The 72089-nt window shown below is 34.1% G+C and overlaps 3 protein-coding genes and 1 long non-coding RNA gene across 7 annotated transcripts; 1 reads left to right on the forward strand and 3 right to left on the reverse strand.

The window, feature by feature from the left end:
- Positions 1-293: 293 nt before the first annotated feature.
- On the reverse strand, positions 294-4143 carry hmw (hemingway). The gene is made up of 4 exons (XM_088243396.1): positions 3956-4143; positions 2731-3466; positions 2222-2432; positions 294-659 (listed from the first exon to the last, which is right to left on the reverse strand). The coding sequence occupies exons 2-4, from the start codon at positions 3345-3347 to the stop codon at positions 603-605; spliced, it is 885 nt and encodes a 294-aa protein (XP_088099522.1). The 5' UTR covers positions 3348-3466; positions 3956-4143; the 3' UTR covers positions 294-602.
- Positions 4144-8722: 4579 nt separating this feature from the next.
- LOC148285577 (bridge-like lipid transfer protein family member 3B) lies at positions 8723-47049 on the forward strand. The gene is given in 29 exon segments (XM_088243472.1): positions 8723-8895; positions 10208-10409; positions 12049-12261; positions 13550-13654; positions 13806-13853; positions 13856-13928; positions 14030-14196; positions 14662-14839; positions 15650-15776; positions 16234-16324; positions 18362-18458; positions 18757-18857; positions 20213-20351; positions 21147-21334; positions 21917-22121; positions 23237-23415; positions 24166-24316; positions 25264-25444; positions 26509-26651; positions 27100-27249; positions 29185-29389; positions 30325-30445; positions 31478-31612; positions 43316-43477; positions 43999-44136; positions 44253-44439; positions 45415-45526; positions 46114-46225; positions 46376-47049. Coding segments are annotated over 29 exon segments (4011 nt in total). The 5' UTR covers positions 8723-8851; the 3' UTR covers positions 46433-47049.
- A 10556-nt stretch (positions 47050-57605) lies between these two features.
- On the reverse strand, positions 57606-58161 carry LOC148285578 (uncharacterized). The gene is made up of 2 exons (XR_015825547.1): positions 58076-58161; positions 57606-57790 (listed from the first exon to the last, which is right to left on the reverse strand). It is a non-coding gene; the product is annotated as an uncharacterized LOC148285578 (long non-coding RNA).
- A 6852-nt stretch (positions 58162-65013) lies between these two features.
- On the reverse strand, positions 65014-70719 carry LOC148285579 (uncharacterized). Of its 4 annotated transcripts, none has more exons than XR_015825550.1 (4): positions 70260-70719; positions 69682-69744; positions 69369-69458; positions 65014-65276 (listed from the first exon to the last, which is right to left on the reverse strand). XR_015825550.1 is itself a non-coding variant. In XM_088243482.1 (4 exons), the coding sequence occupies exons 1-4, from the start codon at positions 70387-70389 to the stop codon at positions 68320-68322; spliced, it is 363 nt and encodes a 120-aa protein (XP_088099608.1). In that variant the 5' UTR covers positions 70390-70719; the 3' UTR covers positions 65014-68319. The 4 variants fall into 4 exon arrangements, 1 of the variants encoding a protein (XP_088099608.1); XM_088243482.1 differs by having other exon boundaries at positions 65014-68399; XR_015825551.1 differs by lacking the exon at positions 69682-69744 and having other exon boundaries at positions 65014-68399.
- Positions 70720-72089: the final 1370 nt, after the last annotated feature.

Below are 72089 nucleotides of genomic sequence, written 5' to 3' on the forward strand. Positions count from 1 at the left end.
ACGTCTTTATACATCGATCTAGCTATAAATACATAACAGATAATAAAAATTCACTCTCGATTGAGAGTGAATTTTTCAATGAGATTTCAAGACATAAGATAATAAAAATAGATGTGTCCTTATTTATTTTTATGCGTATTTTATTTGCATCTGTTTGGTGAATTATGGCACAGAAGTAGGCATTGCTGTTTGCCATTTACCCAAGTTAATAATTAAATCATTTTACATACGCATAGTCGATAAAGAATAAATTGAAATCACTAAAAACAAATATTGAAGAATAAATAAGTCAAATTTTCAAAACATTATTTTTATTGTCATTATTGTTTATTATCAACATTGTATAAAAATACTTTATTTTACAATTTTGCCATAGTATATATATTTATACAAAGTTATTATAAGAGGTAACATTAATGAGCCCATTTTTATACCATGCTTTTTTTGTTAATAATCGTATTTATGTCTATAAAAACTTTATTTATGTTAAAATGCAGTGCACACTTTAGATCGATTTAAACTATAAGAAAGTTATTAAATAACCTAATGGTAAATTCATTTTAGAAAAATGTGTTATACATTATTATATATGATATTTCTTGTTACTTTCTCATGCTGTCTTTCGATGGTTTAGCTCTTTGAATTTTTCTTAGCAAAATCTGGAACAAACATAAATTTATCAGTAATATTATTGTAGTTTTACAAAAAAAAATTATTGCAATCTCAGAGTAGTGATTCTCACTCTAAGATTGGTATCAAATTATACCAATAATGTTCCGAAAATTGCGCTGTATAGTTATTTATATCAATATTTATTATTATTATTTCTGTTTATACTTCAAACTCTACCAATAATGTTATCAAAATTGCGCTGTATACAGTATAAGTTATTTATATTAATATTTATTGTTATTATTTCTGTTTATACTTCAAATTATACCAATAATGTTACGAAAATTGCGCTGTATACAGTATACGTTATTTACACTAATATTTATTATTATTATTTCTGCTTATACTAAGAAGCCACGTCTTTAAAGATGCGCAGATGTAGAGATACAATCTTTATAAAGATGTGACTTCTTAGTGGGTATAAGCAGAAACAATAATAATAAATATCAAGATGAACAACTTATATAGTGCCATTTTCGTAACTATATTGGTATAATTAGATTGTAAGTGAGAATTATTACTCTTAGAGGGTATAATTTATTTTGGATACATTCATCTCCGAGTGCAATTCGCACATAAATTATGTTCCAGAGAATTCACTCCCTCGGGAACAAACACACAGATGACAAAATAATATTTAAATGTTACAACATTGACAAATTTTAAACCAAATATTCTTTAAAAATTAAACTGTACCGTTGTTTTAATTTGTTTTTTTTTTCATTTAAAATTAATTTTGTAAATAGTTTATAACCTCTGTAGTCTGTATAGGTAAAAGCCTTTTGGGCATTAATAATAAATAAATAAAAAATGTTTTCTTCCGCACGATAAAAAAAGAGCATTAAATTGTACCGCAAAGTTTCTTGAAAATGTATGAAAAAATTCATAAAAACGAAGTCTTTTAAACGACTCGGACGTCACTATTTTTTCCGTTTCAACCAATGATAGTTGTGTGATAAATTTCAGGTTTACGGAAAGCCAATTTAACAATCAGCAGAACTCACCGAAGAGAACTTGTGGCGTCACGCGCGGAGTAATTTCTAAACCACAAAACTTTAAAAAATCATAGCGCTGATAATACGATGGTACACCAAAATATTTTTTAAATATTTGGCTTAGTTTGATAGTCTATTAAAAAAAAACACCAAATTCCTCATTTACAGATGGCGTTTTTTTTTAAATATATAAATCGTATTAGTTTATTAAACCATCATGAATCATCATGAAAATGGTGGTCTTTTCCCGGTTTTTATATTTCCCTGTATTTCTCCTACTTGTGATCGAATAACATTTTTGACATGAAATTGACAAAATTGAAATTCTATTTTGATCATTTTTACCGCTGCTCAAAATGTTTTCATTTTTTTTTTTAAACTGTCCTCTTGTAATTTGTATCATTTAAGCATAGCCTGTTTCACTCTCATCGTCTCATGTCTCGCGTCTGCTATCACGTTTATTGTGCAAAATATAAAAGCATCTGATTTCCTCACTATCAATCCATTTTTGAATGACCCTAGAGAAAACATGTTGGTTATTGTTGACATCTTACCATATTTTCGTGTTGTATCTTATCTTGTTCCCTTTTCCTGATGATGGATGCACTGGCATTGCGCGGCATCTCGGTGCTGGGAGTATTGCTTCTTGAACTGCGACTTCTCAGGATCTTCCTCAGCAGAATGCAGTTCTGTCTCTCTATCTCCATGGAACGCTCGTTGGAAAAGGACATGTTGATCTTACGTTGCTTTCTCATTGTTGATCCACTGCAAATACTAAATAAAGTACATACACGCCAAGAAAATCTTTACCAAGCCTAAGTTTGCATGAAAGATGGTGGCATCTTGTAATTTTTATGCAACAATTTGAAGTCTTATTAATTGAACGAGTGGAGGGGAAAAATTGATGCAGCCTCAGATAGTAGGTATCGGAAATTTTCTTCTAATGTGTCAATACCAAAAAGTACGTTTTAAAACCCTGTCTGAATACAGCCTGTAATAAAACAAATATTTGTGGTTTGAGTTAAAGAATTTATTTTCACGTGTGATTTAAATGACTTCTTACCTGCTAAAACTGCATCTAGATTGAGACCTTACGGAATAATCTTGTTCCACTTTGTCATGGTTTGATTGGAAACGAGTAAGTTCGTTCCCAGTAATTCTTCGAGTTTCCATACCTAATCTATCAATTTTACTTTCACGTTCTTCTTTTGGACTTCTTGGTAATAATTTCATTGATACTTTATCAACTATATTTTTTACTTCGGGATTAGGAATGTTGTCTTTGCTTTTGGTTTCTGAATCTTCTTCAAAATCGTCCGAAGCATATTCGTAATCAAGGCTGCTGTGACCAGCGCTAGAATAGTTTTTCTTTTGCTGAGATTTTCGCCCACTTTGTTCTACGGCATTATGTTCTCCGTCAAGCGTTGACTTTATTTCTCTGACATCGTAATTATAATCTCCCGAATCATTGCTCATTTTCCTAGAGCTTTCACTACATTTTTTTGTTATATTTCCCATTTTTGAGAAGTCCGATGCTAATGCATCGATGTCATTGTTGTTTTCCTCAACAACTTCTGATTTCTTTGAAAAGTTGGTAAAACATCCATCTCCGTGTTCATGAGCACTGGTTTCCTCAACAATTAGCTCCGGTTTGAAAATATTTAGATTTTTCAGCGACATTTTTGTTTTTCTGGAACATTCCACACACTGGCAATAAAAAAATTTAGTAGAAAATCCAGTTACCTACTGTAAAAAGTTTTTTCTTCTGATAACGAGAAAGTATCTTAGCGATTGACACCCTGTGAAAAAATTAGTAAATGAATTAAATGTTTTGGATTTTTTCACATAGGATCATCAGCGTCGTAGCTGGGGGCGGCCAGTCGGGCGGCTGCCAAGGGTGCAACCCTCAGGGAGTGCACTTTACAAACCAATAACCTGTGAGCCGCTGAAGCACAGGCACACAAAATCAAAACATGGTGCTAACTCACTTACAAAAAACTTGCACAAGATTACGATAGGCGCCTACACAGAAATTTAATAAGTCTCGGAGGGCACAAAATTCAAATATTGCCAGGGGCGCCCATGACCCTAGCTACAACGCTGAGGATCATAGTTAACAAATCAATGCGCTGAGGCATGTAAATGAAACACTTCACTTTTTATCAAACGTACGAATATACTAAAAAAATACTATACGAAAATCAAACAACATAACTGGCTGATGTGTTAAATATTTTAGAATGCGAACGGTAGGTGTTAATTTTTAATGTAAAATTTACAATAGTTACCTAATATTTGGCAATATGTCCGCAAGCCGTGTGGAAAATACCAAACAGAGAAATATAAAGAAATATTGACAAAGCACCGCTTTTACTGATAAATAAAAGCCTACATTGTGTTGTTTAGAAATGTTTGAAATCGATTTTTTCGGTTGCTATGGTAAAAACAAACTTTGTAAGCGTTTCGTCCAGTAGGTACTATGTCCAATAGTTACTATGTCCAATACCTAGTTCAGGGAAAAATCGTCGCTTTAGTTCGTTTTTGTCCAACATACCATTTTTAAAGTAATTGAGTTAAGTGTTCAAAAGTTCTAAGCAAGTCTTTATTTATAAAATTGAATTGAATTTATTTATTTTTGAAAAATTGTTTCAGAGGTTTTCTTAGATAATTTTGTCTTAAGTAGTGGTCATTACAAGTGCCTATTTATAAAATAAACTTTTAAGCTCTATTTCTGCAGATTTGTGACAAAAGCGAACTGAAGCGACGAAATGTTGGTTCGTTCGGAGTAAAAAATCTTTTTGAATTTTCGACAATTTATTAATTAAATTTCAAACATATACATTTCATGTATTATATTATCCGCAACAACATGCACTGCTTTTGTGCGTACACTACAAAATAATGAATTTAACAGAAATCGAACCCGGAAACGAAGAGACGGGTACGTCTCGAAACCGTTAGACATAGAAAAGTCAGTAAGTGGTTATATACAAATATTTATAACATTTTGTAAAATGTTTGACCACAAAGTTAATACTTTAAATATTAATAATAGGTAACTATTTTTATGCAGACTCGAGAGGTTTTAGTATAGATTTGTAAGTGTCTACCCATCCTATTATGCCGTAAGTTATAGTTGAGCTACATAAAACATAATATAATTGTTTGAGTCGAATAATTAAGGATAAGATGTTGCGTATGGACTTGAAGATATAGGAATATAAAAATAATTATTCCTAAATATTTTATATGGTGTACCGCGATAGCATTAATTAAACCACCGTACATTCACGGAGACTGGACCGCTGTGCACGTGCAAACCACGAGCCCACTGCGTGATATCGCATGATTGGCCCATTTGACACCACGGGAAAAATCTACATCCATACAATACGATGGATCGATATTTATTATTTTGCAATTATTTACTCATTTAATGCCTGCCAAACGCAAAAACTAGTACACCATGAGACCGACTAATCTCTAGTCAATTTCCTTTTGCGGGAGTTTTACCTGAGAGTACTCGCTAAATTTAAATAATGATTTTGATAAAATTATCATTAAAATCTCTTTTGTAAAGTTTTACATTATTATTTGAATCGGGTTGTAGTTCCGTGGCTAGTGTTGTGGACTCACGGATCAGAAGTCCGATTTTCGAATCCCACTCTACCCCAATTTGATTTCCATTTTCTAAAAGTGAGTTATTCACAACTCGCTGAAAATGCTCACTAAAATTGAAATATTTGGGTAAATTATAAAAACGCTAATATATAAACATATTTTAAATAATATATTAACCAAGGCGTTTTAATTTATATGTTTATTAAAGTCTTATGGAGTTTTGTAAAAAAAACAGAAAATATAAATATTATCAAACTTAAATAGGTACCTACTAACGAATCTAATAAATGTCAATCCACTATAATTTTACCGCGCCGCGCCGTTTAGATTAAGATGATATGTGTGAAATAGGTTATTTTCCGTCGAGTGTCACGCGTTTGGTTTGTTTATTTGGGAATTCTTGTAATAAGGAACAGACTTTAAGGGTGTAATGAAATTAATAAAACTAAATGTATTTTCTATTATTTATAAAATTTGTGTATATAAAAACCCTACGGGCGTAAACAAATTAATATACCTACCGAAATGCTGTAAAATATGAATTTCTAACATATTTATAATTTAAATGATTATGTATTTAAATAAGCCGAATTTTATGTGGGAAGAATTCATTTAAATATTCATCTCTCAGTTGAGGTGACAATATCTGTAAATAGTAAGTTTTTTTTTTAAATCGTGGTGATATTTTTTTCTCTTATAATGAACCTTTAATTTGTCTGTAATATAATTAACAGATATTTAAATATTTTCATTTAATATACTCGAAGCACGGTAGCAAAAAGTTAACCTGATACGAGCTATGCATAGCTGTCTAAAATATTCAGGAATTTAAATATTTTGTCCCCGTAAAAATAAGCAGGTATTTTCGTTTTAGATTATAAAATCAACCTTTGTTTGTATTTGGAAAAAACGCGGCGATATTTTAAAATATTTAAATACGAATTTAAATATAACTTTCCGATACATTTTATTGTTCTCTAATCTAGGGTTTCTCAGCAATAATGCATTTAAATATAACCTTTTAGTTCACGCTAGCCAATTCCGAAAAGAACCCCATTTTCAATTACCGCCTTTACAAATAAATACATTAAAATAAATCCCAAATAACAAAATAAAACGCATGATTAATTCCTCTGTGATACATACAAACCTTTATTCTTCAAATTTCATACATCTTCATTTGTACGCGCGCCGATTATTCCAACTTGCCACATATTAACTTAAAACTGTAATTAACTTTTGCGCCATCATTTTCTAATCCACGCCCGTGGTACATATGGCACTGCACCAGTGCGCCAATCGCAACGTATCAGCGATTATTTTATAATATGTATGAAGGTATTTTACATCCACCTTGCCAGGAATCGAACCTAGGGCCTCAAATATGGTAGGCGAACGCGTCAACCACTACACTAGGAGGCGAATCATTTCCATTTTTTTAAATTAATGATACCTTTTCTAATCTTCATAAATATAAATTAGTTTGATGATTTAATTTTCTATGTTTAGTGTATGTATATTTTTAATTAATTAGTTTGAAACGTATTTAATATTATATACATTATAGTCTTAGTTAATTATAATTTAGTTTTATAAGAAATAAAATGCAAAACATCGTGATTTTAATATTACGAAGTAGTCATAAGTTAGTGTTGGAAAGAGACAACTGATAAAAGTGATGAGTGAGAGGGGAAGGAGAGAGCTCCTAAATTGAGAGTTATTAAACCACCCCAACGGTCGGAACGAGACGAGTCGGAAAGGAGCCAGGAAGGAGAGTCGACCAAGAGTCGGTCGGCAGTCGGGGAAGTGAGTCGGGTCTACGCGATCGTACCCTCGATCGCGGAGACGATGCAGCGTGGGAGTCGAAGTTGGAGAGTTTAAGTGAAGTGAGTGTACAGGGTAGTCGGTGCTACGTAGCAAACCTCGTGGAATCCGACTACTCTACGAGGATCATCGGAGGCTGCCTTCCAGCCGCGAAGGTTCCTCCACATCCAGGACATCCATCGTCCTCCAAAGGAATGCCAGTTTCCTGCACCGCCAGCGCGTGTGCCCAGCCTACGGCCGGCCAGTCTTCCAGCTGTCTGTCGCCGTCACCATCGCCACGGGACCGAATCCCGAGAGCCGCTCAAGGCTCTATCCATGGCAGATCTCTGTCCAGGACATCGCCCAGCATGTGTTCGTCTGAACACAGCATCCGGACCACCATCCGTCATCTCTCCACATAAGTGAAACCACCATTGTGTTAGAATAAAGATATTAGTGAAGAGTGACAATAATGAACTACTTTAGTTAAGGACCTAGATCTGTAAGTATTTTTCTTTCTCTCATGTTTGTAACTAGTTCTAAGATTATTCCCATGTTCTAGTTAAATAAACATAGGTACATAAAACATTCAAGCTTTTTAAATTATCTTCCAATTTACTCGTTTTCAGAATAGATTTAAGTTTTCTTTATTTTCTTTTGGGCTTTAAATTCATTTAGTTTAAAGTTTATATTTGAAGCACTAACTTTGTGGTTATTCATTATAATAAAATAAATAAAACAACTTTGTTTTTAACCACTAATTTTTATTTTTCGTTGACCGGTTTCAAGTATTTAGTGAACATGATAGAAATAAAATAAAAAGGAATCAATTCATTAGTTACGTAAACCTTGACAAAGAAGCTTGTTTGCTTTGAAACCGGTCGGTGAAAAATAAAAATTAGTGGTTAAAAACAAAGTTGTTTTATTTATTTTATTTTATCATTTAGTTTCAATTAGGATAATATTATCATGGCGGGGAATAAAAATGGGAAACACATGGCGAAGTAACTTATTATTCCACATATCCGATAAGGCACGGAAGACGCGATCTTCTAATCATTTCAAGTTTCCGTTCGGCGGATGTTCCCGCTTTCTCTCAGTTAGTGGAGAGACGGACAGCTTCCGTTTATTCATACGCGCGAACGCGGAACTTGATTTTTCACAGCCTCCGAGATGATCAAACCTTGTCGGAATTTTTCTCTTATCACTCCCTCAATAACCAAAACTTACCCCATTAAACAACTTTATTTTTTATATTCCAATTTAACCCCCCCCCCCCCCCCCCCCGTGATAAACCCTGAAAATGTAATATCGTGTGGTTCATTGATATTATTTAATAGGTGAATGAAAATATAATAAAATAACAATCAGCTTGTCTAATGACTTATTGAGAACTCGATTATTAAATCATTATTTTACTCAATAAAATTATCAGGGCTGGTATTCCGAACGCATTTATAGCGCGTTTTTAATTTTCAAATTCATTCGGAATACCAGCCCAGAAAAAATGCATTTATTTATTCTTAAGTAGGTGACTTTAGATTTATTTTCGTCTAAAATTTTGACGTTTCATGTTTTCATTGTCTATGTCAGAATAATCTACCAACACATCTGCACAATTTTTTTTTCCTATGGCAGGTTGGCAAGTGACGTTTGACATGGACGTACGTCGATAAGATTTTTTTTTTCAATTCTTGTTTCTCATTCTGTAGCTTACATTATTGAGTTTTAGTGGTTTACGATAATATTTTAATCTAAAAATGGTTACAATAATAAAAAATCAACTCCTCAAACATCTTTCAAGGTAAGCTTGCTTACAACATTGTTCGTACTGAATTAATAAATATTTATTTACCAATATTTCGCCCTTCTTTAATGAGTAATGAGAAAGTTTTGTTATTATGAATTATTACGCATGTGTTATTGATATTTTCATGAATTCGATTGTTAATCATTTTAAAATCAATGTTACATTTTGCTGTCAAATAATTATTTTAATTATTTATCGAGGTCTGTATTGATAACATTTAATCTGTTTTAATCTCTCGGTGTGTCAGTATTACAGTTTTCTTTGTTGTTAAATACGAAATGGGAGAATAATAAAATGAACAGGAATATTACTAAAACAGGTTAAATAATTAGTACTAAGGGTTATTAAATTGCACTTTCAATTTATTCTTCATTGTGTGAAATGAATTCATTACTGACTATAATTCAAATACTTTTATACAATGCGTGTATTATTTACTATTACTTCCTTATTTATATAAACATATTTATTGATAAACTTAGGCAGGCTATATTACTAATGTAATTAAAAACACGTTCAAATATTAAAATTGAGATTAAGAATATATTTTTCAAATGAAATATGAACATCCATATATTCTTATATATTCTTATATAACTGGCCAATTCACGCACTAGTTTGTACAATTTTATTTTTATTTACTTGATTTTAATCATACTTGCACTTTAACAGGCTTACTGGCAAATGGCACATTCTTCCGTAGACGGAATTATTTCCCATACTAGGCAACGCCTGAAAACAATTTTCCAATTTTTAAACTTCTTGGACCAGGTGGTTTTATTACAATATTTGAGTTTGTCCAAATGTTTGTGGACAAAAGACTGGATTTTACCCCCTAGGGAGTCATTAAGATCAACAAATTACAACAGGGATGGAGAATACCTTAAATAAGGGAATATTGAAGCCTAGGCATTTACAGGGCTTATTACCTGTCATTGGCTGGTTCAAGTGGCTACTTCACACACTGTGTAACATTCACCATTTTGTCTATGTTTGAACATCCATATTTCTTCAAGGTCATACGCCCTGTAAATGCCTAGATTTCCATATGCCTTTATTTAAGGTATTCTCCATCCCTGTTGTAATTTGTTAATCCGTAAGGGTTTATAAATAAATTAATTTAAAATAAAAAAAAATTGTCTTCACGGACTGAAAAAAAAAACATGTTTCACTGCGGTTGGTGCACGAATCCGGTTCCATATGCACTATTAGGTGTAGAAAGGGGATAATGATGTTTATATTAAACATTTAAAATGGTACAGTTAAAATAAACAAATCCTTTTAATCATATTTCTCCTGTCCCCAGATTCACCAAGAACCTATCTCCCGAGCAGATCAGCGTTAGTGCCCTACGCGGGCAAGGTACCCTGTCCTCTCTGCAGCTGGATGAAGCAGTTCTAACCGAACTCTTGGAGCTTCCAGCATGGATGAGGCTATCATCAGCCACGTGCGGCCGAGCTACATTCCGCGTTCATTGGACCAAATTAAAGACAATGCCAATCGAATTGGTGAGTCTTCGTTACCTGGAATATTTATTATTAATTTACGGACCAACGTACATTTATAAAGGTGAACCAGAAACATTTTATTACAAATAGGTATAAGAGACTAAACAAAAAACAACAGAGCTTTGACAAAACATTTAATGAAATTGTGACAGGATCTAGACTATCTAATTGAAGAAAACAGTGCTGTGTGAGTTAGAACCAGAAACTTAGCCAATTTTTTGACTCTGGCTACTCTAAGGCAAAACTCCCAAAATAAAAAATCGAGTAGAGATCAGTAGACCTCGTGGTTTGCAGGTGTAAAGGCAACATTTTTTATTTTTTAAAAAAGAAATAACCCGCTAAGCCTCTATTCTAGAGGCTTGTCAGCAGGTGGGAAAGAGGGCATATGGAAGGAGGTAGTGAACAATTCACCACAACACCCAGATCAATTGAGAAGAAAATCTTTCATGAAATATATGTTTAAAGTATGGTTATACAGTGCGTTATTTCACTGTCCCTGGACTGGCACCTGATGCGTAAGACTCTTCATGTAGCAAACGCGGCAGATGAACTTTTCCAAAGTTACTGCATTTCAATAGGTGCTGGTGTCACCTCATCCGGGTGTTCCAGAACTCTGAATGAAGGTTTTCGGCTTTATAGCTACTCTTGGGTAAAAATCATCTAAAAGGAAATACAGTAAAACCTCGTTTTTACGTTCCTCAATTTTACGTTTTCCCGCTTTTTTATTGTCTCAACCTAAATTCAAAACACGTGCAGTGTAATTGACCTTTTTGTTTAAGTGTCTTCCTTTAGGGTTAGTTTTAGTTTTCATTGGAACAAAAACGTCGTATTGACTTATACAAATCATGATACGCGCAGTTGACAAACGTTTAGGAACAATAAAGTTTTATTATCAATAAATTAGGATGTTTAAAATATAAGTTATAAAAATATGGTCTAAAAAGTTGTCATAAAAGTGTGAAACAATTTTGCAGCGATCTATATGACAGCTGTTTTTAGTGATGCCATAGAAAAAAAAGTGATACCGTATAAATAAAATTTCCCAACATTTAGGGGAAAAATATTGTATGTTATTTTATGCAAATTAAAAATTTTATTTCCATTATTTTTTATTTACACATAAAATAATTTTAACATGCTGTTTTTAAATCAAATAAAAAACTAGATTACATAATATTGTTTGAAAAAATATAAAAATATTTTTAGTGAAATCAAAATAGTCAAAAAGATATTAACAATCCTCAATTATCACAGTTTTTACAACCTCTTTGGAAGTATATGTACACTACAATATTGTAGAAAATTAATTTTATTTTTATGTAATTCCTGTTTTTTTCCATGCATTTTTCATTTCCTCACTTTACACGTTTTTTCCTCAGTTTTACACGTTTTTTTTGCTCCCTTGAAAAACGTTAAGAGGGGGTTTTACTGTAGAATGGAAACAAATTGGCTTGAGGTACTGAGTTCGATTCAATATTGGTTTTAAATTGTTGCCATTGTTTTTGCACTGGTACTTGGAGCGTAAGACTTCACACCACTGGGTGTTTATAGAATAATGATGATTGCTGCTTAACGGGCATTTACAAAAATACAAAATAATTTATCCGAGATGTTAACTGTGACACAATGTTTCTTCTAGAACTTGGAGGACATCCAGATCCTGGTGGAGACGTGCGCGGAGCCAAGAGGTGCGGAGGGTCTCGCTGCCGGAGGGCAGCTCCCCGGCGCACCCTCCCCCGGCCTGCCGCCTGCCAAATACAGCTTCATACACAAGGTCATCGACGGCATCAGCATCACCGTCAACACAGCCAGAATACAGTTCACCAGTCCAGTCTTTGTGGCCACTGTCCAGGTAGCGTAATATTATAATAATAATATTTGGCTGATTTATATACCCCAGTTTTTGTTAAAAATCACTTCGAGGGCACTTTACAATTCCATGCTTAAACCTACAATCTACAGTAGGGCCAATTTAATGGGTCACATTTGACACTTCATCAAAATTCAACAACATTGTAAGGGCGGTAATAAAATATTATTTATTTTTTAGAATTTAGAACTGCACAATTGCTTAACTTTTTTCAATTACGGTTACATATTTATTGTAATAATGACAAAAGAAGGTAATTTTACGATTTACTTTCACTAATAAACCATTCTAAACATAATAAACTTTTTCTGTTCTAAACGTCGTTACAATGCTTCAACAGTGAACCCTTTTTAAACACTAGGAATGTTACCCTGAAAAATTGAATGTTGATAATTTTGTTAAATTATGTACTTATCTTATTTTGTTCCTTAAATTTACGATAGAAAATAATAATGGGACAGGGATTCGACTAATGATTTTTAAAATAAAATTATAGTACCTGTAAGTACTTTTCATATTAACTGAATTCAATTCACATATATTATGTTTGAAGTCCGAATCGATTCGTTCACTTTAATCAATGTTTTTAAGCAGGTCACCTCACTATCAAGCTAAAACCAACAAATGTCAAATGTGACCTATTAAATTGGCCCTACTATAACCCATGGTTTTACCCTTAGGTGTGGGAGTAGTTAAAGTAATGACACTTTATATTGTATTTATTTATTTAATAAACGCCCATAGGGCTCTTACAATATTTGGTTAAGAAGTACATAAAGTATTATAGTAATTGAGACAAAATATAATGAGAATTATTTCACTAATATGTTTATTATAAAAAAAAAGAAAAAGTAAATAAGTAAAGATGAATAGAAATCAAAATGAGGAGAATTGAGGGGATGGCCATTCAATGGAAAGGATACCTAATTTAATAGCAGCAGGAGTGGTGTGGAGCAAGTCCAACAGCTCAGCATAATTATTAGCTGGTCTGTATCACAGTTTATTATTTATAATGTTAGAATGCTCTGTCCAGGGGCTAATCATAGAGTGACACTTAATATGCCAGATATAAGAGACAGTGCTCATGACCAAATCCAACAAAAACTTAAAGATGTACATGTCAAAGTAGGAATAATCAGCGTGTATGCAACAGAAGATGTATAAATGTAGAGGAAGCGAGGTCTGTATGCAAAGACATAGCGGATTGGTGTTCTATCCTCCCTTTTTTTCTGTTTTGCAAGCAATTTTACAGGAAATTTTCTCATTTTAGATGTCAAGAATCACTGTCGAATCTCGCACTCCGCAGTGGCAAAAGGGGGATTTGAGACTGACCAGGCTGAAGGACACACAAACATCACAACTGCTCATTTTTAAGGTGAACTTTTGTTAATTATTTATTTTTGTTTTCCTAATTTTTAGGGTTTTGCTCAGCACGGCTTTATAAAAATAAAATAACATGATTTTTAATTAATTTTTTTCAGTCAACAAATTGCTCTTTTGCTAACACTCCATCGCTATATTTTTAGGAAGTGTCTTGGCAATCTGCCCGAATAGAAGCCAAGGCCGTCAAGGAAGGGGAGGCCTTCCTCCTCTGCGGCTACTCACGAACCAGGCGCACTGTCGCATCACCATTAAAAAAAGACTGTCAGGTAAATCATCAAAGTCATCTTACTTTTTTATTTTATTCCAAATGCAATCTAGTCTATGATTAAGATCCACTTTCATCGATTCAAATTTATTTTGTTTTTAGACTGTTTCGTAGTCGGGTCCAGACTCGTTCTGATCCTGGAAGAGGCCTTATGGGTGCTGACCGACCGACAACTCGGAGCAGCTCTCGCCTTCGCCGACTCCCTTTCGACTCTAGTGAGGAAGGCCTCTTCACAAGTCACTAGAGACAAAGCGCAGAGAAAGTTAGAGGTTAGTTACACATATTTAAACTAAGACGCGCTGTGAAAAATATGTAAGTAGTAGAAAAAACATACAAGAGGATGAGATAACAGACTTCAACATTTCAATTCATTTCATTTCACCTGACTACTTGTTTTTTGGACAAATTCAAAATATAAATTTCAATGCGCAACGTAACCAAATCTAATCACATATTTGTGCTTATAACCTAAATAGATTTTGAAAATATAAATTTAAAAAAATAATCATTAATAGTTATGTGTATGTAAACTCCGCTGGATGTCGTTGAAATGATGTATGCTCCAATGCGATCTGAAACACTAGCAAATCGTTCAAACAACACAATATAATTACCCAGAAAAACTTTAAGAAAATCTAAGAACTTTAATCATTGTTATTCCTTATAGGGCCCAGCTATGTACAGTAAGTGCAGCTCATTCCAGTCTTTTTGTAAATAGCTTTTTAACATTCCAGACACTCCCAGAGTATTTGGCGCAAATTTACCAAACTGGGCGGACATCCACGGGCGGGGCCGCTAAAGGGAAGAGCGCTGACCCGCTGGCCAAGCTGTTTGCCGCTCACGACGTCACCGAGACCTCCTACCACTTCCTCTCGCAGAAGATAGACCTGCATCTGTGCGACGACCCCGGACGTAAGAATTACTCGCTTTACTAGTATTTCTTCAGCGTTTTAACGGCTTTGGCACAAATCTACACGCACAAAATCACAAGCATATTACGCAGCTACGAAGAACATTGGCCTCCCAGCTATGGCCTAAAATTAAAACTGTATAATTAAATTCAGTTGAATATAGGGTTTAAAAATACAGTGGTCTCTTGTTAATCCAGCAGATATCAGACCAGAGCACTGCCGGATTAATGGAAACCACCACTAATGACGCATTTAAATGGCAGAAACTATGTTTTATTGTATACATATATGTATTTAATAAATTGAAGTTTTAACATAAACCAAAACTACAATAATTAAAAAATTCAACTTACAATACAGCACTACTGTAGTTTTGTATCAATAGCCATAATAATAAAATGGAAGGCCCATATAAAAATGCCGGATTACTGGCAGGGCCGGATTATAGAGGGAGTACTGTATATATATCTGTACCTTAAAGGATAAACCACGGGAGTCAGATTGAATGAAATTTCCAGGAAACAAGATTTTGTGATTGTGCTGTTTCCAAAACATAACTTTTGAACTAAGTGAGATGATTTCAATCTACCCCAGTCGTCGTGAATTGTATGGTTTTAAACCTATCAATCAAGACTTGTTTTATTTGTGGCTGTGCCGAATCTGGCCACCTAGTAAAATTCAGATTTCTTTAAGACATGGACAATGTTCCATGGAGTTGGAACGTAGTGTGTTCTTATATATTTTTTCTATAATTTATAATTCCTTTTCCCACCTGTTAAATTTTTATGAAGTAATGAAATCTTTATTCCAGCGGGTAGATCATCCCACCCTAACCTGACAGCGGGAGCGGCGTTACAAGTTACCTTACAAAAGTTGCAGTTTGACTATTATCCGTACCACTTGGCCTCCGCTAATAGAAACCACTGGCCCGGCTACAGGTAATTTTGGTCAAAAATATCAATAAAATTCCTTGTCAATTTTGACCACTGAGCGCTATCGCCTGAGTAGAACTAGTATATTGTTTACATTTTCAGCTTTTACGCTATTTTTTACAATATTTTACGGAGATAAGATGATTAGGTAAGTATTTTATTTAGGGACAGACAACATAAATATAATTACAACTAGTTTGTATAACAGTTCATTTCTATGTAAGGAAAGCTTTTTACTGGACTGAAGATGCCTACTTAGGTGAAAGTGCTCATCAGTCAAAATTAAACTAAACTTAACCAAGGAATTTTATTGATATTTTTGATGCTATTAGATTAAAAAATTAGGTATTGATATTTTAGTTAAATGTTTAGGGAAGCATTGGTTCCGTCCATTTTACGGAAGGATGGAAGTATCTATTTTTCTTTTAAAAGATGTTTCTGAATATGTAATCATTCACTGCAGGGAATCTGCTGCACCTCATACACAGTGGTTGAGCCAAGCGCTGACAGCTTTCCGGGGGAGCTTACTATCTCTGTTGGAATCACATGCGCAGGTCAGCTAATGTTTTATATTTTACAGTTCCTTGCCAAAACGTAATCTTAATATTTATTTATTTATTAAATATACGGCCTTAGCCAATTACAACAGTTACATGAAGAAACATAAATACAAGAAACCGAACAAAAAGAACATAAAACTATGTAGCAAAGACAAACAAGGGCAATACAATAATGGTATACAATATATTCATAAAAATGAAAGACATATATGACTTTGAGCTAAACCATGCTAATGTTTCTTCATCCCACAATATTTTAGTGGCGAAGAGATCTATGAAAAGCCGGAAGATCTATCTCAAAGAAATCCAAGTCGTGTGACGAATTGACTAATCTACACATTCTGAACATTGGGGCATGAAAAAAATATTTGCTCTTAAAATATTTAATCAGTAACAGATTTTGACTTCTGGTGACATGGTTGGAAACATGAAAAGAAATTGATTGCAACAGAGATGGGACATCACTTATAGCATTAAGTATTTTGAAAATGCATATAAGGTCCATCTCAGTTCTACGTTTCTCTGATGAAGACAGATTAAGAGATTGCTCTATTTCAAAATAGGAATAATTACCCCTTTGTAATCTGAGCAACCATGCCACTTTTCTTAGAAAACGGTGTTGGACAGACTCAATATGGTCAATGGAGAATGGAGACAAAATAGGGGAAGCGTATTCTAAATGAGGTCAAACTAGTGAGCAATAAATAGTATTAATATACGGCTTGTTGTCGACTTTATAACCCCCATCGGCGGTCAGTCGCATGCCTTTTAGTGAAAGCACTCGCTCCGCATACCCGAAAACCGTTTTAAAGACCGTGAGTCTTCCTATCGGTTTACCTCATACTAAAAAACATTTTTTTTTTCAATAAACGAATCACTCTTTAAGAATTTCTAAAATAGAACTTAACTCTACTGCTTTCATTGCCCCTTTAACTGTGAGTTTGGCAAATAATATGGATGGTGGTGGGAAAAAGAATTCCCACGCGGATGCGGGGCGAGACATTGCTGGGGGCGAAGCCCTAGGACTTCTACGATATTATTTAGTAGAGTGGACTGTATTTTAATTTTAATGAAATAAATTAATATCCTCGATATGCGGTATGCAATGTCAATCGGCCACCACCCCAACGAATGAGATGGATTAGGAATGGATGCCACTAACCTGGTTCGTTCTTGATGGAATTGAACAAATGTTGTGGTTACAAAGGATGTTGAAGTTGTGACCATATTTTAACAATGCCTACCCACATAATTCGCAACCAGATGGCTTATATCGGATGTTATCATTCTTCCTCATGAACATATTGCAATGAGAAAGTTCAGTACTGTGGAAAATTTGATATTAAAAATCTTTCTTTACAATCAAAGCATTTAATTGTACTGCGAAGTTTCTTGTAAATGTATGAAAAAAATTAATAAAAATGAACTACTTTTAATGACGTCACAAATTCAGTTCATCAGCAGAACTCACCGTAGTGAACTTGTGATGTCATAGGCAGAGTAATTTCAAAATTGCAATACTTTTAAATATCATTGCGCTGATAAAATATTTAAAAAAAAGTTTTAGCTTAGTTTTAATGCTTATTATTAAATTTTAAAAACCACTGAACTTCCTCATCACACTTATGTATTTACTTGTATTTCAGTTACAAAAATCTGTTTTTACTATGGTTTTTTTCATACATTTAATAACATCAATTTAGATTATTACTATCATTATTTTGAAAAATTACTGCACTCCGATGCCTTTTGTACAAGTCACTAAATGATTAATTCCACAATGTGTATATCGGTGATTACTTAATGTGTCTACTTTCTAACCATTTAAAATCATTGAATAATCAACTATGCTGTTTTTCAAAAATGTTTTCCTTAATTTAAAATTAGCATTTTTAAAATTTCAATTTTAAAAACAAAATGAATTTATTTATTTTTGTAGACTAATAATTTACATCATTGCTTTCATCATCAGACTTATCTAAATTAAATGAGAATAACTTGAATTAATAGAAAAAACTGATATTTCTTTAGAAATTATCAAACTCTGAAGAGATAGCGGAATCCCCGTCAGACCCACAGCACCAGACACCTCCTCCATCACCTCACAACAACTTAGCATCACAACCTCGTAAGTTCTCATAAATATTATATTTTCACAAACCCTAATTACGCATGTTTAAGTATAATTTTTTCATTGTGGTGCCCATGATATTTAATCCAATCGGCACAAGAATGCTTAGTACTGAAGAACAATCGCAACATTTACCGTCATTTTAGTGTAGTTTAGATATAGGCAACTACATACTCGTAATACCTTTTAAAATAAACTATTTGGAACAAACTCTAAAAACTGACAGACAACACCGGACTAACAAGATTCACAAATGGATATCTAATTATATGTGTCTTTTTGTTAATATTTGCAGAAGGCAGTAACTCCCCGGCTAGAAAACTGGTCCTTCAACAATTAGCCAAACTAATGACCACCTGTGTTATTCTGCGATTAGAAGATTACATTCTTTACAAGGTGCGATAATTTATAATAATAATTTCAGAAAACATGTAAATGCAAAGTTGCGTAGGTTTTCACGGTCACTGTTATCAATATTCATCTTTTTTGGGTGGTCCTGTGTATGTTGGATTCAACACGGTTCTCTCAAATTAAACTTAACGTGGTTCCCGGCACTACACACTACAAAAAATGCCACTGAATGTGCCTGCTGCCGATTGTGACACGGTACAAATTACTAGTAATGTTACACAGTGTGTAAAGTGGCCACTTAAACCAGCCAATGACAGGTCATAAGCCCTGTAGATGCCTAGACTTCTATATTACCTTTTCTGAAATGTTCTTCATCTCTGCTGTAATGTGTTAATGTTATCAGCTCCCCAGGGAGTTGAATCCAGTCCTTGTCTACAAAAATTTGGACAAGCTCAAAATATTGTTGATAAATTCACCTGGTCCATGAAGAAGTATAGAAATTGAAAAAATAAAATTTTCAGGCGTTGCCTAGTATGTAGGTGAAATAATTCAATTAGATGAATCTCACGCGCATTAATAAAGGTTTCAGCTCTTTAACTTCACAAACATCAACAGATGAAAGAATTGAATGAATATAGTTGTTCAAATATGGGCAGAATGGTAAATGTTACACAGTGTGTAAAGTGGCCACTTAAACCAGCCAATGACAGGTCATAAGCCCTGTAGATGCCTAGACTTCTATATTACCTTTTCTGAAATGTTCTTCATCTCTGTTGTAATATGTTAAATTACTAGCACATAAACACATATTTTTTTTCTACAAAACATACAGTTTACCCTGAAGACGGCTCCTGGAATGGTAGCCGAAACGTCTGAACGAATCCAACTTACGCGGAATCACCCAAAAAAGATACATATTGATGTGAATGCGGTAGAAATTAATTTTGTTTTTGTAGCACTCCTGTTTAGACGTGTTCAAATTATTGGACTAAAACAAAAATTTTCTGTTTTTAAGAGTTTATTGGTAGAAAAAAGGCACAAACCAGTGTGTGTTAAACTATTAATACTTCGTATGCATCCCATTATTATTTATTATCATTTTTATCCTTTTGGGCATACTCGATATAAGAGTTTTATAGCAATTGTGAATATCGGGGTCCTGATGCCAAATTTCAATGAATTTTTCAAATAAACCCCAGTTTACTGGTAATGCTCTCTTTTTAAATTTTGTTTTTAACTACTGCCCATTAGTTTTCTATGGGTTTCATGTTTTGACTTTTCTAAACACATACATTTGCTAAAACATTTCCGCTTTATGACAGCTAATCTTGCATAAAAATCCAGTCCTCCTCTGTGTACCTCACCTTATTACTAATTATTTTATTTATCGTTTTTTTTAGGTTTCTACCGGAGAAAAAAAAGAAGTGCCAAAAGCTTTCATCTGCAGCGACCGAGACCGGTTCACTTTACCTGATGAAGTGAGATCCCTTCACGTAGAGTTCACCCACTTCTATTATCCCGGAGACATGCAATTTCCTGGTTAGTTTTGATTTTATTTATCATTTGTGTTGAAAGCACTAACTTTATGGTCATAAATTTTAAGTCATGTTCATAAATAGAAGTATATAACCTCCCCCTAAACTGTCCGGTAAGTGGTCATTTACTGATATTTACTTTATTTCATTAAATATGGAATAATAAAATTACACCTAATCATTACTACTATTATCTTAGAAAGGCAGGCCTTTTGGCCAAATGACGTGCGAACAAACCGGCAGAAATTGTTGAGTGTTAATTTTTGTTGTTTTCATTCGAAACATGTGGAATGCGAGCACGAACTTCTGCACTTCCCATTGATTTAAGATGACAGTATACAGTTATGTGACTACAATTCATCTGCTCAGCCAATTCTACGGTGGTTTGAAGGGAATCTTCGTGAATAATATGGTTTAAGCGGTCCTCATCGAAGTCAATGGCCATCCGGAACGCTCCATGTCTTTCAGGTCGAAATCACCATCTTCGAAATGCAAAAACCACTGACGAGCTGTCCTTTCATTCATAGCATCTTCACCGTACACTGCGCAAATATCGCGAGCTGCTTTGGCGGCATTATTCCCTCCATTGAACACAAACAAAAGGAGGTGTCTAAAATGCTCACTTTCGTCTACTTGACATTCCACTTTAAAGGCTTGTAATCAAATAAAATAATGCATATAATGTAAAAGTCAACGCAATATCTTGTAGAGCAGATAATTTTCTTTCAAACCTTTGCCTTTTTGTTTTACTTATGCTACGCGGACGAAACTTACGCTAACACCTAATATTTCATTTCAGTGCCTCCCCCTAAACTGTTTGTCCAGCTGAATCCAACTCGGGTTCTGTTTGACCTGGCGAGCTGCCTGTGGTGCAACTCCTTCGTGCTCAACCTGCTGGGGTGTCTGCAGGCCACGCAGGCCGCCAGCGAGGCCGGAGACTCAGACCTTGCTTATGTGGATATCAACATAGAGGCCATCATGCCCAGGGTAAGTGATTCTAAACATCACACCTATTCTTTTTCTTATCTCTGTCTCCGTCCCGACTCAATGTCTGCGTAAACTATTGGGGTCAGCTCTCCTCGTCGTCGGGCTGCAGGTCCTTCTGTCCTGGACGACGTCCCCCAAACCTGTCTCTGCATCTGGTTATCTCTTTGTAACTACTCATGAATTTTTTGGTCTTAGTCTGGTTATAATTTGAGAAAGATCCATTGTTCTAAACTGACATAATTAGCCTTTTTACATCCGGCAATACTTATGCCAACTTCATCGTGAAGCTCTAAATTTAGGCCTAAAATGATAGTATATGTTATTTCGCCGAAGTGTAAAAAATGTTTCTTCATAGTGTTGAATTTTACCTATTTAATTTTTTTTTTAAATCAAACAGAAGTTTTTCTAGGGATTGAGTGGAATTCGAGAAGAAAATGTAGGCGTAAACTTACTGGGCTGATCAAGATTCAATTGGAATATTTAGACTTAATTATGTACACACTTCCTTATTTTCCCCATCTTGGTCTTGTCCTCGCGTCTCAAGTTTCAGATTTGAGAATATTGTTTTTCTCTTATCGTCAGGTGGTGGTGGACGCCGGCAGGGACTTCCCGGCGCAGCGCGACCGCCCGCGCTCGCTGCAGGCCCAGGTGTCCCGCGCGAGCGTGAGCAACGCGGGCGGAGTGGCGGGCGGCGCCGGCGCCCTGGCGGCCGCGCTCGCGGCGCTCAGTGCCTCGGCCCTGCTGGCGCCCGCCTGCTGCACGGATACCATGCTGCGACACGCCTCAGGTAACTAGCCGTACTGTACTAGTCAGAGTCTGACTGAACCTCTTGCAAATGACTACACCACGAGGCCGACTTTAAATGAGGGTATTAGATGCAAACTTAGAAATCTCCACCAAAAATTGAAAATTAGTTACTGATGCCAAAATAAACTATACATAAAACCTACCTACCTAATTAATAGCGTAATTCAAAACCGTCTCTAAATCTTACAAAAACAGATTTCAATTATACTACTTGGCACCGCTAACTTAGCATTTTCCATTGAGTTGGTGAAGCATAATTGAACGTAGTTATGCTGAAAGCAGCCAGCCATAGAAAAGTGAAACAGAGATAATAGCACCTTTGTGAAAAGAGTGAATAAACAAATCTCCACAACATTTGGAATGTTTTTGATTTTAACAAATGATAAACAAGGAATATATTAGTTTTTTTTTTTACATTGCAAGCAAGAATTTCACTATGTATTTGACCAGTTTAAATGATTTTTAAATTTGTTAAGATTTTCTAGTACTGTGGGTGTTTTCTGCAAATTGAGAAATACCGTTTTTGTGATTTATACCATTTTCAGAAGGTGATTAAAACAACTTTTTTAATGAAAGCGGTCTGGTTGTTTTTAGCAGAACATAGAATTGACCTAACTGCACCCGATAACATCAATATCTCATTTTTTCAAAATTGTGGACTGGCTGCTTTCTGCATAACTACGTTCAATTAGAAATCTCACAATTCTTTTTTCAAAGTTTTTCGCAAATATCTCAGTAAAAGTAATCTCAGTTTAATCGGGCTGTGGTCCAGTAGCTAGGGTCTCTGACTCACAACTGAAAGGTCCTTGGTTCGAATCCCATTCTACCTCAACGTGATTCCCGTTTTCTAGTAGTAATTTATTTACAACTCGTTGAAAACGGCCCTCAAAATTAAATATTTGGGTAAATTATAAGAAAGCAAATATTTATTTAAAAAAAAAAAACGGATGTGAAGTGTATAAAGAGAGCGCTTTCACTGTAAACCCACAACTTCTACCCAATTCCAAACAGTACCTAGTAATGATTTTTAACTGAACATAAGATTATACTTCATATCTTTAAAAATACAAAGTATTTAAATAAAATAATTTCCAGAAGAGGACAAGAGTACTCCGACGAGCGGAAAGGACGCGCAGCGCACACGTGCGCTGTGGGGGCGGCCACGTTCTGTGTGGTGCGTGCACCTGGAGCCCGTGTGGGCCGACTTCTGCGGGGCGCGTGCCAGCCCGCACAAGCCCACGCCGCTGCTCGACGCCGTGCCCTTCACTCTATGGGTGAGTACATTGTATTCCCTCACCAAATCTGCCGGAACTTAAAGTCACCTTGAGTGAAGTTATACCTGATCGCTGGAAGATTCAGTTTTTATCAGGCCATGAACTGAACTGCTTTTTAAAAATGTGATGCCAAATCTTTTCAGTATTTCTGCAGAGGTGCAGAGAACCGAACGGACAGATAAAGCACTAACTCGGCACAGTTGCATTTTAGCCAGCTATTGGTTTAGACCTATGTGTTGATAAATACAAATCTCAAGTTTACCGCTTTGGGTTGTTGCATTTTCTTTACTGTTATCTTTATAATTATTCTTCTTATTTATTTATTTAATAATGTACAAAAAACTGAACAAAAAGAACATAAAACCATGTAGCAAAGACGAACAAGGGCAGTAAAATAATGGCATACAGTTTATTCAACTACACGATCAACATATAAGACTTCGACCTAAGCCATGCCAATCGTTCTTCATCCCACACTGTGTTAACGGCGAAAAGATCTACAATGTATATGATCCATGCAGGTCCTGTCATTGTACACAATGGTGGCACGCATTAAAAAAGTCAGTTTTTTTGTATGATTGCACTTGCTGATGCTGCTGCTTATTGTTTCCTCCTTCCTTCCTTCTTTGACACCGGTAAGATCAGGGATAGTAATACAAAACTACGTACTCGAAAAGTTCAAAAGTCGTTAAAGTCTTCTATTACTCTAGATATTATGGATAGCGCTGATTTTTGTTTTTTATTTTCCAGGTGTATATCAACATGGATGACCAAAATTCGTTGAATAACTCGAATAGCCTAAATAATTCTATGAACAGTTATTCCGATAGTTGTAATCCCAGAAGATTCATGGACAGAAATTGTCACGACAAATCCAATAATCAGAGCAGACTGGAAGAAGGTAACTGACTGCATTATTTATACTGAAACACAATTCTGATGACTTTTGCCTATGTGTTATGTTGTGGTATGAACTAAGCGTGCAAATCGTTGAGTTACGAAAATACATATGTATATGCAATCCGAGTTATAGCAAATCGCCCAAATGCTTGCTGAAATATCCCTAGTTTGATTAACATCTATGAAAAGGCTGCTGTTTGTCTTTATGAAGTTCTTCCAAGTATAACTACTGATGAATTATCTTCAAGGCAAACTGACATTCTTTTCATGTAGCAATTTCACAGTTAACAGTTTACTGATTGTATTGAAAACCAATGTGTGTTTTTCACCTTATAATAATTATAAAAGAGATTTAGAGACTCTTGCATCGAAAAACTCCCTCAGAGACAGAGAGAAATTATCAATGTTCGACATAGAAGTAGCCTTTCCAACAGTCAGAACCATTGTCATGTTTGTCCTGTATATTGAAATGTGGAAATATTGACGCTGTCTAAGGTAATTATCCGAGACATATAAACTAATGTCTTGGATAGTTGCAGGATTATTAGCAATACTGCGCAGCAATGGAAAGAAATGCGTAGCTAGATACACATCTCTTCTAGACTTCAAACTGTTGTAACCAAGCATACCCTGGAGAAACTCAGTAGGATAGAGCCATGGATATTATCCTCACTCCCTCGTGTAGAGAAATTGTCGAAATTTCTTCTATTACTAACTGCAGTGTTCATTATCAGGATTGGTGTAATCTTCACTAGCAGAAGCATCTCAAAACGTCGGCGAAGATTGCATACAACACACACCCCTTATTACCCACAATTTTTTTTTCTGTGTTATCACATATGGTTAACCATCATTGTTAATCGCTTTTTGACAGTAGTTTGACTCTGCAGACTCATTATCTAAAAGAACTTTTCTCTCATGTATAGCGATAAAACATCTTTTCTACAGAGCTGAAGCTGGACACGGAGGCAGACATGCAGATCATTGCTCAGTGCTCACAGCTGGTGTCCATCCAGCTGAATCACTACCAGTACCTGCTGGTGCTGCGCTTGGCTGAGCGCCTCACAGAGCTGGCAGCCTTCTTGACGCTGGACGCCGCCCGAGTGGCCGGACCGAGGGCCAAACCCAAGTAAGACACTGCCTGAGTGGCTCGATGCTGAGCTGAACTCGAGTAATATTTATGTAGAAGAATCTAGCTCCTTCATCTGGAAAAATGCGCACCCCGTTGTTAAACTGAGGTCACACGAGGACAATACAATTAATATACGGGAGAATATTGTGCTGTGACACAATGACTTTAAATACCAAGATGTATTAGAATTGTTGGATGTAAAACCATTTTTTTTTTAAAGAACTAATGAATCCCATTATCTCTTGGCTGCCAACTCCTGTGGGTCCTACCGCATCAGATTCTGTTGACAAATAGTTAACAGTGGACATCCAGGACTAGAGAAGCATGGTTAAGGCTCTTTGTAGACATCCACAGTATATGGCCCCACCAATCAAATCGCCACTACCTGAATGACATAAGGTTAAATAATAACTTCTTGAAAATGCTTTAACATATCCTTAATGATTAAGTTCACTGGTTTTTTGTTTGTTTTTTTATTTGTTAATAGACTATTAAACTAAGCCAAAAAAAAAAAAACAATTTTTATATGTCGTATTATCAGCGCTACGATTTTTCAAAGTTTTGTATTTCTGAAATAACTCAGCGTGTGACGCCAGAGGTTCTTTTCCGCTTATTCTCATTCAGTTCTTCCCATTGCTCCATACATGGCAAACAAACCGGAAATCTTCCATAGCTCTAATATCATAGGTTGATTCTTATGAACCAGTTACGTCATTCAAAGTAGTCCGTTTTTATTCAAATGTTTTTTATTATTTTTTTGGTTCATTTTCAGGAAACATTGCCATACAATTTCATGCTTCAATTTTTACCGCGCGCGCAAGAAATCATTTATTATATCCAATTTCCCATAGGGGTGAAGATCCTCATTACACTTAAGTTTTCTTAGTATGGTCACCTCTTCTATATTTCATAATATGTTATTGTCTATGGGTAATTTCAAATTTGAAAATTCTACATTATGTTGCCTAAATTCCAAATGAGTGTCTAGTTATGTTTCTTTGTACTGTGTAATTTAATTGTGTTGAAAAAATAAAATAAAATCGATCTCTTTTAAATTACAGAAACATGGCTGTCGGTTGCATAATACCACAAGTAGAACTGACTTTAGTGCTTCCATCCTGCTGTCCCGGTAAGGAGTCCTCGCGCGATCTTGACAGCGTACTTCCAGATTCTTCCAGCCTTCTAGATCTTCATCAAATTACGGGTCGGTATCAAATTTATTTCCATCTTTTTGAACTGCTTTATCAACTATTATGTAGCCCGAGCTGTTACTAAAATTCATATACCCGTGTCACTTGATAAGCTTTTTAACTGTCGACCTTTCCTCAGGTCAACCAAGTAAAAAACCATAGATTTTATCTATGGATTTTACCCGTGGGTCATTAGTATCAACAGACAGAGATCTTGCCCAAGAATTCTGACGCCATCTTTTTTTTTTCCACCGACACCATCTTCTTATGTTTTGACACAATGTTTCTCTTTTACTCTCACAAGTGCGAGGAGATGAGAATATAAAAGTAGTATGAAACAAAAAAAAAGACGTTAACATGAAATGACAAATAAAGTAGTACGAATGAGACAAAACAATCAAGGATTTATTGATTATGTGATTATTCAAACTCGCGGTGCTAAGGTGACTGGTCTCCTTCCAGGTTCGGGTACCCTGTGCTTCCAGCCCCCGGGTAGCGGTTCCCTGGAGCGGCCTTCTGCGCTGGCGGGCTCTCTGCCCAGCCTCCCCGCTCACCCGGAGAGCGACCCAATACCGAAGGAAGGCCTGCCCAATATTGCCAACATCAATGCCAGTAAGTGGACTTTGACCGGTTTCATTCTTCTTTCTCTCCAAGCGGGATCCGGTGAGTATAGCCGCGGTCCCGATTTGGAACTAACACTGTATATCTTCACTGTCATACGGGCGAATTAGAATAAGGTGAATGTACTAACCATGTGTCCGAGGGTTAATCCATTTGCTCCACCCCTGAGTTGCTTCGAGTTGACCAGTCGAACTGGTGTGTATAAGAACTAACATTGTTTTTATTTATAAATCATTTAATACAAATGAATTAATTCCCAGAAGTTACTATAACTCAATTCGCGACTTAATTTTTTTTTCTTTTTTTTTAAAGCGCATATTTGTATAAAAAAAAACAAAGCATATTTAACATCTTTATTACTAAATATATCACAACAATATACAACCAAAACACTTTTCTTGGGCAAACGAAATAAATATATAAAAACGCTTTCAAGAATGCAGTGCTAAATCTAGGACTAAAGGAGATAAGGTCGTTTACATCATATGCTATGCAGACGATGCTAATGTTTCCTATATGTATTTGGGTTTTGTGTCGTTGTTTGATTTGTTTGTATTACTACAGCGCCCTTGAGGTGATTTTCACAAAAATGGTGTATATAAATTATCCAAACATTATTATTATTATTACGTTCTTCTTCCTTTCCGAGGCGGGATCTGGAGCGCGCGGCCGCGGTCTCAATTTGGAACTAACACTGTATTCCTTCACTGTCATACTGGGAAATTAGAAAAAGATGATTGTGCTGACCATGTGTATTTGATTGATCACAAATTGACAATACTGCAGTGAGGGGTACAATGAAAGCTTTTAAAGTTTCTTTGTTTTTTATTTCCGCGGTTTGATTGTAAAGAAATATTAAATTTTCGTTTAGTTAGTTTTAAAAAAAATTATATTGATATGCGAAACTGAAGAAAGACTCAAGTCTTTATGAACAGTTTTGGGAAAGGGGTGGATGCTTTCATTGTATGCAGACGATGCAACCATAGTGCATATTTACGTAGAAATAAATTTTTAGACAAGAATGAGGTCGTGTGTTGTGTAATTATTATTATTATTAATAATACATTAGCAGCTATTAAGCTGATGCGTGTATATCAAGTGTACATGGTTATTAAACATTATACATTGCTGTGTGCATCTAGTTAACATTAACTGAACTAGCGCCAATCTCTTTCTCGGGAAGGCCATTCCATTTTTGCACAACTCGGTTTGTCAGGAAGTTCTTCCTGGGGTTGGATGAAAAGGAGGTAGTGTTGAGTTTCAATGAATGACCTCTGAGATGGCGGTTTTCATTCATAGTGAACATTGATTTCAACTTGGGTACATTATATTGTTCAGTTAAGATTTTGAATGTTTCAATCAAGTCACCACGCTGCCTCCACTCTTCCAACAAACTTAACCCAAGCTCCTCCTCCTAAGTCCTCGTATGATTTATTTCATAGAGAAACTACCATTTTAGTTGCTCTTCTCTGGACTCTCTCCAGCAACTCTATGTCTTTTTTGAAATAGGGACTCAGATTTGGTAGGCATACTCCAGGAGTGGACGAACATATGTTTTATAATTTTTGAGGAACAAATCTTGGGTGATGTAAACTAATGTTTTCCTTATTAAGTATAAGAGGGAATTGGTGCGTTTGACAATTTCGATATTATGTAATTCCCATTTAAGATCACAAGTAATCAGTAATGCAGTATTTTGATGTTTAGCAGATACAAATGATTAGTTTTTAGTATTGTACGGGGTTCTACCTTTAAATGTCAGAACTTGTGACATCACGGGCGGTGTAATTTCGAAGTATCGGTGAGGATTTACAAAATTCCTAATCATTAAAAAATCATAGCGATTATAATCGGGCACATAAAAAGAAAATATTTTTTAGTTAGTTTTATAGTCTATTAACAAATAAATCATTTTTATCCTTGCAGGTATAACGTCGATGCGTCGCGGGCTGACGTCGCTGATGTCGTCCCTGGACGCGGCGCTGAAGCCCGCAGAGGGCGCGCCCCCCGCCTCCCCTGGAGGGCCTCCTGCATCCGATCAGTGGGACGCTCTGTCGGTGGCCAGCTCCGACAGCGAGAGATACGTCATGGTGCAGCTCGCACAGACAGACATGCACGACGCGCCCTTCAAGTACGAGCAACCATTAATCTCATTGCGCTAAATATGTAGGGTTTTCCAAAACTGACTACAAGGTATATGCAAAAAATAAGTTATGAAAAAAAAAAATTTAAAAAAATTGTGAAAAAACCTTTAGACCTTAATCTATTCTTCTACATAACTCCCACCACTTTTGTAAGCAATGAAGAAGTTCATTGGTATTTTTTTATTTTTAATAGACTATTAAACTAAGTCAATTTTTTATCTTATTTAATTTTTATGTGTCGTGTTATCAACGCTATGATTTTTTAAAGCTTTTTTTTATTTTATTTACTTCACATGTGACATCTCATGTTCTCGTCCCCTTCTTCTCAATAAGTTCTGCTGATTGAGTGATATGACTGAACTTAGAGATCCCGAAAATAAATCTCGCTGCGGCATTTAATACAGACTGTAGGCGAGTCATTTTGTTCATTGGTAGACCTGCATAGATACCATTACAATAATCGGCTCTAGACACTACAAACGTATTTATTAATTAACGGGCGACATCAACGGGAAAATTTTTGCACATGCATTTAATTTGTCTCAGCTGGTAGAAGCATGAACTTATCGTTCTACTAATTTGAGCGACAAGAGAAAGGTCAGAATTAAGGAAGACACCCAATAGTTTAACGGTGGGTAAAGCGGTACTCCCTACATCAGGTTGTGCCGTATCCTGAATAAAATTCTGTCATCTGGCTGTAGCCGCCCATAGTTGTTCAGTTTTTAATGGGTTTAATGTTAGTCTGTTTTCAGCCATCCAGTTTCCTATTTTCTTAATGCATCCATCAGTTAAATTAACACCAGTTCTCTCGCCTAGTTTGCAATAAAATAAATCTGTGTATCATCTGCACAGCATTGAGACCACAATCCACATTCTTTGATAATGTTCTCTATATCGTATATGAAGTTACTTCTTTTTTCAGGCTTTGGGATGGAACTGCCAATACAGTAGATGGCGCCGTAGAAGTAGCTACCGAAGTCATAGAACAGTCTTCCTCCCCCAGTGAACGCTCCATAGCCAGCTCGTGTAGGAGAAGGGACCTGGTAACGTAATATTTTAAAATTACATTTATTTTGAATGTGATATAAGATAAGGACAAAAATGCCTCTTTGAATTGATCACACTGTTGATCGAAGTAATTTGGTCTATTTACATTATTTGTTAATTGAACACTATAACGTCAGGTCTATGCAAAAGCTGCAAATCTGAAAGATTTCAACTTTCCAGAAGACCATAAAACACTTTATAAATTGCCAAGCCTAGTTGTCAATTCCACTTCGGTCAACCAGTTCAAAAACCGTTTCGATAGAGGAAGAAGAACACAGACAAAAAGCAGCGCCCGAGATATAGGCGCACCAGCAAAGGCTGCCTGCCTTTAACAAATAATATGATCACTAGATCCTCAATACAAATACAAACTAATACCACTTTCGAACAAAGGGATTTTGAGTATTATTCAATTAAAATCTATAAACTACTTCCACTATCTATTAAAACAATTAGTAATGAGAAAATGTTTGAAAAGGCTATAAAAAAATGGATAGTGGAGCTAGGTAGAAGTAAAATGGAGTGTCTCATACGCCCAAACCAATATTTAATCAACTGCTCCACAAGTGTATAGTTTATGTTAGGTTTTTGTTATTTTCATTTTGCGTTTTGTAATATAAATAATATAGATGTACATGAATTAATTATAAACATAAATACGTAGTGTTTAAAACTGTCTGAATATTTTGTTAATTATCTCTACTTATTAAGTTAGTCTTCTTTGTTTATTCTCAAATGTAAAAATATTTTTAAAAAAGTATATTGCTAAGTGTCCTAGGCACGGGTAACCCCAGTGAGGTCAAATTATTTTTATTATTAATTATAGTTTGTTAGAGAAAAATATGGATAAATAAATAATAATTATTATTAATAAGTTATTTTACATTAGAGGGTAGATTATTCCGTAATCGAGCATCTACCACCGTGAAAGATAGTGCAAAAAAATAAGTGTGGTGAATGGGTATTAAAAGGGTTCTGTCATCACTAGAATGAAGAGATAGTTCATGTAATGAGAGAAATAATTCTAGGTATCCATGTCCACATTCAAACTTCAGCATGTCGAGGTTCTCCAAATTTCCAAGGGCTTCTATTCACGAGTATCCGTGGTCGTCGGTGACGTATCGGCTGAGGATTGTCCCTCAATACCCTGGGATGAGTTGCAGGTTAGTTGCTTTATCGTTACATTATTAATTTTCTGTATTATTAAGAATGATTCCACACATCATTACACAATTTGTCAAAAAAAAAATATTTTCACGGCCTTTCAGACATGGGTAGCATTTTCTGGGTTGTTGTGCCGTGTGTCGATAGCACTTTTTGCCGACGCTTCAGCGTTCCGTTCATCATCTGGACTGAAAAAAAAGTAATGTTGGGTTGTTCTTGTTCTTAAGGAGAGTTTAACTTTCTTTATTGTGATAGAAAATTTGACAAGATTTAACAATAAACTTAATATTACATGGGCCTGAATATTGTACAAGATCTAGTGCAAGATTTGACCCAATTAATATTGCGTCGTGTATAATACAAATTGGGTGAGATCGTCGATCAACTTTAGAAAAATTAGAACACAACCTCTTTCTCAACAAATATTTGAAGCGGAAGCCGTTCCTTAGTATGCGCATAAGTGTGGTGCACTGCCAAGTAAAAATATGTATAAATAAACTAGTAACTTCTAGTAAAAATATGTAATACCAAGAAATGGGAATTTACACATATGTATAACATTGTATTCAATACTAACGCCAAAAGGACCAGCGAGATCTACTCTAGCGAACGATTTTCTCATCTTGTCTACGCATGCGCAATGTCATCGTGCATATTCTGTTTTGCACATTTTTTTACCCTGAATTTGTACGAAAAATACCATATCTGCTAAAACTGTGATTTGAGCGAGGTAGACTACGCTTCATGCCTGTGAATCCATGCATTGCCGATGTGTACAGAGATTTGAAATATGAAGTTTGTTTGTAAGGTCACTTTAAACATTCGTAATGACATAATATCAGTACGAATTTAGTTGATTTGGTTACCTAGATTATGTGTATAATGTTAGTGATGACAAAACAAAAACAATGGCAAATTCAGCATTCCTGGTTCCAATGCGCAGGCTGTCATATTATTAAACTCAATATACAAGTTGACAAAATGAAATGCACCGCCGAGGTTTTTGGTCAGCAGCCGCCGGTGATTTGAACCGAAATATCTTGAGTGCAATTTTTTTTATGTGCGCGCATCTCACGCCTGTGAACTGTCAATGAGTACATGTTGTTGCCTGTGTCACTTTACTTTATCCTCGTTCTCATTTGTTTACCAGACGCTTACTTTTCTCTTCTGGAAATACTAATTTTCAATTTGGTTCACGATCCATGTTATTATAAAAACCTAATGTTGATTGTTGGTTGTTGATCGCAGAGTAATATATTGTTAGTTGGCAGTAGTTGCGTCATCGCAAGACTCGTCATGTCAACTGTGAAACTGACTTATCTGCAACGGCCCCGAAAACATCGATATACTGCTCATACTTATGCTCAATTTTGAATCCCAGAAACTGCCCCATGTAAAACACCTAGCCACATGGCCCTTGTTTAGCACAAAAATGTTTATTCAATATCTTGTACAGTTTTCTGAGCTGTGTAATATGAACTCAATCTAATGTGACAGTGAAGGAAGTTCAGTGGTTTTTTTATTTTATTTTTATGTATCGCAAGTTTTCTACTGTGAGTTCTGCTGATTGATGAATTGGCTTCACGTAAACCGGAAATCTATCGCATCACTATCATCGGTTGATTCACAAGAACTCGTGATGTCATTCGAAGTACAGGTAAACGTCGTTTTGCGCCGGTTCGATTTACGCCGATTTACAATTACACCGGTTGGTTCCGGCGTGGGATTTTCCGGTTCGACCGACACCAGAAGACAGTAGGCGCCGCGATTTTAATAGCTGACACACTTTTACACGTTGTTTTATTATATTACCGTGTACGCGAGCAGCCTATTGTGTGTGTGAAATTGTTTCAGAGTTAGTTTTTGTTTTGTTTTTAAGTAAAATAAAAAGGTATGATTGTATGTTTTATTTTATTATTATTAAAATTAAAAGAATATTTAAATATTTGTAGTTTATGCTATGATTCTGCAAGAAAGGAAGCAACAATCAAAGCAAATGAAATTGGATGCTTTTTTTTTTTAAATGTGAGAATTTAATTTAGGACTGACAAATTGGTGAGTTAGTATTTATTATAAAAAAAATATTATTTATATCAATAGATTATTATTTATTTTGTAAACTAATTTGAACTGTATTTATTAAAAACATTTATAATTTATTTTAAATATATAAAGGATATGTATTAAATAGACACGGAACCTAACCTTATATCTTATATTTGTTTTCATTTTACCCCGATTTTTTTTATGCCGGTGTCTCTTGGTACGGAACTCCAGCGTAAAACGACGTTTGCCTGTATTTCATTTTTACTAATTTTTTGTGCATTTTCAAGAAACCTCGCTGTTTAATTAAATGCTCATATTTTTGTAAGAAAACATTTTTTAAATCCAATTCCCCATAGCGCCGAACTTCCTCATTCTATTGTAATTTATTTATCAGCATGTTTTTTTATCCTTTTTTAATTAATATTTTATTAGGGTTTTAATCTGACACATTTATTTATTACTTTATTAATTTCCCGGAATTGTAAAAAATCCAGGTTAGTAAAGCATATTTTCCAGTATTCTGTTTGATAAGTGTTGTTTGAATATGTGCCTCGGTGTAAATTCTGTATTTGTGAATGAAAATGCAGTATTTATATCATCAATTAATATCATTTTATTATTTTAACAAAAACAACACGAACATCCGTCGATTTGATCGAATCCATTATGAAACTACCAGTGCAGTTTGAAAATTCCACACGCAAAGGTTTAACAAAACTTTTCTTTGAACCTTGTACGACACATTTGCAGGCAATCAATCAACTTGTTATTCTATACATTCAATGAAATCAAAACATATGATCACCTCTTGTGAGTTTCGTACATATTAGGTGTTAAAATAACTTTTGTCCTTTTTTCAAATTTAAAAATTAGCACCAAAAGATGAACAAAATGATGAAACGTAATTTGAAAGGAAAAAAAATCCCTACATGATATTGTGTTTGCTTTTATGTTACATGTATTAAAAATAGATCTAAAATTTTATTATTGTGAATATAAAAAATTGTTTCCAGACATTTATTTATATCTTGTATGATTTTAAAGTCTCAAGCTTTGATTTTATTTTTACTACATTTTGGAAGCACAATAACATATTATTATTATTATGGATAACTTATATAGTGCAATTTTTGTAATATAATACCTCAAGGGCGCTTTACAAAATGATTATATTAATAAATATATTTAATTTCAACTTTTTGAATTTGTAATTTAAGTAAACAAATTTACTTTGTTATCACATGCCACGGATTTATTCAAATGATTGAGAACAAGTAGGTTTTAAGAGTTTTCCTAAACATCACTTCACTCTCGCAATTTCGCACTTCTGCTGGGAGAGCATTCCATGCTATGGGGCCTGTGACCGTAAATGCGCGTTCACCGAATTTAGTTTGCGTAGGATAACTTTTCCTCTCGACATAGATGTAGCTGATCTAAGCGTGATACATCTGTCAGCTAGTTCATCTGGAATGCAAAGTTCCCAAAGTCAATAGAGTTTGTATTCTACCCTCTGTGGAAAACGTATCCAGTGTAATTCCCGAAATAGTGGAGTGATATGACTGAATTAAGAAAATATTTTGAATTTGTCCAAATTTTTGTAGACAAGTACTGGATTCAACTCCCTTGGGAGCTGTTAATATTAACGTATTACAGCATAGATGAAGAACATTTTAGAGAAGGTAGTATAGAAGTCTAGACATCCACAGGGCTTATGACCTGTCATTGGCTGGTTTAAGTAGCCACTTTACACACTGTGTAACATTCACCATTCTGCCCATACTGCTCATATAAGCCCTGTGGATGCCTAGACTTCTATATTACCTTCTCTAAAATGTTCTTCATCTCTGTTGTAATATGTTAATATAAACAGCTCCCCAGGGAGTTGAATCCAGTCCTTGTTTGGACAAACTCATATATTGTTGATAAATCCACCTGGTCCAATAAGAAGTACAGAAATTGAAAAAATAAAAAAATTTCAGACCTTGCCTAGTATGTAGGTGAAATAATTCAATTAGATGAATCTCACCCGCGTAAATAAAGGTTTCAGCTCTTTAACTTCACAAACATCAACAGATGAAAGAATTGAAGAAATATAGATGCTCAAATATGGGCAGAATGGTGAATGTTACACAGTGTGTTAAGTGGCCACTTAAACCACCAGTCAATGACAGGTCATACTTGACTTTTATATTACCTTCTCTAAAATGTTCTTCATCTCTGTTGTAATATGTCAACTAAATTTAGAGATTTCAAAAATAAGTCTCGCCGCGGCATTTAATACAGACTGTAGGCGAGTCATTTTATTAGTTATTTTACATATTTAAGCTAAAAGTTTTATAATGAAATTTTCACGGCCATTTTCGAGAAAGTCATTCTTATTTAATACAGAAGGTGTAAAAAATCTCACCTTTACCACTTTGTTTTACTTTAGGTGCTCATTTATAAATTTGGAAAAAAACGGACACTACTTATGTTAACACCCATGTAGAATTTAATTTGTTAATACTGGTAATAATATTGTATACATTTTATTCACGTCTATATTCGAAGGCTGATTGATATGCTCCACACCTGACCTATTATGTTTTTGTACCTCATTCTTTCACACAGTCCCCGTTGACTCGTCCAGCGACGTTCCAGCATTTAAAAAAAAACATAAAAGAGACTCTTGTCAAAGTAGTTGAAGAATAATGCTCCAGAAAACCCCTTCGGACACATGGAACAGATCAATGTATCTATGTTGTTCAGCATAGCGTAGCCCTTCCAGCAGGCAGGTTGGTCCTGTATATTGGAATATGAAACAATCTATGCTCTTAGGTAATTAATGGAATATACAAACCAATGCTTATAAACTCAGGATTATCGACCATACCGCGCAACAATCAATAAAAATGTGTAGTCAAATACACATTCCTTCAAGTCTCTAAATTGGTGTAGCCGAGCATACCCAGGAGAAACTCGGTCGGGTAGAGCCGAGGATAATACCCGCACTCTCTCATGTAGAGATAATGATCTTCTTTTGAATGTTCTCTATGATAAGAGAGTACTTCAGTTAATGTGGCCTCTAAATTATCGAGCCACTCTCGAGTCAGTGCATTGAGGAGTTGTGAAGAATTCTCAGTGCGCGGGTATTTTCAAAAACCCTGGCAGTACGCAGAATGAATCTTAACATCTTCAATGCTTTACCACTGATTGTCTCTGTGTGATCATAAAATGTCGGGTGCTCACAAATCTAACGCCCAGATCCTTAACATTCGATGTTCGTGTCAGATTCTGGTCATTCATTTTGTAGCAAAAAAAGTTTTTTGGGCCTAGTGAAGGACTTGATTCAACGCTTGGAATATATTCTATAGCTTTTCGGTAGAACATTTGTCCGACTCCTGACAACGACTCGTATACACAGCGTCGTAGCTAAGGGTCATGAGCACCCCTAGCGAGATTTGAATTTTGCGCCTCCCAAGACTTATTTTCTAGAAAGAGAAAGACAAAGTAAGGCTGTGGGTCTGCAGAGTGCGCCCCCCTGGGGGTTGCACCGCTGGCCCACTGCCTGGCCAGCCCCTAGCTACGACGCTGCATCTACACAAGGCGTTAAGCTAGGGTTTCCTAGGACAGCGGTGCCCGTATCTCAACGGCCGTAGTGAACGGCGATGCGATGGATAGTCGTCGTAACGGTGACTAGGGAGTGGTTTACTTGGAAAACGGTGTTGATAACATCGTTAAAAAATAAAACCACTCTCTAGTCACCGTTACGACGGCTGTCCACTGCATCACTGTTCATTACGGCCGTTAAGAAACGGGCACCGCTGTCCTAGGAAACCCTAGCTTTAGTGTCAATGGCTGCTATTTGAATTGGTTGAACACCCCCCATATTTACCTGATCTAGCCTCCAGTGACCTTTCGGATGACAATGAGGTCATGTGCTGTGTAGATGAGTGACTAACAGGGATCAATCAAATGATCTACCAGGAAGCTGAGCATTGCTGGAAAAGGTGCCTACAAGTCCAGGGAGACTGTGGCGAAAAATAAGATACAAAAACTTATTCTCATCCACTTCGAAATCAGTTAGGGGTGAAGCATATCAATCGACCCTCGTATTTGTTAGAAATACATTTATTTATCGGAAAAAGATTGTTAACTTAAAATGAAATTTGACAAAAAATGTTAAATTCATTATTTTCTTTTGTGCTAGACATCTGTAGAATTACATTTCTTCAATGACTAGTTCGATACCCGCATTATATTGTTTTAGAGAAATAGTACTTTCTTGCAAACAAACAATATTTTTACCCCGTAATTTAGCCGGACCCAAACTCACACCAAAGTTACATTATATATTTTAAGATAAAGTTTTCCAGTTGGTTATGCATGTCACTCGAGTTGTTTTAGCTAATTTGTGTACATAATAAGGAATGCCTTCTAACTATATATCTCTCTCTTCCCTTGTCTGTCTGTATGTGGCACTGCTGTACCGCTCATCTATCTGCCAAAAAGGTTCATACCAAGGTATTTGATAAAAGATAACCATTATTAGAGTTTGACCATAGACATTGTGACGCGATAGAGCATCATTTCATAGAGAAATGTCCCCAGAATCGTGATAATTAAGGAACTTAGATTCCGTCTGTGTATAGAGATTATTGTGACACCTAGATGGTAGATACATAACTGAATGGCTTCTTGTTTGTTGCGTTTAATGCACTCGCTTGCTGATATGTTGTTGTTGCTTGTCATTATGTTATTACAGGTATAATAAACACAAGGATCATTCAACAACTAAACTTTTTTGTTCGGGTAGTTATTCTACAGGTTTTGTAGAATAACTACCCGCACGGTGCCATCGCATGTAAAAATCAAAGCGGGAACTTTAAAAAAAAAGTTACATTTTGGCCTAGTTACATTAAATTTTTTTTTTTTAACAAAAAAAAATATCATCGTTTTTATTATTTACCCAAATATTTAAATTTTGGTGGCCATTTTCGACGAGTTGTAAATAACTCACTATTAGAAAACGGAAATCAAGTTGGGGTAGAGTGTGGTTTGAGCCTCGGACCTCTGGCCCGTGAGTCCGCAACACTAGCCACGAGACCACAACCCGATTCAAAACTATAAAATATAATCTAAAAAATATATAATCTAAAAAATAAATATTGCGAAATCTCTTTCTCCAAGCCCAGATCCATAAGTATCGGGCTATTGGGTACGGGGCGAGCTCTTTAACATCCTCGGGTTTAACCAGTGGTCCCCTGAATTAATTGTAACTAATGTTAGTAAATATCAATAATAGGAATTAATTATGTTTAAAATATTCAAGTACCAGCTTTGGCAAAAATATCCAATGATCAACATGTAATGTGGCATGTAAGCATGTTTTGATTGGAATAAAATACAACTAAAAGAAATCAACCTTAATAAATATATTTGTTGATATAATTTTGTTGGTTGTTAGTTAGTGTGTTTGCAATGTGCTAGAAAATAAATTATATTATTATTTTAATTTTGTCTGTGGAAACGCAGAACGGTTTTACCCACAAGCACTCATTTATAATGCTTAATTATCAGTCCGGTAAAAGGTCAAGAAAATACATCACCATTCCATGTCCGCTTCATAGTTGAAGCATATGGTGTCCTCAAAAAGCTTCCAGACATCTCTGTCAGCTGCCAGCTCCTGTGGTTTGCATCCCGTAATTCTGGTGAACATCTAGGACGCCGAGAACCTGATGCCTTGTAAAGTAGGCAAGCATGGTGAAGGCTCTCGGGGGGCATCTGCACTATATGGCCCAGCCAACGAACAAATCTCTTATTCCTTCATTCCTTACAAAGTCAAACCACCGCACACCTAAGAATTTCGAGACATCTATTCTCGAAACTCAGTATTTAGCTGTTTCGGGCCCTAGTGAGTTATATAGGCAGCATTCGGTTTTCACTGAGTATACATCCGAACTCCAGACAGCCTTCATATATTTTGAGCATCGAGGCACGAAGTGTTACAAAGTGCATGGGTTTTTGCAATATGAACAAGAAAATACGCAGACACAAAAAACTCATTCCAGCCACAATGAAAATTTAAAATTTACGTGAAAGTTTATATGCAAGGTGTAAGCTGAGTATTGACAACAAGCCAATAGAACAGGCCGTAGTTTCAGATACCTGGGAGTAGAAATCTCAAGTCAGCGACTTGTATACTGAAGTCCGAGAACAGGTCGACAAAGCATCAACTGTGTCGGGGTGTCTGAGGAATGTGATAGGGAGAAATAAGGGCATGTGTATCGATAGCGAGGTCAGAATATACAAGGCATGTGTGAGACCCATCATGACATATCCTGTGCGAGCTGACACTGTGCGTATAAAAGAGCCACTTAGAACTGCTGAAATGAAGGTTTTAAGGTCTGTTACAGGAAAATACTATAATTAGAGATACATGTGAAATAAAAGATATCGTGCGATGGAGCAGTTCTAGACAGAGATACTGGAGAGGCCGTGTGGGCAGGATGAACAATGACATACTTGTGTACCCTGCAGCCAATAAAATCGCATCTGCACAACGTCCTCCTGGAAGGCCACCCAGGAGATGGAGGATCAGTTAGACCTCATCACCTTAGGAGAACAACTAGTTTTCACTAACACAGATCTTAGGATCTCTTAAAAGATGTAGAAAAAGAACGAAGTTTATCTTTTTCAGAAAAACTTCACTTTCAAAAAAATATATATTTGTGATATTACCTAATATTTCTTTGAATGTTTGCTGTTGCCAGCGCCAGATCTTATGTCTAGCTCCCTGTCACTTACTAAAGAGGGACGGATATATACATCTGTAAATGAATACGAGCATCCTATTCTCCCCTCCCTTGTGAGCATGTGTGGTTCTTTGCGCCAACTGAACCTATGGTAGGTCCCGGCTGTTGCCGTAATTATTTTTGGATGCGTGATTTTCTTCTTAGACTTCAACATTTCTAAAGTCAGACAGTAAAAAGAACACACGGACACTTAGAAAGAACACAGCAAAAATGTGTACCCGATAAATTAACACCAGCAATGGCTGCTTGCCCATTATCTAATTAGGCATTTTGTAAATAAATTATAATCCTTTTGCAATTTCACAGTGGCTATTCCCAACATTATTTTTGATCATATTATGTATGTATATATATATTTTAAAATTACATTGCTTGTTTATTAACTAGTTTAATGTGAATTTTATCTGTGGAAACATAGATTTTAGTGAAGTTACCGTAAAGTAAGTATGCAACTGTGTTAATCATTGTAAATCTATGGTTTCCCATGAAAGCGATGCTGTTATCTAGCGGCCATGATAGGCAGGCATAACAAGACGGCCGTCTTAAGGACGACCAGAGATATCGACTTAAAGAGAGCTGCGCCGTTACCTAGAGGCTGTGATCACCTAATTTTATTAACTGATCAACTAATTTTAGCCGAGTCGTACTGCGGCGGAAAATTATCATTGTGAGTAGGTATATTTGGAAAGTGGTGTAGTGATCAGCGCATTTGCCTACCATGCAAGAGGTCTTGGGTTCGATTCCCACCATGGTTGACATGAAGTATTTATTTTAAAAGGTGTTTTTACGCTAGAATATTATTTCATAGTCCCTGGACTGGCGCCTGAAGCGTAAGACTGATCATCTTACCTTCATGTAACAAAAATGATCGAGGTACTCTGAGATTGGTGTACTAATGCATTGCCCTGTGGAAGATGAGGGACATTGGAAGTCATCAACTATCATAGATTAAGATGCGTAAAAATTGGGAAAATTTACAAAATCAATCAAAATTTCGCCATTTTTGGTAGTCCAAATCACATTTGCGCCAGAGAAAATGTATCAAATCTGTTTATACCGCTATGATGGTCGTCCTGCAAATGACAGCACTGCTGTTTAACTTGCTGCTAACAATAGACGCTCTCTAGTAAACCTGCGCTATTAAGTTTGTACAGACAACGTTTTAATGACGTCATCCACGGCACCGCTCTCTTATGAAACCATAGCTTTAGAATGCGTGCATTTCTATCGGTAAAAGTGTCTTGCATATTGCATAACTAGTTTGTCCCTTAATAATTGTACAGTACAGTATATTATGTATTTGACAAATATAATAACCAAATTAATCAACGATAAATTAAATATCTCCACCGACGAGCCATATAAAGTGGCTCGGTGAATCTTGAAAACAATAATACATTTGTAATGTATTTTGTGTATATCTATAATGTTTTATATTATTTTAAATAAACAAATAAAGATATATGAGGAAGGGTATTAGAAGCAAACTTAGAAATCTCCATTGAAGGAGTTACTGAGATATTTATGAAAAACTTTGAAAAAAGAATAGTGAGATTTCCAATTATGCTTCACCAACTCTATGGAATGCAAAGTTTGCGGTGTCAAGTAGTATAATTGAAATCTGTTTTTGTAAGATTTAGAGACAGTTTTATGTATAGTATATTTTTGCATCAATAACTAATTTTCCATTTTTGGTGGAGATTTCTAAGGCTTCTAATACCCTCATATATATGTAAAATCAAAGTAGGTATGTATATCCTTCTATTATTATACACAACAATATTGTCGGCCAATGCCAATGTCCAAAGTTATACTTTAGTCAGTTTTTTTAGGTATATCACAATATTATTTTTTAAAAAAAAAATTTTATTTTTTATTTTCTTTTATTCAGGAAACATACAGTACAGTTACAAAGTTTAATATTTTACACAATTGGACTTAATTCTAATGGACCAGTGAAGTTTCCATATTAAAAAGCAATTAAATGTAAGGTTAATTATGAAAGTATAAAAAAGAGAAGGAAAAAGAAAACATAATTGAAAGTTGTTTAAAAATTAAAATTTAAGTGGAAAAAATATATTTTAAGGTTTGTAGTTTGTAGTGAGTATTTACAAATGGAAATAATATTAAAAATGAAGAAAATTTGTAAGAGTAATTAAGAATTAAGAATGGAAATAAAGAATGAAAAACATGCTCAGATGTAAAAATAAAATAAAATAGTAATAACATTTTTTTAAAAAGGAAAAACATAAACACATACAATATCAAATATACTCTCTACTAAAACAGCATAATATCATCAACTTGTAAAACTCCACAAATGGTCAAAAATTATATTTTGGTGTTTTCTGCTAGGACTTCAAATAATCTATGAGTGCAAAACTTGTTTATCGTTTATTCGATTCCGAACAATCCTAAACACCAATTTTTCAATATGTTTCTAATTACGCAATCAAGCAATTAGACTTAATATATAAATATAACGTTCACAAGAAAACTCTCATAATTAATTCATATTGTCGGTGATACTGCGATGCCGCGTAACTATCAATTAACATTTTTGGCAGGGGATCCCAAAAAGCTTTCTGTTAAAATATAACTTATGATTTTAATCAACCAAAAGTACCGCTGGAGTATCAAAAAAACTATCATTATTTAGTGTAAAAATAGTAATAATTAAAAACTAAAGGCTCTTAGCCCTATAATCTATAATTAATTTATTTTCGTAAAAAAAAAAACAGGTTTTCAGTATTCCAGTACCACCGACAATATGTATAAGTCCATACGAAATATTTGTACCTCTTTCACAGTATCTAATTATTTACGCCCAAGGGTGTGGTTTACAATTTTCTTATATTTCAGAATAAGTTTGCATCACGGTCCAGAGGTTGGGCGGAGAGTGTGGCATCATCGAAAGATGAAAATCTCCACCAAGAGTTCAATCCCAAAATTCGCCTTCGATTAGATCACTTTCCCCACCGTCCTGTTGTTATACCCTATGAAATTGAAGATTCCATCACATTGGTAAGTATACATACTTCAACTGTAGGAACTCCATTAGTCTCATTAAAAATGTCGAAATACGAACTAGTATTAGATTATCCCAATTTGATATTATTTAACTACAGTTCTTTAGAAATAAATAATAAGTTCTTCAAAATAATTTGTGAAAATTATTTTAATACTCATGTCTCTGAGGGACTCTTTGATGTTAGGTTCTTTTTCTGTTTCACAAATATAGTTGAATTTGGTTAAAACGATCCCGGAAATAGCGAGAGCTAGTTTGCATGTGCGGTCTATTGCAAGTTTGCATCGTACTGGCTGTCTCGAGGCTACTACGCTCTTTGTTTTATCAATAGAGATTATAATATTAAATGTTAGAGAGAATGTGTGAAATTTGTACCCTGAAAATGAAATTTGCCCACTGCAGCTGGGATTTCTTTTGATTGATCATTTTGTATTTTTATGCGCATTTTATTGTTACTATTTAAAGTGCTAATGACTTTGGTAATGGAATATATTGATTAATAAGATGTGTTTTTCAGGATTCTGTGATGGGCAGTTTCTCTGGCCATATGGATGTGGTGGTGCGCGATTTAGACTTGACTTTAAACATGAGCACCGCGATGGGGCTGAGCGACCTCATAGAAGATGAAATTTTGGTCCCTCCGATCCCACTTGAGGTTTGTTTATTGCCATTTCTGTACCTAATAAATTGCTATAAGGCAGCAATTGTGACTACACATTTTCTCATTTTAATGTTCCTCGATCTCTGATCGTAATGTTTGTAAACATTCAGGCTCTGTTGGAAGGCGTGTCCATAAAGCTGAACGAAGACAGACCGGCGAGCAGCATCAGCTCCCCGGGAACAGTTCCCGTCAGATTGTCCCTGTCAGGACTCCGGCTCTTGCGAGGCATCGACGGAATACTTCACGTACGGCCGGCCGGAACTAACCTTCTACAGACTGCGCAACCTCCCGTTACAGGTGACCTCAAAAACCATCAAGGTTTAAAAATAATCATCATTCCATGTTCGCTCCCTAGTTGGAACATAGGCACAAGCATCTCTGTCGGCTGCCAGCTCCTGTGTATCCTCCCAAGTCAGTTTCGCATCCCATAATTATTATTTTTTTAAAATGGGAGTTGCTTATTTTTTGCCTTGCTTATTATGTTCAAGGCTTTTATTTACTGCAAAAGGTATGTTCCTTCTAACTATATGGCTGTGGCTTTGTTAAGGAACTTCTCCGCATTTGCTTTAAGAAGAGAAATTACAGAAAACTTATTCGGGAGAAGCCCGACTATTGACAGACATCAGCAGACCTTCCGTTCCACTTTGACATTTTTCTGCATTTTGTGTACTATTTTTATTTATTTCAACAATTACCTTTACTATTTTTACTCATCCCGTAGTTCTGACATGAGCTGCCGACAAACAGTCGGCAGGGGATGTCCAGAACGTCGAAAACCTGATGCCATGTAAAGTAGCAAAGTGTGGTTAAGACTCTCGGCAGTCATCCGCGGTATACAGCCCAACCAACCGTATTAACTCCGCTTGATGTCAGTTGTCCCCAGAGTTTGCTGTGTCCGTTCTCTTATTTATTCATTCCTTACAATATCAAACCACTGTAAGATTCTTCCGAGACGTCTATTCACAAAAGCCTATATTTTGCTCACAATTTATTAAAAATAATTCAAGTAAAAAAACTGATTTTATTATTTAAGTATTTTCAATCTTACCAAATAACAAGTGGATACCTAAAATACATCAGCTAACATGTGCTCGGTGTTTCTTGTCCAGACCTCAGATTCTAAGAAATTAATTTTAATTAATTTTTTCAATACAACATGCTAACAATTTTATTATTTATTGTTCCAGCATTTACTTTGCGGAAAAAACTATTTATTTAATTGATTTAGATTTTTATTATCATTAATGAACATGGATTTTATGCATATTATAGATGCCGGTATCGACCCGTTGATGTTGAAAAGACTGTCACAAGAAAACGACGACTTGCGACGTCGTCTGAATGCTTTAGAAAGATTAGCATTGGAAAATGACTCGCTTAGAAGGTAACTTATTTACTCAATTCATTTTGACTTGTGTTTTATAATATTATTATTTGTTATAGGCAGGCAGCCTTAGCTAATGCGCCTGTATCTTGTGTACTGTTTTTTGTCTGCGTTCTTCTTCCTATAATAAAGCATCCAAACAGTTTTTGAACTGGTTAACCGAAAGCGAATGGACAATTAGACTTGGCAATTTACTCCAGTCTGAAACTACCCCTCTGGAAAGGAAGATTTTCTTGGTATTGAGGTGGAATTGGGGACGATAGAGCTTCTAGTTATGACCCCGTAAATTTGTGTTGAGAATTGATTGATACATTTCATGCAGGGGCAGTCATAGTAATTATTTAATATCTTATAAGTTTCCATCAAGTCCCCTCTCTTCTATTGTTCTTCCAATGATGTAAGTCCTAGTGCTTTTAATCTACCGTGGTAAGGCATCCTTTTGAGTAATTTGGGGATTTTTGTAGCACATCTTTGGACTTTTTCCAATAGCTCGATGTCTTTATTAAAATAGGGTTTAGTACATACTGTACATTTGTTGCATAAATACATGTTCTGCATTTTTACTTGTACTTGTTTGGATTTTACAGATCAAAAGAAGAGACGGACATATTAAAAGCGTGCTTACTCACAGCACAAGATGAAGTGGCTGCTCTACTCGATGAGAAAACCACTTTATTGGAGACTGTACGATCGCTTCAGGTACTTTTATTCATTTTTCTCCATTTTTTAAAGATGATTTTTGATTTCTTGATTTTGATGTTTCCTATTTATAGCACCGAGCCCACTATATAATCTGGTCTCTAATGATGATATTCACTCAAGATGTGGTAAATAATTGTCATTTCGCAGTCTGGTTTGGAGGTGCGCGGCGGTAGCGTCATGTGGAGCCGCGCGGGGAGCAGATAGCGGCAGTGCTGCCTGGACTGTACCTCCTGCTGCCCCCCGCCCGCGCCCCCGCCCGCCCCCTGATGTCCCATCCCGGGCGCTTCCGCCCTCTGGGCCTGCGCCCGCCTTCCCTGGAAGCACTGAGAAGCTGTACTCGCCCCCGCGCTCCACCTGTCAATCTAGAGACGCTTTATTCAACTTTACGTTTTCTGCCACTACGATATTATCCATATTTCCTAAAGTGAGTTCAAATATAGACATCACATTTGAAGAAAATAAAACGTCCTTCATTGATATCACACCCCGAGAAGTACACTCACGTACGTTTAAATTAAGTTTAACCACATTTCTTTCTTAGGCGAACACTCGCATATCTCTACAATATTTTTTGAGTGAGATAGATCACAAAATTCAGTATTCTTTGAAATCAATTGAGTCACAGATATCCAGAACACTGCAGTAATTATGATGGTACAGTTTTTTGCTCATATTATAACAGTCGAATGAGCAAATACCACAATGGGCTTATAATAACTCTTAACCAATGGTGTAAAGTCAATAGATTAGAACTAAATATTAAAAAATGCAAAATAATGTCATTTCATAGAACAAAACAACCGATTTGACAACTGACAAAATTCATGTAGTTAAGTCCATCAGAGATTTGGGAGTTGTTTTGGACTATAAACTGACAAACAACGAGCATATAGATAATACAGTAAATAAATCACCGAAATTACTTGGCTTCATTAACAGAATATCCTCTGATTTTACTAATATCCGTACAATCAAAACTCTTTATTGCTCAACTGTTCGCCCTCTTCTAGAATATGCCTCCGTGGTCTGGTCTCCATTCTATGTCAATCGCATAAATCACATTGAATCGGTTCAACATCGCATGCTTTGAAAAGTAGCGTGGATGCTTGGACTAGAGAGAGGTAATTATTCTCCTGCTGATATAGTCATTGTTAAATATTTCTAGTCTACAAAAAACGTAGAACTAATATTGACTCCATATATATGTTCGGCTTACTAAATGGTATAATCGATGTTCCATCATTACTGGGACAAGTAAAATTCCATATTCCGACTCGTAGGTTGAGAAACAATGAAGTACTGTTTATCGATCAGCATAGAACAAACTATGGCCTTAATTCTTCAATGACCCGTCTTTGTCCTATTGTTAGCTCAAGACAAAATCTGGACTTTTTTGGTTTAAGTTTACAACGGTTTAAACGAGCACTAAATAAATAGTCCAGATCTTGTCTTGATGTCCCTTATGTTTGTCAATGCTTCTTTTCCTTTTTAAAAAATGTTTTTAACAATTCTTCTATTGTAATATTCATCCCTATAAATCGTATAAATGGAGAACGTCCGTCAATAAATAAGTAAATAAATAATGTCAATATACATTGAGTTACGAGCATTAATAAATTTAAAAAAGTATGTTTTTCATCTCCTGCAAAATGGCCGATTTAGACATACCGTGGCGTACTTCCGGGGTGTGATTGTTTAGTGATATTCGGAGAATGATTCTATAGAATACCACCAGAGAACAGCTCAGAAAAGTTTGAATTGATAAGTTTTCACATCAAAATTAACTGTGAACTATGAAATTACATTTAGGCACAGTATGGTGTTTATTTGGTTAAAACTTGTATTAAACTGCATTTACACAAACAGATCTCGAATCTAACTGCAATTAATATTGAATAAATACTATGCTTAATGAGAAATACAGAATGCCACGACGTAATGAGTGCGTAAAGACAATGCAATATTGGTCGTTTGCAATATCATTAGGAGTAAGACACAGAATATGAAACCAGTATCTTATATCACCGGTCGTTGCTACCTGGTAGGAAATATATTTGTGAATTAAAGTCCTTTATTTATCATTATATCAAATAATACGCAAGAAATGTTTTATGTACTTTAAGCTGTTATTTAAAATCATATTGAGATAGAGCCATTGAAACTTGAACTCCATTTAACTGATAACTTTTCCTTAACTCATGTGTGGCTATGCGGTAACGGATGTCTACCTCGGGTAAAAAACATTTAATAACTCTCTTATTTTTTTAAATAACCAACTCATATTTTTTGTAATCCTTATATGGACTTTTTTACACCAAAATAAGGAAACATTTTTATGAAAAATGCACGGGCTTTTTCTATAAAAAACAATTTCTTCATTTTGTAAAATAAATTTAAACAAACGAAAGAGATGCCAGTATTATAAGTGGTTTATTAAATTTTATAAGAAAGAGCACGAGAATATAGCATATCAGAAGACCGACAAGGACACTATTCGTTAGGGACGGAGCTTGAGTGACCGAGAAAACAATACCGAAAGAGCACGATACAGAATTATACCACTTGTGGGACAGAGAGCACATCAGTCGCGTGAAGTTTTTTGTAGTATACTAAGCTGACGCTGTATTTAACACACCGTGTTCCCGAAATGTTTCTACAATTTATTCACAATTTATCTGATTTAAATTATTTTTTGACAATTCTTGATGGAATTTCATTGTAATGATGTAATATTTACATACATTTACATATAAGTTATTAATCAAAAATACTTGGTACACTTCCACTCATTTCCACACTTAAGATAATATTTTGATTTCTATAAATCATCCTTACATTGTATAATATTCGCCAGTCTGAAGATGTCCATTAGAGGATGAAAGCGCTAATTGGTCAAACAAATAAGTGGAAGTGTACCCAAGGAAGTGTGCAAAGTTATTTCATTTAAAGTGTTCAAAAAATTTGTTCGTAACTAGTTTTAAAAAACGTGTTTACGTTGTCATTTTTGTGTATTTTAATTATGATTTGATTATATCACGTATTACGTACTATTATTTTATTTCTTACAAGTTTTTTTTGCTAATTTTTTAGGTTTCATTTCAATATTATTCTAAGAATATGTTTTAACAGCGTTTTTATTTATTCTAATAAAATCTAGTATTTATTTGCAATAAAAAATTGATATTCTTTTTTGCATTCAAATAAGAGTTGTATTAGCATAGCATACTTTCTAGTCTCCCGGTTGATCTATTTCCGCTAAATTCAGTCGTAAGTGTAATTCGGAATTCAGTCGACAACCAGACGCGGGCGGCAGCGCTTGCTGGCGGGATTTTAAAAGGAATGAACACAATTTCTAACTTTATTTTGCATAAATATGCTTTAATTTTATATTTTTTATGTAACATCTTTGAATAAAGATCATTTTTAACACATACCATTGTAAATAATTTGGTATTTTAGCTTACATTTCAAAATATCTCGACTTATGCTTGTGGTCACATTGTGTTACACCACCGGCTGCAAAGGGATTATTCAGCACAGTCTTTTAAGAGTTAAATAGGTCCTGGTACAACTTTTTACTTTCCAATAATGTAATGATGACAAAATACACCATTCAACTAGATACGTCCATTCGAAACACCTCCGTTACAAAGGATTCATATACATTTATTTTTATAGAACTTTCGCAATTCAAGTATCCAATTGTATCAGCCATTAATAACGGTGCCAAAACTCAGTAAATTTCCTGGGGAAATTCAGCTTCTAATAAGCCATACCTCATTGCTAAAAGTAAATGGGATTTATCTATTATAGATGTAACTTAAAATTCCGATAACATAGATGCGTGTACTTATTTGTCACAATCATTTGGAGATTTAAGTCTCACTAGTATAGAGTTGCGAAGAGGCAGACATGTTGGAAATTCATTCTTGAATATTTTATTATAGGTATATCTGATATCCGAATTTCAAAATAATATCAACGTTGCGAAGACCAATTATTTGAATAAGAATATTGGCGAGGCGAGCAATAAGCAGACACTAGATGTCTTAGCTTTAAATTGAAAATCATAAAGGAATTAGGTAACAGTAGGCCGTTGCGTTACTGCGTGTTCCGGTAGAAGTTTGTTCCATGTGGAATATTTATTTTATGTGTTTTTTGTACTTAAATATTTTCAATGTTACCACGGATCGGCCCCTAATATGTTGGAATGATCACCTGACCTTTGTGTAATCGACGAACAAGGTAACAAGTAATGATCGGGTTCTATAAAACGATGAAACACGCTTTGTTGGAGTGGGAATAATCAACATTTACTTACTGATTTCAAACAGAACACATATAATACATACATGTAAATAACGAAGTTTTCATTCGAGAGAATACAGTAAATATTTTGAAAATGAACTTTTTGCAAATGTTAGATTTGTGTGTTGTTGAAGATGCTTGGAGTAATAATTGGAGTATTTATTATTTCTAGTTTATTATAAATATACGTAAATACTAGAAAGCTGAGCTTAAGTCTGTTTAGTGGGAAAGAAAAATCGATAAAACGACGGCATTCGCAAACCTGGACCATTAAAAATTAGAGTAGATTTTAATTTTTTTGATAAAAAGAAATATTAGCGTTCTTATAATCTACCCAAATATTTCAATTTTGGTGGCCATTTTCAACGAGTTGTAAATAACTCACTATTGGAAAATGGAAATCAAGTTGGGATAGAGTGTGGTTCGAACCTCGGACCTCTGATCCGTGACTCCGCAACACTAGCCACGGGACCACAACCCGATTCAGTTGAAATAACAGAGTCCCATCCTGAACTACAACAGCTGTCAGTGTTGTCGGTTACGTCAAGTTGAATCTACAACACCGAATGATCCCATTTTCGGTTATTGCAGAACCTATCAATGGAAGAGTTAACCCGATGTTTTATAGCAACTATTATACGCGGTTTTCGAGTTTTGAAGCATTGAAATCAGTGAAATATTTGTGTTTGGAAAACCATTGTTTCCTAAATACCCTGTGAGGTTTTGAATTGTGGCATTAAATTGGAAATACAGGATAGTTTTCCTGTAAGTTGTGCTTATATTGTATACTGTTAACCAGTGATATGTAAAATTGTATAGCAAGGTGTGTGAATATTTAAAAAAGCATATGTTTGCCGGTGTATCGATTTGGGCAGCTGGCTTTCATCGCTATATGTTGTTAATAATATTAATATTTGTGTCGGTGTGAGGATTGTTTTCGTATATTAAAATTGAAACGTAAATTTGAATAGACACTAATATAAATAATATTTTTCAATGAGTACCTTAGAGGATGTCCAGATTTCTTTTTTAAATTCAGTTTTGTGATAGTTATCGTCCGTGGTATTTGAATTTAATAAAATCTCTAAGGTGCACTATTGCGAATATTACTGAGTAACTGCTAGATTTAAATTTTTGTGCAGCCTGGCTTTGTTATGTAAATATGAATTATAATCTTTTTTTAATGTGTAAACTAGAATTGTAAAAATTGTTGAAAGAAAATATTTAAATGTTTATTTTTTTGTTTTATTGAGACTGCCGAGTTGTGTAAGTAAATGTCTGTATGGATTGATTCAGACAGAAAAAAAAACTATTTTTATGTTTAGCAAAACCGCTGTGTAATTTATATGTCGTATATTTTAGTCAGGTAGTTCATATGAAATAAAATATTGTCTTTTTAAAAATGTAAAACCTTGTTTAGTTTTAATATGTTTTTAAACTGCATTTTCAAATTATTGAATTCTAAAAATAGTAGGATTTAATATTTTTTTTCCTAAAATAACGCACTTTGAAAGTAAAACAAATATGTAATTATAATAAAACGGTGAAACCGGTCACTGGATATTCCAAATTTGTGGATTAAAGTATCACACGTCTTTTATTTCTATAATTAATTACAATGAACTTCCATCAAGAATTTTCACTTACAAACTTAAATTATAAAACATTTAACACCTTCCCCATCAACCACATTACCGTGTGGAAAATCACACTCAAAATCTTAAATGAAAATTGAAATCTTTCTTGTATCCATCATAACTACTAAAAATAATGTAAAGTCGATAAAAATTTCCGCCTTGATATTCAAGAATATAATATACCCAAGAGTACCGACCAGCTAATTTTCATCCAAACTCAACTGGACAGCGTCATAACACACTTCTGCATTCCTTCCGTGCGCCTTGAATGTAAACCCCGACCATACCCATGTATGACAATACTTCACAAATACGACAGGTGACGGAATAGACAAAATGAGGCGGGAATGGAAAAATAAACAAATGAATGTCATGGAACAAATTCAAATTTTAATTAATTATTATATTAGTAGAAACATATTTTTTCTAAACCTGCGCCATTGAGAATGCGGAATTTAAAAAACCAGGGTCATAATTTAGAAAGGCAATATTTTTGGTGATTATTATTGTTTATGTGAATATCTATGTAACTGCTCATATACCTCGTGTATTTTAAGTTGCCTTTTATAATCCGTCACAAATAAATGATATTATTTTTATTCAGATCAGGTTTTAATCACAAATGTACATCTCAATAGGATTTGAAGTATGTAATTATTTATTTGAAGGGTACACAGGTAAAACGGGCTCATTGCATTTTTTCTATTTTCGGGATAATAATGTGATTTTTTTCTCTCGAGTGCGTTCAATAAAATGCAACATTAAAAACTAACAAAATGTGGCTCCCCGCCTTCTAAATTGTAGGAAATAAAGATGGGGTCACGGCTGGCAAAAAAAAACAGTCAAAATGTGACGATTGCTATAACAAGCTTGTTTGTGTCAATTCAAGAAAGGTGTTTTTAAAAAAAATATAATGTATATATTATTGTTTATATTTTTCTGTGATTGCATGGTCAATAGACATTTGCAGTTCTAATCCTTTTGACAGAATGTATGTTAGACCTACGCAATTGGTTTAAAATCTATTTGAAATAGTGAAATCGATTTTTCCATAATTGTAGTTTATTGCCTTCGACCTAAACAGGATTGATATATTAAATTCATTGAAAACCTATGAAACACATGAATCCAGAGTTCCACAAATAAGATTTTTATTCTTTATTTTGCTTTCCTGTCAAATTGCTTTTTTTTCTTGCTGTGTACCCTTCATTTATTAGTGTTATTTTACTATAATTATTTTGAACATTATCTTGTAAATATTTGAGATTGAGATTGTTGAAATATTTTTTATTAGTATTTTTTGTTTACGGATTCAAAAAAATATATTTTGTTGTTTCTATTCTATTCTAAAAAGTTTAAACTCATTTATTTTTTTTAATGATTTTTTAAGATGTATATTATGTTTTTTTTAATGAGGTGGTGAGCGCAAAAGTGACAACCCACGAACGTGTGCTATAGCTATAGGGTGTTTTAACTGGTAATGCTGTGAGCAGTGCCAACTAATAACGAACTGGAAAAGGTGGGTTCAATCACACCTAGTTTGTAAAACGCATAGTTACGAACCCCTTCTAATGTTTATGTCTATGTACAATACCTTCTGCACTGATCGCCTCAAATATGAACTTAGTTATAAGTTGTACTGATGTATTGAGAAGATTGCATATACTGTAACCACGATCCTGTTCTGTTGGTTATAACTGATTATATGTTTATACATACAGTAAAACCCCCTTTTTACGTTTTTCAAGGGAGCAAGAAAAAAAGTATAAAACTAAAAAATAGGAATTACATACAAATAAAATTTATTTGCTACACTATAGTGTACATATACTTCCAGAAAAATTGTAAAAACGGTGATAAGTGGAAATTGTCAATATTTTTTTTTACCTTTTAATGATTTCACAAAAAATATTTTTATATTTTTCCAAACAATATTATGTAATCTGTTTTTTTTTTTTAGTAAAAAACAGCATGTTTAAATTATTTTATGTGTAAATAAAAAAAACAAAAATAGAATTTTGAATTTGCGTAAAATAACAAAATAATATTTCCCCTAAATGTTGGGAAATTTTATTTATACGGTATCACTTTTTTCTATGGCATCACTAAAAACAACTGTCATATAGATAGGGACAAAATTCTTTCCACTTTTATGACAACTTTTATTAAATTATTCTATTGTTATGTTTTAAACATCGCAATTTAATAATATCAAAACTTTATTGTTTCTGAACGTTTGTTAACTGCGTATCGTGATTTGTACAAGTCAATATGACGTTTTTGTTCAAATGAAAACTAAGAATAACCCTAAAGGAAGACACTTAAACAAAAAGGTCAATTACGCTGCACCTGCTTTAAATTAAGGTGAAGACAATAATTTATGCTTTATTAGTTGTTTACCTGTTTTTATTCTTTATTCGCGTGGCATACGCGGTGGCGCGCGGGCCACGGCATCATTATTACGACATAATTTTGGCTTTTTTGACACATCAAATGAATTCCGAAAAATTTTTAAGCGTAAAACCGGGGTGATGAAAAATGTAAAAAACGTTAATTGGGGGGAATATTTGAATGAGAATGTATAAAGAAAAATGGGTCCTGAACATTTCGGTGTAAAAAGTGGGAAAACGTAAAATCGAGGAACGTAAAAACGAGGTTTTACTGTATTTTATTTGTTGCTTATCTGATTATTGAATAATTGGATGTTTAATGTAAATGCACCAAGATCGATTGAACATTTATAATATAAATTGTTATTAATTTGATAAGTCAAGTGATTATCCAATTGTGCATATTTAAATATATCAATTTACAAATGAGACTTGCAATAGTTATTGTATTTATCAGACTGATTATTTTATTACTTTTGTGTTTTTATCAAATGCAAGTGTGTCCATATAATTCAATATCGTTCACTATTCATACTTTTTTGAGTTGAAGGCTGAAAACATTTTGAATTTCAATTAAAGTTACCAATTTCGATATAATTTCATAAGTAATTAATTAGTTTGCGTGAATTCAATTAGTCACAATGAGAAAAAAAAAAACTTTTAATGTGCTATAAAATATGTGATGAATTAAATAAAAATAATTTTGTGTAAAACCTAAATTTTACTAGTCAAATCTTCATTGTGCAGACCATCGACCTATTAATACACATAGACGCGCCCTATAAAGTAAAATATTAAAAAATGTAGTGACACGAAAATGTAGGTACCCACCCGTAATTACTGAGTTTGTTTATTTATACCAGGGGGGCATTCGATAAGACTGCATACTACCAAAAATGGAAGGATACCCATTTTTGTTACATAAAAATCATTTGTATTTAAATGTTTACTAACAAAATTAGTTTTTTATGGTTCCCAATCCGATTTTTTCCCTCTATATTCGATTTTGGGAATTGCAAAATAATATTACCTCAAATTTTTAATAACGTATTTCTAAAGTGCACCCCTGTCAGTAAGAAGAGCTTCGCTATTTGTGCCGCCATTTTGTTTGTCATTTTTTTAAGGTTTGTCAATCACTTATAAACAAATAGTTCCCAATGAAAAGTTGCACCTTTTTTATTTCGATTTCACCGAGCGTTTGGTCATAAGTTTGTCATCATTTTTCTATGTGTATTAATGGGTTGATAGTTCAGACCCAAAATGGCTACCGAGTACCTTTCTTCTTCGTCCTCTTCTTCTTCTTCTTTAATGGCGCTACAGCCCAAATCAAGCCATGGCCTCCTTAAACTTTTGCCTCCAACTCCGCCTGTCCTCAGCCGTCTTCCAATTTGCAACTTGTAGAATCTGCACTGCATCTTTTTTAATGTCGTTCTCCCACCTTTGCCTAGGTCTTCCAATTCCGATCCTTCCAAATCCCCGGATTTCCAGTCATGATTCTTAGAGATACCCGCGCATCTCAATCCGAGCAGTCTTATATGCGTTGAGATACTGGGATCTTCATAAATGCTGTACAATTTACCATTTCATCTTATCCTCCACTCTTCTACATCCTTCACGGGGGACCACAGATTCAGCGAAGAGCTCTCCCTTCAAATGTGTCCAGTGCTTCAGCGAATTTTACTGTCAGTGTCAGAACCTAATATCTATACAGTACAGTCCTAATAATGGTCTTGCCAAGTATCTTTAGCCTTAATAAATTACTACTTATTAAGTTTTCATTACATTTCTTCCTCCAAATAAATCAAAAAGCGTTTTTTAATATTCTTAGAAATTTATCACATAAATTATTTGCAGTGGTAACACTCGTCGTTTTGACAGTATTTTTAAAATAATAATTCTTTGTCTGCAGCAGCTAATGAGGAAGTTCAGTCCAACGGGATATTGGATATAAAAATGTTTTCTTACGCGCAGTAAAAATTAGAGCATTTAATTGTATGGCGGAGTTTCTCTAATATTATTATTATTATTATTATTCGTTATAGGCAGGCAGCCTTTTCCAGAGCGCCTATATCTCGTGTGCTGCTTTTTGTCTGCATTCTTCTTCCTTTAAAAAAGCATACAAACAGTTTTTAAACTGGTTGACCAAAATGGAATGGACAACTAGGCTTGGCAATTTATTCCAGTCTGAAACTACCGCTGGAAAGGAAGTTTTTCTTGGTATTGAGGTGGAATTGGAGACGATAGAGCTTCCAGTTATGACCCCGTAAATTTGTGTTGGGATTTAATTGATACATCTCATGCAGGGGGCAGTCATGGTAATTATTGAGCATCTTATAAGTTTCTATCAAGTCCCCTCTCTTCCGTCGTTCTTCCGATGATGCAGCTTGTCCACGAAGCAATAATTTATTCAATCATTTCTTTCAATATTTTTTATAGTCAATGATATTAATGATTACAAATTCATATTTGAAAAATACTTTTTTTAATTATATTTTTAAAATCTCAGTGGTGCTATGAATTCATTGATGTTTTTACAATTCCGGAATCTTTGTAGTGCAGATTCCTGTTTTGTGTGTGTAAGTATCCCCTGGAATATCTAAGGGAACTTTGCATTCCAGATGAACTAGCTGACCGGCGTCTTACGCTTAGATCAGCTACATCTACGGCGAGAGGAAAAGTTATTATACCTCTACGTAAACAGCGCACTAAATTCAATGAACGCGCATTTGCGGTCGCAAACCCTACGGCATGGAATGCTCTCCCAGCTGAGGTGCGAGGCTGTGAAAGTGAAGTGATGTTTCGGAAAAAACTTAAAACCCACTTGTTCTCTAAATCATTTTAATAAATCCGTAGCATGTGATAACAAAATAAATTGTTTTAGTTAAATTTAAAATTTAAAAGCTTCAATTAAATTTATTTATCTATAGAATCACTATGTAAAGCGCCCTTGAGGTATTATACTACGAAAATGGCGCTATATAAGTTATCCATAATAATAATAATATGTTATTGTGCTTCCAAAATGTAGTAAAAATAAAATCAAAGCTTGAGACTTTAAAATCATACAAGATATAAATAAATGTCTGGAAACATTTTTTTATATTCACAATAATAAAATTTTAGATCTATTTTTTTTGTGACAATGAAAAAAAATACTAGCTTCAGTAGTTCTTCCTGTATATGTGTTCAAATTCGACTGCTTTCCTATGTTGTACATTTTCTGTACTCTGTAATAGAAAAATCTAATATATAATTCATACGTCTTTCCAATCCATGACACTCTTAGTAAAAATATGTGCTAAACAATTAAATTAGTTTTGACAATTTTGGTAAATTTCACTTTTTCATTATCATCATCATCATCATCATTCCATGTCCGCTCCCTAGTTAGAGCGTATGCTGTTCACAAAGAGCCTCCAAGCATCTCTGTCGGTTGCCAGCTTTCATTTTTTTTTTCAATTTATTTATTTTATTCACGTTTACGTACATTAAAAAAATATTTTTATGCATACATAACACGAAACGCTTTTGTACATCTTCCCAAGTCAGGTTCACGTGTCGTAGTTATTAACTGCAGGCAAACAGTCGGCAGTGGAAATCCAGAACCTGAAGGCTCTCAGGAGGCATCCCCAGTATATGGCCCAGCAAACCGTATCGCCTCCGCTTGATGACAGTTGTCACCAGAGTTTGCTGCATCCCTCTTATTACTTCAAAAATATGTCTTATTTATTATATTATTTGACAAATACAATCGTTATATAACTGGCACATATTCAAATAAAAAGTGCATTTACGAAGACGTAACCAAATAACTCACCAAAAAGAGGCAGGCTTCCTGTGCTCGGTGTGGGGATTTTCCAAAGGTGTTTTAAAAAACAACGCGTGATAACAAACTAAAATACGTAGTCAACCATTTCAAAAATCTTGAATTCCTTTAAACCCTCGGAGTATTAATACGCCACCCGCTTTTAGTCAGCCACCCATACGGACAAAACCCGTTCTATGATATCAATCACGAAGTTACCTAAAGTTTACAGCAATACAACAGACTGTAGGTACTCAGGTCTAGAATTGCAATTATGATAGAAGAGGTGGAAGAATTGAAGAGGTATGGATGCTCAAACATGGGCAGAATGATGTATGAGACAGGTTCCGGTCCCAGGGGTAAAGTTGTTGACTCCAATCAGGAGGTCCGAGTGTTTGAATCCCGCTCTATCACAACTTGTGTTCTTTTTCTAACACGGTTATTTACGACTAAAAGAAAATGTTCTCAAAATTGAAATATTTTAGTAAATCATAAGAGTCCCAAATTTTTTTTTTATAAAAATAAAATAAAAAAATGTTGCAGAGTGTAAAGTCGTTACTTCAGTTCGTTTTTGTCCAACAGACCATTTTTAACAAAATTGAGTTAAGTGTACAGGAGTTCTGAGAAAACCTTTATTTATAAAATTCAGATGAAAAAAGTATTATTTTTTTATTGCTTAAGGGGCTTTTAACGATTTTTTTCTTCAGTTGTGGTTTTTATTTATTCTTATTTTGTAAAAAAAATAAAGCTCTAATTCTGCAGATTTGTGTTTTGGTCAATTGGACAAAATACGAACTGAAATCACGAAGTGGCCACTTAACCCAGCTAATGACAGGTCACAAGCCATGTAAATGCCTGGACTCCCATATTTTCTTCTCAAAAAAGTTCTCCCCCTCTGTTGCAATAATGTATGTAAAAATCTATAATTCTGTGTATCATTGAAAACATTAAATAAATAAAACAATATAAATACATTATTTTTTTGTAACTTGTGTGAAAATATGAGTTAATATTTTGGTAGATTTCATTAAATTTTCCATATAATTTTTCATTCTTGACAATCATAAGTGCATTACAAAATTTTTGAAAAATCATACCCCTTTAAAATGTAAATTTCAATAAACAATTTTACATTGCATCGGGCGTGTGAATATTTCATAAAACTTCTAAATTATGCATATCATCTAACGGTGCCACACAAAACTAATTCTAAATATTACGCCTCACTCGTGATGTTTAAGTTCATGTTATGAAGAAAATTTATGTGAAAACTTGGAGTTTGTAAACTGGTTTCATCTAGAGTTTAGGCAGAGATTATAAATATTTTTATAGTTTAGATATTTTTACAAAAACGCAATTTTTCCAAATAAACTAATTGTAGGATTCTTTTCCAAAACTGACTACTGAGGCATTTCATGTAAAGTGTGAAAATGACGTAAATTTTTAATTTATATTTATCACCTCTAATTTAATAATAATATAGCCATACTTTTTTTTTTATAAATATATTTCTAAATAATAACTTTTTTGTCTATGGAAACTCTTTCTCAACACATTATTATTTTAAAATTCCACCAGTCACAATGCTCTGTCCCACCAGTCGCAATTTTGTTTTTTTTCTATAACTTATGCAAATTTTATTTTATCAAAACATAAATGTTCAACATTGGATGCTATGCAACACAAAAAATCTCTTATTGAGTAGTTTGGTAGTAGTTTTAAATTCGTCTTCAAATGCGCAAAGGTTGAAAGTAGGATTTTCCAGTATCCCACCAGTCACATTCGTTCAAAAATAATAATTACACAGAATATATTAACTGTTTGTATTTTTCTTGAAAACAGTATATGAAAATGGTTATTTATCTTTAAAAAAAGTTTTAATTATGTTTTATTTTAAAAAAAGATTTTAATATTGTATGAATTCTGATGACACAGTTACAACTCAAAGTTGGTCAAATTCTGGTATCAAATGTCCCACCAGTCATGTATCAATGGAATGCCCTTATTTACAAATTTGAACCTTTTCAGGAAGCAATATTTTTTATAAAATGTGGATACAGTTACGAAGGTATGATGAGTATATATATGATATTTACTGAAAAAATAAGCCACTCCACTGACCAAAATACATCGATAAATATTTTTGAAAATTCTTTATTATTGTTTTGAAATTTTCCCAAAACTGACTTAATTCCTTGAAGTAGTCAAGTTTTTGGATTTTTATTTTTTTATGTCCGTATAGGTAATAGTTAATTTTGGAAAACAACTGATTTTCAATCCACACAATCACCCAAAATTAATGCGTTTTGGCAAAAATTAAATATATCAACTCTATCTATCTATAAAATTTGATTTTTGTTATTTTGGAAACGAATCCTACAATTTTGACATGTTATTTTTCTTCTTTTGTGTTTAACGCATTTATCGCAATTTCAATTTGAATATAACTATGGCATCATATTCAAAATTTGTTTTATTTTTCATAATTCCCGTTTATTAGTAAATTTATTAGAGCATCGTTATAGCGCCTTCTAAATTGGCTATATGTTACGGAGAAACAAAAAAACATGTCAGATTTTAATAGAAATATCTGGGGACATTGATATTTACTATTTAAATTTAGTATATTGGTACGTTAACATTTTATTGTGGTTAAAAAGATTTTTTTAGCTTAAAAAAATATTTAGTCAAATGAATACACATAGCCTGTTTTCAAGGCCCATTGACAATATACAAAGGCTACGTTTAACTTTTATTATCGATGTGTTATTTTGTACATGATATATTACTGGTTTCAAAATAAAAATGTAGTAGTGCCAATCTATCAAAGGTTACATTTTCAAAAACAATGAAAGTATTTATTAAATAAGACATTTGTCTTCTTTCCTTATAGAACAATCATAAATCTAAATTTTTTAATTTGAATAATTGCATTGTGTAATTTTGAGTTCTGTGCTAGGTTCTTTCTTTATGTCTTTCGTATAATGAACCGAGTTGTAGTCCCATGGTAGCGCAAACTCATGGATCAGAGGTCCGAGGTTCGAACCCCGCTCTGCCACAGCTTGATTCCCATTTCTAAGCGTGTACCTAAATAAATTATAAGAATGAAAATGTTTTTTGAAAAAATAGACAAATGTTAAATGATATATTTTGTTGTATGTATTTTCTATGTCTTTTGTGTATGAATCGCGGCTCAATTTAACATTTGCGTTTGGTCTGTATTTATAAGCAATTGTTTCCTTACTTTATGTTATTATGTGAAACATGTACATAAAGCAATGATTTAACAGATAATTTTGTGCTAAACTATATTATATTATAATATATGAAGAAAACCACTATCAGTGTATTTTTATAGTCATATGTAAGCGATAAACGGTTAGAGACAACCTTTTACTGTACACGTTATAAATTTGGCTTTTAAATTAATAAATGTGTTTATGAATATATGTATATACATTGTGTGATTTTGTATTCTAGCTTGGCGTGGGTTTTTTATTTACCTATTGATTTTATAATTTAAACTTAATGTTGCATTCCATAAATTATAAATAAATCACTAATTTCATATAATATATTCGTATGTAATCATTTTTTTAAATTTAAACAATCTAAATATCAAAAAAAAATCATATTCCCAATCTTTTTCTACTGTAAAATTTTTAGTCCGAGTACTTAATTCTTAGTTTGAATTAGGTCAACATTTGAGTGCTATGTATTTAGATCCCTAACATAAATGTATCTCACTATTTTGAAGTTGTTACTGGATTATTTATAAAAATAAAAACTGCCCATCCTTAAAATGAATACATAATACAATGGTTGGAAGAAATTGCCATTTGGCAATAAGCCCGCCAATGTACAAATAACATTATGTACAAAAAGTTAAATAAATAAATACAGTGAATTCATAAATAAATATAAGAACATCACAAAATATTCCAACTCACTTTAACAAATCATACCTTTTCTTATATTTTTATTATAAATATTTATATCTTTTCCAACCCTTTGAAGGGTGATCCCCTTCATATTAATGATGTAAACAGGTGCTTTTTGAAATTATAATATTTACAATTCCGATAATATTTTTTGTTTGAACTGTTCAAATTTAAATCCACTACCTATTATATTAATGACAAATTTTTGTTATATGTGGTGCCATATTACAGTTAAGGTATTTTAGTATATGTAATTGTCTTTGGGATGTTGATTTACAATTGAATCATATTTAAAACTCAACATATTTATGTTGTGATCCTAGACATGCCAAAAGAAACTATCAAATAAAAATCAATTGCTATTACTTAATGCCATTTTGCATTTTTAAAATGCCCTAAAGAGGCTATAATAAATGTTTCAACTTGCATATATTGAGTTTTGAAGAAACACTCCTTGATTTCACACCTCTTGGCTTTGTAATATGATAAAAACCTTTTGGTTAATAAATACAAATTGATGTAAAAGGTGAACTGATTGATGCGCGAATATATCCAAAACGAAGTTATATAAACCACCTTTCATATGACCCGACACCCATAGATGTCGAACATAAATAAAAAAAACTCTCTTGTAACGTTCGTAAATTCAAAGGGTTTATATCACACAATATTTGATATATTTTTATAAATTTTCATTTCAGTTTATATTGAAATTCAGTTTTTATATTTATCCTACATACCCCTAATAGTTTTACATAACACCCGTCTAACCTCCATAGTTTTGGAGTTAATTCAAAGTTTTTAAAAGTTGTGTTCATTTTTTAAAATCTTCAACTCCGAAATCAACTTTTTTTGCGCCACAACAGGCCAGAAAGCCCAATTACATTGGTAAATTACTGCACAGGTTTGAGAAAAATCACGTTTTGTTTTTGTATTTTCACTGGGACTCAAACCCGGAACCTTCCGTGCGTCAGTTGAGCGTCTTAACCACTGCACCACGGAGGCCGTCTTTATGGCGCATCAGTCATTTACCCTTTTCCCGTCAAAATGTTTTCTTTTCTTACCCAAATAAACTATTTGTTAAATATGTTTTGCAGAGCATCTCATCTATTTATCCATACGTCAGTGAAATTCTTTCAAAGCTTTTTAATAATGTAGGTATATCTGTTAAACATAAATGTGTGATGTACATAATTTAAACTATCGCAAAATGTTTGGAGTTTTTATGTCGATAGTGATTTGGTATACCTATACATATTATATTCAGGTAAATGTAAATATTTTAAGCTTGATTGAATGTTATATTTGTGAAATAAAATGTTATTTCAGATATAAAAGTCTTTTATTTTATCATATCCATTTTTTTTTAATATTAACCAAAAATAAGCCTATGTTGCATATTCTTAACCACGGTTCAATGGTACTCAACTAGATCAATATAAAAATGTATTATTTTTCCACCTAACATATAATAAGAACAAAGTAGGTAGATATAAAAATCATAAATCATTCATATATTATAAAATCTCCTTGGCATGGGTTACCCCAATGAGGACACAATAATTTATTAAACTATATTTATTATTTATTTTCAAAGCATTAACTTTGTGGTTAAACTTTTTAATTAATTAACTCTCAGCCCCTCCCCTTCCTAACCTCTCCCCCCACACACATTCTGCAACATATCGCTAAATGTTATTAACCTCATTTTAGTGCATGTTCGGACATGGTGGTGTTTGCATCCCCTTTAACTCTACGTGTAAATTATATATTTTTTCGTAAATACTATTATACTACGGTTATAATAAAGGTGAAATATATTTTAGTATTTACATACTAGTGTAGCGAGCGTCCTGACGAAGAGACGGATACGTCTCGAAACCGGTACACGTAAAAAGTTGGTAAGCGGTTACTAAAGTTAGTTAAACTATATTTAATTCAGTTAAAATACTAGGTATTTTATCACATTTTGAAACAACTTTACAGGTTCACTGAAAAAAAAGTATGTACATTACAAACCTACTTACATTATAATAATTCTAAATTATTATTGTGACAACAGTACCTAGTAAAAATAAATACGTAAAAAACATTGAAATACATAGTTTTTTTTTAACATACCACATTTATTGAAATGCCATTTTCTTCGCGCTGCGCTGGTAACGTGTGTTTTCAATAATACGTCATCGCTTTTACCAGTCAATTAATTAAGTATCATTCAATAAACAAGAACAATAAAACGTTGAAGTAATACATAAATAAATAAATATACAACAGTCACCGACAATGGTAAAAGCATAGAATTATAAAACAATAATCATATGGGTAACATTTAACAGTATTATATAGGTATCTTTTATCTATGACAATCATGAACATTTCGAAAATTCAAACACAATGGCACAGATTACAGATATCTTTAGATAGGAAACTATGGTACTATATCTAAGCACTTTGGGCGTCGATCGCAGCGCTGTTTAGTGTGGCATACAAGAAGCTTTGACGATGGCGCGAAAATTCAAATCACCGCGTTGCATCGTATATTGATATTTATTGTACAATATCAATACAAAATTGCTTAATTAAATACAAGTATTAGCACGCAATTTAATTTTTCTGTCCTGTATTTAAAAAAACAATTTTATATTGATATTGCACATTAAATTTATTATGGAATAGGAATACATAAATAAAAAATTTTAAAAACATTTTTAATAGTTTTATTTTACTGTTAAAATAAATCGCTCAATTCTATTATATACGTCAGAAAGAATCGAGAAAGAAAACTGACACTTGTAAAATAATATTATATACATGTGTGGTTAGTATATTGGATTATCAAAAATAACAATTGAGTATTATTTAAAAATTGTGCAGCATTGTGATCAGCATTGGATCCCTGCTATTCCTGGATGAAAAATATTTTCTTCGTGCAGATTAAGAGCCATGGCATCAACAATCACCATTCTGAAACAAAAGAATATTATTAATGGTGGATAATTTATTTTATTTCACATTGACATTTCTAGGCTGCTGCTTAGGAATAAAACAAGAAGGAAGCACTTATATGCTTATTAAGTAATGAAATGAAGTGCTTATATGGCAGGTAAGAAGAAAAGGGTATGCATGTATCTACTTTATTGTCTGCGCTTCTTATTCTTAAGTCTTTTATTATAAGACTTTCTAGCTTGTAATTTGAGAGGATCAACAATGCAAGACTCTAATTTTTTTCGCCCAGTTAATAGAAAGTTCATTTGTTTACACCAAGAAAAAATACATAATCGTAATACTAAGTTAACAATAAAATCGAAAAGATGGCCTCTATGTGCTGGACAAGATAAACATGCTGGATTTAATTTAGATAGTACTATTTCCTTCAAACTCGACATAACATGAAACTTATGGCAAATAATCGGTAAATTATTTTTGCAGTGATTGACAATGGTATTAAAAACTTTATAGATTTTGATTGTTGGGTGGATTAAAGTATTTGGACCACATGCCCTAGAAGTTATTAAACTATGCCCCGGTAACTGTATTTTAGATTTAAGATCCAGTCTACATTCACAACAAGATCCAAATTTAGATAGAGCCCGTTTTGCCACATAACCAGCTATATATTTACAAACCGCAACATATTGACTACTTTTCTGTCTTGAAGAACTTGTTGGTAAGGAGTGACTTCGATGTCCGATGTTAAAAAAAGTTTTAATGAATCTAAAATTTCACCGTCATCATTTTCACAATTTGCTCCAATGGAGCGAGTATGAGATAAGTTTGATATGAGAAGCGACTTAAAAGCATCTATAAAATTTGAACTAGAGGGGTTAATGTTACGTGCACCCTGACTTCTTACCATGCCAAAAAAGTTTTCAATGGGGTCTTGGTTAAGGTTACGTGGAAGCACAAAAGTAAATTTATAACATGTAAGTAATTTATTACTCAAATATGATATTGCTTCCAGAGTTGTAATCCAGTTACGCACTGTAGGTGGTATTGATATTTTTTGGTTTTAGGAATCTACAAATTTTACTGATTTTAAGATGGAAATAGCTTCCTGCCAAAATTTCCAGTAGGGAGATGTTAATCTGACTCCACAACGGTATTTACAAATAATACTATCAGCATTGAGAGAACTGCCATTTAAACTGTCGATAAGTTTATTTATAAATAAGACAAGATCAGCAGTCTGCGATGCCCCATCGTCAATATCATCCACAGTATCTGCCAAAGATTTCATGGTAGTTCCTACTGTCCTGCTGAACACCAACCTTGACCTTCATTTTTCTAAGTTTATCAGGGAAAATATGACAATCTGTTAATTTGTGCATTTGGAAAAAGTCTTCCCCTCTTGCTTGATCGTATGTGTATGATTGTACAATATGGGACCACTTTGCTATTTTTGATACAGAATTTTGAATAAAATGTACATCTTTTACTAGCATATTATTTCTAAATCCCTTCAAAAGATGTGGCACATCAAACATTTGTACGATTTCATGGCCTTCAATTTCAAACCCGTGAACTTTATATTCAGTACCACCCCGAAGGTACAATTCACGGGTTTCCTGTTTCAGGATATTTATTTTATTTACAGCAGAGTTGTGCAGTGACATATACATAAGCCAACAGAGTTTGTATTCCACCCTCTGTGGAAAACGTAGCCAGTGTAGTTCCCGAAGTAGTGGAGTGATATGACTGAACTTAGAGATTCCGAAAATAAGTCTCGCTGCGGTATTCAATACAGATTGTAGGCGAGTCATTTTGTTCATTGGTAGACCTGCATAGATACCATTACAATAATCGCCTCTAGACACTACAAACGCATTTTTTAATTGACGGGCGGCATCAAACCTTTATTGATGTCGGTGAGTTTCATCTAGATAAATTATTTCACCTCCTAGGTAATGCCTAAAAACACTTTAATTTTTTTATGCAAGTTTTTTAATCAACAATATTTTAAGAGTATGTCTAAATGTTTGTAGGGAGTTATTTAGATTGAAACTTAAAGATAACTGGTAAATGTACTAAGAAGTTATGTTATTTCTTGGTAGTTGTAATAATATAATAAAAAATAAAAAAAGTTTTTGTGCAACTGTCTCACAAATTGATATTTCTTCCAAGAAAAATATTCCGTTTCACTAATAGCTAGTTCACGCATAATGGATTGAGCGAGATGGACAACAGTTGCCGAAATTACAAACAGCTGTGGTAAATTACATATTTTTTACATTTATATATGTATATATTTAATCTTACTTTGTTACTCTAACAAACAATTTAACTCTGCAAAGCGTCCTTTTTATTGTGAATAAATTTACAAAATATATCATTCAAAATGATAACGGATAGTGAAAGTGATATAGAAATAATAGTACCTCACCGAGAAACTTGGAGACTTAGCAGCTCAACCTATTCCGAAAGTGAATTAGACAATAACGATCAACTTCTAAGTGATGTGATGATAGTTTATATGACTCTTAAGGAAGAAATCGAAGAAACTTTTTCTGAAGTATTCTTGGATCAATATCGAGCTGATATACCTCATTTACCACAATTACGTTTTGTTTGTAGAATAGTTTGTAGAATAGAGTTTGTATAATAATAATTACGTTTTTTTTGTAGAGTAATAATTAATACCTAATGAACAGCTAAAACATTTTAATTTCCCATTACTGTGGGTACCCATTATAATAAATTAACAAATTATTTTTTTAATATTCAAACATCCTAATTGACAAACATCAGGTTCCATGGTAAATTATTTTTATGTTTTATGGCTCTTTACTTATTTGTTTATATTCTTAATTAAGGGGTTTTCCGGTGATATTGGGACCTCACTAGATAGGAGTTATTATATTAAAGTTAAAATATTCAATTAGTTATTCAACGAAGTACATCAATATTTTCGTAATCACTGGGTCGGGTATAATAGCGGGGAAAGCACAGAATACAATTATTTTCCTCAAATATCATATAAGTGATTGAAAAATCTAAATATTAACATTGACTACTGGACTACATTACTCTGCTGGAGTGCACTCAGACCAGAAATACGCAGTGGGCCTGATATGTCATCAGCGTTGATATCTAAAAACATTATTAATTAGTAATATGTGACAATGTGTCAATGAGTCGGACAAGTAACTGTATGTATACATTTTAAGTTCTTCGAAAATACAAACAGCTTTAATATGCCGATTTGCTGGAGAAAATTATGGGTCAGAAATTTGTTTCAACTGAGAGGGTCACTTTCATGGTCATGTCATACGATATAAATGTGCTATAAACTTTTTAATAATTAAAAAAGGAATGGCCCACGCTCAGACGCTGTAGTCTTTGTCGATCACAAAAACGGCATTTGTAAATTTGCAGAAAACACCCACAAAACTAGAAAAATCTTATGGTACTATAAAAATCATTTAAACTTGTCAAATACATAATAAGATTCTTGTTTGTAATATTTAAAAAAACTTATGTATTCATTGTTATCATTTGTTAGTCAAAAACATTCCAACTGTTGTGTAGATTTTATAATTCACCCTTTTCACAAAATGGCTATTATCTCAGTTTCACTTTTCTATGGCTGGCTGCTTTCTGTATAACTACGTTCAAATATCATCACTTTTGACTTAGTTTGGTTCATCGCCAATTGGCTCTCCAGGCATACATCATACATTCTAGAGACTATTTGTTGCAAATCCTCGTTGCTGCTTGCTAACAGAACTGCATCATCAACATACAACAAGCAGCTGACTGAAAAATTATCAGTTTTTGCTCCAATACCCATACATTCTATCTCTTTCATACAGTTGTCCATGTATAGATTAAACAACCATAGTGACATTACACATCCCTGTTTCATGCCTTTTGAGATCGCAAACCAAGATGTAAATCTCCCATTAACTCTTACACACGCTGAACTCTCCTGAATTTATATGTATTTTTTCTTATTTTTTTCTTTTTAACAAAGAAACAAAGATGTTTCTCTTTCTCTTATATATAAATATGTATGTCTGTAAATTTTTATTACAAAAATAAAAAAATATTACTACAAACCAGAAATAGGTTGGATGAAAGTCGTACCACTGCAACTGGCAACGCCTTCCGGGAGTGCACAGGGGAGTTCTTCAGTAACAGCTACGCCGACTGTAATTCACAATAAAAATAAAATGAACATCATACCAGATAACATAATGCAAGAATTTCAGGAAAAACCTTGAAAGATCGAGTAAGGCTTGAACGAATAGAAAAGAATAATCTGAGATGGTTAGGACGTGTAGAAAGCATTAACGATAATATAATAACTGAGATAGAACATAAGTCTGAAAGAAGGGGTGTAAGGAAATGTGAAAATTATAGAAATACATACCCGAACTCTGTTCACCAAGTAAATAATGAAAACTATTTTCTTTGGATGGTGACTTGTTAAACCCTGTAAAAAAAATACAAATTACCAACACCACATTGCAAAAGCACATCCTTACAATTGTATACACACCATGCCACCCTAGTAATTGTTTGTAAATAATGACCAAATAAAAATGTCGGAAGTTGCAGGAAAAGGCACTACGCCAACTTTGTACATACATTATAACCCGATTAATCAACTGTAAAAACAATATAAACTCCGATTGAGACAAAAAATATGGAACGATATAGCAAAACTGTAAGACAAATCACAAACACCACATTCCAAAAGCAGACTTGCAATTGTATAGACACAAGACAGATAAATAAGGTGCAATTACAGTGGAAAGCTAACCTAAGTCGTACATATATTTTTCTTGCAGAAATACTAATAACTTTAATTGTAAAATGGGTCCAGATTAATAAAAGTATGCTTTCCCTATGAGTTATAAATTTGCAGGGCAGGCAAACGGGACGAATAAACGTGCAACATGAGACAAATTCTTGAAATAATTATGTATGAAATATCATGTAATTTACCTGGCAATCCAATGGTAGGCACAGAGCACAATAAAAGCTGGATGTCATTGTATTGGCTAAAGTTGAATGCGTTGAAGTGTTTAATGCATACAAAACAACGTCGATTAATCTTGTCATCGGATAAATTCATAAATTTGGGACTTTGAACACGATTGATCCGTTCTTTAAATAAATGTGGATATCGTTTCGGAAAACGATGTAGTTTTTTCGTAGAATTACGATTCGGTACGCAACAACTCGGTATTTCGAAGAAAAAGTGCAAAAACACAGAGAGCAGTGTGACAGCGATTTCGAATGGAAACGGATAAATTGGCGGTTCGTCTAGAAGGACGCCGGCCGGCACGGCGTGGCTGGGCACACGCCGCCGACAGTTGCGCCACAAACTGTATTGATTTACTAGCAAGTGGCTTGTGCGACATCGGAAGAATGACTAGAAAGTCTTGTATTGGCTGAAAACTGCCTGCACAATGGACACAATGCCGATTACCTATTTACATTCTTCAAATTACGAACGTTTTTCAAATTTCATACTGGCAATACTTTATGCTGGTTGTCAACAATAAACGAGTTGCAAGAACTTATTCCGTAATCAAAATGTACGCTAAAATAACCTCTATTTACGTGTGCAATAAGATACATTTTTTAAAAACTGAATTTTAATTTATTATTATACCTTACTAGAATTAGATCTGGCAAAATATATTTGATTTTAAAAAATTTCAAATATTTATCATTATTTCAATTTATTTGCGTTAGTTTCTGTAATTTTTTTTACTGAAAATCTGTCATGTAAATCATTTTACTTTCCAAACTGGTGAGATTGTAGCTTTGTGTTGGTGTTCTTGGTAGTTCAGAAAGCTTGCAACTTGCAACATTTTTAGTAATGGCCGAGTCGCTGGTGGAGCAATAGTGCGGATGTCTGTATATTTTCTTGTTGTGTAGGTGTAATTTCGACGTTTCTTCAAACGACTATTCTGTTGGATATGAGTGATATCTATATTTCCAACAATACTCGGTTGTGATTCAATGTCTCTGATCTTCAGTGTTTGTGTAAATAGTGTGTGTGTGACCCGTGAAAAGTGCCATAATTAAGATTTTTGTAACGAGCAAGAGGGATTATTTGATAGCTGTTCTCGGAAACCGCTTTAAAGGTAAGAAAATAGACTATAGAAAAATCGCGCAATTGAATTTACCAACGTAAATTTGTTAAATATGGGTTTTTTTTTATTGAGAGTTTACTGAGCGCGGTTGGTTTGTTTAGCAAGGTTTCACCTTATCTGTAAACGGGGCGTGCAAGCGAAGGACGAACACCTGTATGTCTTCTTTAATTAAGTACACATCAATAGTTCTAACAAGTGCTCATTTCACGCGATTTGTCAATACTACAAACTGCAAATTCTCGCAATCAGCGCTCGAAAGATTCGACAGGTATCTTACGCCGATTGTCATACGTCAGACTTGCGAAATTTTGTTATTATCGAAGCGTACGGGCACCAAATAAACAACCGTCGGCGTTGCATTTCTAATAGCATCGAAAATATAACGAGGAAATAGTAGATGTTTATATAAAGAGGTTACGCGTTATAGCTGGGAGCTGTCGTGTCACGAATGGGACAGGTTTTCAACGGAGGAACTCGGGTCTGTTTTGAGGTGTACTCGCGGAGTACGGAATGCCGAAGACGTGTTCGTTGAAGTATTTCTGAATCAAACACGTTTGACCTTGTGGCTATGGCCCGTGACGCAGCCCTCGCGCGATTTAAACTCAGTATCCACATTAATAATCTGCCAGTGCTAGTTGCTAGTGGCCATAGCTACTTTAGGAAGTAGAAG

This window comes from Micrasema longulum, unplaced genomic scaffold (assembly GCF_059751315.1).
Source record: "Micrasema longulum isolate JH-2025_06_02 unplaced genomic scaffold, ASM5975131v1 h1tg000023l, whole genome shotgun sequence".
NCBI lineage: Eukaryota > Metazoa > Arthropoda > Insecta > Trichoptera > Brachycentridae > Micrasema > Micrasema longulum.

Excerpts from the sequence above, each read along its gene's own strand:
- hmw (XM_088243396.1), bottom strand. The coding sequence starts at position 3,347 with ATGTCGCTGAAAAATCTAAATATTTTCAAACCGGAGCTAATTGTTGAG. Across the intron at positions 2,433-2,730 it reads TCTAGATGCAGTTTTAGCAG|TGGATCAACAATGAGAAAGC; the intron begins GTAAGAAGTCAT and ends TAGTATTTGCAG. Across the intron at positions 660-2,221 it reads AGATACAACACGAAAATATG|ATTTTGCTAAGAAAAATTCA; the intron begins GTAAGATGTCAA and ends TGTTTGTTCCAG.
- LOC148285579 (XM_088243482.1), bottom strand. The coding sequence starts at position 70,389 with ATGAATTTATCCGATGACAAGATTAATCGACGTTGTTTTGTATGCATT. Across the intron at positions 69,459-69,681 it reads ACTTGGTGAACAGAGTTCGG|TCGGCGTAGCTGTTACTGAA; the intron begins GTATGTATTTCT and ends TGTGAATTACAG. Across the intron at positions 68,400-69,368 it reads TTTCATCCAACCTATTTCTG|ATATCAACGCTGATGACATA; the intron begins GTTTGTAGTAAT and ends TAATGTTTTTAG.